This window comes from Arachis duranensis, chromosome 8, assembly GCF_000817695.3.
Source record: "Arachis duranensis cultivar V14167 chromosome 8, aradu.V14167.gnm2.J7QH, whole genome shotgun sequence".
NCBI lineage: Eukaryota > Viridiplantae > Streptophyta > Magnoliopsida > Fabales > Fabaceae > Arachis > Arachis duranensis.
In genome coordinates this window covers 34,716,060-34,774,854 of record NC_029779.3, presented here as the reverse complement: position 1 = coordinate 34,774,854, position 58,795 = coordinate 34,716,060, and the positions used below count along the sequence as shown (strand labels likewise).

The 58,795-nt window shown below is 33.2% G+C and overlaps 6 protein-coding genes across 7 annotated transcripts; 2 read left to right on the top strand and 4 right to left on the bottom strand.

Moving 5' to 3' along the window:
- The first annotated feature begins 14,728 nt into the window (after positions 1–14,728).
- On the top strand, positions 14,729–22,326 carry LOC107462424 (uncharacterized). Of its 2 annotated transcripts, none has more exons than XM_016081005.3 (19): positions 14,729–15,201; positions 15,303–15,415; positions 15,511–15,565; positions 15,834–15,928; positions 16,153–16,219; positions 16,295–16,357; positions 16,628–16,798; positions 16,890–16,983; positions 17,089–17,168; positions 17,291–17,366; positions 17,478–17,521; positions 18,168–18,235; positions 18,490–18,575; positions 18,663–18,820; positions 18,930–20,268; positions 20,397–20,683; positions 20,910–21,113; positions 21,189–21,345; positions 21,829–22,326. In XM_016081005.3, exons 1-19 carry the CDS (start codon positions 15,001–15,003, stop codon positions 22,128–22,130), a joined length of 3,660 nt encoding a protein of 1,219 aa, XP_015936491.1. In that variant the 5' UTR covers positions 14,729–15,000; the 3' UTR covers positions 22,131–22,326. The 2 variants fall into 2 exon arrangements, with proteins under 2 accessions (XP_015936491.1, XP_015936490.1); XM_016081004.3 differs by having other exon boundaries at positions 17,288–17,366.
- Positions 22,327–22,535: 209 nt separating this feature from the next.
- Positions 22,536–25,715, bottom strand: LOC107462425 (polycomb group protein FIE1). The gene is given in 14 exon segments (XM_016081006.3): positions 22,536–22,780; positions 22,876–22,935; positions 23,016–23,079; positions 23,241–23,337; positions 23,464–23,523; positions 23,833–23,904; positions 23,973–24,052; positions 24,221–24,296; positions 24,406–24,498; positions 24,579–24,623; positions 24,625–24,660; positions 24,854–24,976; positions 25,138–25,203; positions 25,461–25,715. Coding segments are annotated over 14 exon segments (1,125 nt in total). The 5' UTR covers positions 25,641–25,715; the 3' UTR covers positions 22,536–22,707.
- A 1,239-nt stretch (positions 25,716–26,954) lies between these two features.
- LOC107462352 (protein CHLORORESPIRATORY REDUCTION 41, chloroplastic) lies at positions 26,955–27,825 on the top strand. Its single transcript, XM_016080924.3, has one exon. It carries the CDS (start codon positions 26,976–26,978, stop codon positions 27,705–27,707), a length of 732 nt encoding a protein of 243 aa, XP_015936410.1. The 5' UTR covers positions 26,955–26,975; the 3' UTR covers positions 27,708–27,825.
- A 760-nt stretch (positions 27,826–28,585) lies between these two features.
- On the bottom strand, positions 28,586–37,095 carry LOC107462437 (pentatricopeptide repeat-containing protein At4g04790, mitochondrial-like). The gene is made up of 15 exons (XM_016081021.3): positions 36,840–37,095; positions 36,644–36,691; positions 35,876–36,505; positions 35,399–35,578; positions 34,824–34,888; positions 33,896–34,003; positions 33,410–33,523; positions 32,249–32,344; positions 31,993–32,091; positions 31,454–31,573; positions 29,898–30,002; positions 29,636–29,800; positions 29,428–29,555; positions 29,218–29,338; positions 28,586–29,019 (listed from the first exon to the last, which is right to left on the bottom strand). Exons 1-15 carry the CDS (start codon positions 36,982–36,984, stop codon positions 28,858–28,860), a joined length of 2,286 nt encoding a protein of 761 aa, XP_015936507.1. The 5' UTR covers positions 36,985–37,095; the 3' UTR covers positions 28,586–28,857.
- A 9,464-nt stretch (positions 37,096–46,559) lies between these two features.
- LOC107462349 (protein NDR1) lies at positions 46,560–47,424 on the bottom strand. The gene has a single exon (XM_016080920.3). It carries the CDS (start codon positions 47,281–47,283, stop codon positions 46,639–46,641), a length of 645 nt encoding a protein of 214 aa, XP_015936406.1. The 5' UTR covers positions 47,284–47,424; the 3' UTR covers positions 46,560–46,638.
- A 3,480-nt stretch (positions 47,425–50,904) lies between these two features.
- LOC107462293 (protein C2-DOMAIN ABA-RELATED 7-like) lies at positions 50,905–52,184 on the bottom strand. Its single transcript, XM_016080871.3, has 3 exons — positions 52,071–52,184; positions 51,350–51,445; positions 50,905–51,219 (listed from the first exon to the last, which is right to left on the bottom strand). Exons 1-3 carry the CDS (start codon positions 52,182–52,184, stop codon positions 50,905–50,907), a joined length of 525 nt encoding a protein of 174 aa, XP_015936357.1.
- Between the last annotated feature and the right edge of the window lie 6,611 nt (positions 52,185–58,795).

Here is a 58,795-nt window from a genome sequence, read left to right as displayed (position 1 = left end):
CCGCCAACCCGCCATTAGGCGGGACAGGGAAGAATTCAAGATCGCCTCACTAGGCAGAATAGGGAGGGGCGGGTTTTCTTATTTGCCACCCCTACTCGCGCAAGAACTCTCTGTAGCGACAATGTGTAGGAACACGCACAATTCGTGTGAGAACTCCCTCTAGCGGCGATGACGCAGCACACTGCGGAGGCAGAGATTGGGCGGCAGCACAAGGTCTATGCGACGACTGATTGACGCGATGAAAGAGCTCCTGTCCAAACAATGGTTTCTTCGTATGTGTTTAGAGGATGTTATATTATCTAATCTTAATTATTCAAAATGTGATTAATCTTATAAAATCTAATTTTTTAAAATATTTTAAAATTAGTTTTTAAACAAATTATTTAAATTTGCTGATAGGTATGTTGGCCCTTATATTTTTTCTTTATCTTATTTATTTTTTAAAGTGCTATTTGTAAATGGTTATTATATTTTTAAACATTTGATTTTAGCAAAATGAGCATAGTACGAATTTTGTTATGCTTTTGGTGGCTGTTTGATTTTATTTAAATGTGATTTATGCTTTGTTCTTATATGTGATTCACATCTAATTTATATTTATATATTAATTATACATTGTAAATATATTTATTGTCACCTCAAACTTATTTGATTCTTTTGGTGATTGTTCAGTAATTCAATTTTTGTGAAAAATTACAAAAATTATTGGGTACTCAATAAGATGTTATATCTNAGACATTGTTAAAAATATTAGGTATGCATTTCTATATCTTTTAACTATATTAAACTATTATTTTTAAGTAATAATTTGAAGTAGATTTTTCATGAATTAAAAGATAATACAATCTTACTTAAATGATATTGCAGGCATTCCACTGGAAATGTTAAAAATTCAATAAGGATGCATTCTGATATTTAATTTTTTAATTGTTTAATTTGAATTTTTCATTTTTTTTACATTATACTCATTTAGTTCAAAATATTTATTTTTAGGGTTAATAGTCAAATTAGTCCCTAAAAAATAAGGTATTTTTTAAATTCATTTGTAGAAAATTTTTTTCAATCAACTTGGTCCTTCAAAGATTACAAATTAATCACATTTATCCTTCAGTGACACCATTAACAATTTTATCAACAATTAATGATAGAAAACATTAATTGACAACATACATAATATTTAACATGTCTAATTGGACGTTAACTATATATATAATATATTCATCAAAATCTATTAATTTAGTCCCTTTTTTTCAATTACATAAACTATATTTCCAATATAACTTAATGACTAAATTGATAGATTTTCATAAGTATATTTGGTCAGCGTCCAATTGAACATGTTAAATATTATATATGTATGCTATTAGTTAATATTCTACGTCATCAATCGTTAACAAAAATTGTTAATGGAGTCACTCAAGAACAAATATAATTAATTCGTAATATTTAAAAGATCATTTTAATTAAAAAAATTTTTTAGGGACGAATTTAAAAAATTTTCTATTTTTTATAAATTAATTTAACTATTAACCCTTTATTTTTCAACATCATGTATATATTACTTAATTTAATATTTTTTATTATTGTGGATACTACTTATAGGAATGTGGGTATTCCCTTTAATCTTGTTTGATGTAATTCTATGCTAAGCAATATCTATATTATGATCTTTTTTATTGTTTTTCATAATTAGCTACGATTTTTACTATGGTCATTTCAAGTTAGTCACAAAAATGTGATAAAACAATCTGGGTCAGTCACGAAAATAACATGGCTTACTATATGAAAAATATTGAGTATCATTGGATTTAGCGTCGTAGAGTAGCAGCGAATTTTCTGGCAGTAACCACGTCAAATCCGTAAGGTTTTTCAATTATCAACAGATTTTGTTTTTTGACGGTAAATTTGCCAATAATTTTTGGAGAAAAAATAAATTAAATTGGTGTGTCCTTTACCATTAGGTTTACTCAATTTAGTGAAACGATTCGTTTTGGTAATCTGCAATGGTGTACCATTAGAATTTTCCAACAGTAAAGGTGGCGTAAATTCAAATCACGAACTCCTTCTCCCTCATTCAAACCACTGTCAACCCCCACAGTCGACGCCTCTTTCTTCTCCTTTTTCCCTCCCTCTCAACCCCGCACGGTCTTTTCCTCCTTCTCCTTTCACCCTTCTCAGGCCATAGCCTCCATCTCCATGCTCCGGCAACTCACGACCACCACCTCTAGCGTTGGCAACAACCTGGTGTCGTTGCCTTCCTCCCTCCTTCTTTGTTGCTTTCTGCACCCTGCATTCAAAGTTCTTTGTTTGAACTTTTTTCAAATCTTGTTAGTTAGTTTAGTTCATTAGATTGATTTAATTAGTTGAGTTAGCTTTAATTTTTTGTTTTAGTGGATTTAGGTAGTTAGGATAGTTAATTTAGATTTATAGATTCTAAATTGTTGCTGAAAGTATCCAGAACTATTCTGAGTTTGCTGATTGAATTAATGGAAAAATTACTGCTGAATTTATTTGGTTTATTATTTGATTATGCTTATTCATCGTGTTAATTACTGTTTTGCTATTTTGAATTAATTAGACTACTGTCTAATGAATTTATTATTAACATTGCTGACTTACTATTTTTTTGTGTCATTAATATTGAATTTTGTGAATTGGTGTTGCACAGATTACTTGTTAATGCTAAGTTATGTTGTTTATGACTCTGGATGCCAAATATTTGTTATATACCTCAAAAAGCTTTTTATTGAAAATTTTGATCAATCCCTTGAAATTATTGCTTGTTCTCCTCTTGTTTTGACTATTTGTATTGATAGAATTTGATTTGTTTTTTCATTGACTGACGTTTTTGAATTTTGAATGTTTGAGGTTTCTTACCTAATATTGCAAATTTGATACACTTTACCCTATGGAATTTGATTTGTTTAATTTTAGTTGAATTTAGTTTAGGTTTGATTAGAATTTTAATTTTCAATCAGTTTCGAAGTTAGTTCAATTTATTTTTTAAAATTAGTGGATTTAGGTTGATTAAGTTAGTTTAGATTCAATACATTAGGTTTTAAATTGTGAAAGTATTTGGAATCGTCTAATTGTATTAATTACTACATGGATGACTATTTTGCTTAGAAAAACGCTGCTGATTATTTGATAATTTGATATTTGCAAACATGTCAATAAACAGAGGTGCTGGGATCAGGCTACTGGTCGTGATCGTAGCCGTGGTCAGGGTAGAGCGAGGATTTCTTCCAGTACTCCAGGGACTTCTGGATCCTCTCCGTCTACTCCGACCATGTCAATGATGCCATAGGTTGCGGGTTTAATGGACCAGTCGTTCATCATAGTCCCTAACCCAGACTATGTGCCTCCATCTACGGTGACAACGCCGCTTCCTACTGGTCAGCAGCCTGCATGCACGGCGATACCGCTTCCAGTGACGAATGCCGCAGTCCTAGAGTCTAGCTACGGAAGTGAGGTAGTAGCTGATGCCCCTCCACCACCTCCTATCGTATGGTTGACCATTTGGCCTGTTGGCGACACGGAATAAGTATTGCGTTCAATCTTATGTATTTCCTATTTATGGTTGCCTGGTTATTGTTTTAAGTTTCCAATGATTATGATTCCTGTTTAGTGGATTTAGGTTAATTTGGTTATTATTTTAAGTTTCAAGGATCATGATTCCTGTTTAGAGGATTTATGTTGATTTGGTTATTGTTTTAAGTTTCAATGATTATGTTTTATGTTTAGTGGATTTAGGTCGATTTGGTTATTATTTTAAGTTTTAATGATTATAATTCCTGTTTAGTGGATTTAGATTGATTTTTGTTTGTGGGCTGTTGTTAGGTTTGCGCCGAACAACAAAGCCTGAGATGACCAATGTCATTAAACTGATGTACGACCGTTCCTGGCTCAGCTAAACGAAGATCCCTGTTGAGAGCAGGGAGCGATGGTTTCAGAAATGGGCAGTAATTACTATTTTTTTTAGTTTCAAACCTTTTTAGCTAATTTATATCTTCTATCTTTCTTAACTAATTTCAAAGTTTCTTTGTTGCAGTTCCACTTTATATGGGCCCCTGAGTGCGATCTGACCATCAGAAAGATATTTGACCATAGAATGGGTTGGTGGCTCCATCAGATGCTGGATGATATTCATCAAGGGAGGGACCATCGGACACAGTGGCTTTGACCGGACATAAAGAAAGCTCTGTTTGTTCATTGGGAGACCGATAAAGGGTTCCAGCATCGGCGTCTCACCAACAAAGCTAACAGGGCCTCGACATCCAAGTATACTGGCAGCTCAGTGACCTTCATGAAGACGAAGGGCAGGTTGTATGTAAAGTGACTTTAATTTTGTTAACAACTTAGTTATATTCTTCTACATATCAATACTAGGTATCCTAATCATATTGTTTTAATACAACATGTGTAATCGAAGTCATTAGATCGCAAGGTGACGTTGGCGAAGATGTTCAAGTACACCCACACATTGAAGGAGAACAAAGAGACATTTGCTAATCAGCAGTCTCAGGACCATTATGTGAGTAAACATATATCTGATTATCTTCTGCTATAATATTATTAGAGATTAACTATATATCTGTCAGCGTACTAATCATAATAACTTGTGTTAATTACACAAGAGTCCTACACATAGAGACTAGAGGCCACGAGTCAACAGTCTCAGCAAGGTAGGAAGGAAGCCGCCGATGGATTTGCAGCTACAATCATCGATCCCGATGCGGTTTGGCGCGAGACCGACTCGGCGCCGTACAAGAACCGCGTATACAGGATCGGGTCGTTCTCTGTCAGCAGCCTCCGCACATCCACGTTGAGGCTATCGTTAGGCTCCGCCACTAGTCGAGCCGTCAAGCCCGAAGAAGGCGTGGATTTGATGCTGCAGGTGCAGGAACTCCAACGCAGCCTTCAGCAGTAAGCTCAGGAGCTTAACGATTATCAGGAGAGGTATTAGGAGATCCTCAATTGCGTGATGTCTACTGATGAGGTCAAGCTGGAATTTCAGGAGTCGTTGGAGCAAATGCAGCGTATGGAGGCTCAAATGGAGGTGTACCAAGCCCAGATATGCACTGCTGGCATCGACCTTGCTGGTGGCAACACCGCTACTGATGGCAACGATCCTACCACAGGTGGCAGCGGTCTTGCTGTAGGTGGCAGCGGTCCTACTGATAGCATACAGACATCATCGCCTTCTGCGTTACCGACTCAAGGCTACGGGACCGACGACGATGACTACCTAGATCTGTAATTATTTGTTTTCCGTTTTATTGTTCATTGTATATTTGAACAGTGTATTATTTATTTTAATTAAATATAGTTTTTTATTATTTATGAATGGACAACTAATTGAGCGAAAAAATTAAATTTAAAATTGGCCATGTATTGCAAACTAAAAAAAAAAAATTGAGATTACCATTGAAACTATCATAGGAATAATCCGACGGTAACAGTATGCAAAACAACATTTTTTGGCGTCAACAATACTGTCGGAAGAATCCGCCAGTAACCAATTGGTTTTTCAAGTCGATGATCTGTCGCAACTTATCGTTGGAGGAAAAAATCTGATGGTAAACATTTATCTGCAAGATTTATACCGTCTAATTGTTTTTGACGGTATTTAAATTACCTTCAGATTTTATTCATTTTTCTGTCGGTAAATTTGACGGTATTCAGCGATTTTTTTGTAGTGGCTAAATAATCTACCAATATTAACTACGGAAAAAAGTGTGACTAAAAAATCTGACATGTCTAAAGTAACCACAGATAAAATGCGATAGAATTATACTTTTCGTCTTAATTATTTTTATTTATCACGTTTTGGAGCATGAACGGTGACTATTAAAAAGTCTTTACGGTTACAAAAATCGTGACTAATTAACTAAAAATTGTGGCTGATTAAAAATGTATATTTTTTTATTGCAGATTCTTATTCGTGACAAAAGCATTGTGGCTACAGTTTTTTTAGACTTTAACCACTATGTTTTTTCATCACTAAACTCTGTTTTTATGGTAGTGAGGTTACATAAAACTATTTTGTTATAGGAATAGCTAACTTTGTAGTATTGAAATGCCATACATTTATTATCTGTTAATACTAGAAAAAATGTGCATGTGATATATATAAATATCACTTATTTTATACTATTGCCATTTCCACAATTTAATTTGGTCAGCAGCCCAGCTGTCTCGTAATGGTTGCAAAACGATAAATGTTACTCATCGAATCAAAGGTTATTTATTTGTCTCCTAAATAATCCTTTCTCTTTTTCATTTTCTTATTCACATACACTAGCAATGCCATGAGCCCATGATCTTGTGTCAAGGTAAAGACATTGATAGCACATGTTCACTTTTTAATTTAATAATACAAACACAACACGAGATGTGTTTATTATTATTATTTGTTCATTGTTCATTGGTTTCTTCTAAACCAATGGTATCTATATTTGGAGTTTATTATATTCAAATTGATTGAGCATATAAATGGGGTCATGTTCCATAGAACAAAATAAAAGAGGTTGTTAAAAAATAATATCTAACTTTCAATTTCTTAAATATATCTTGTAAAACATACACACACCCATCACCTCCATCTCTCTGGCGATGAGGAAGCTGATGATGAGAAGTTCCTCCTCTGTGGATCCGTCGCAGCCTCGGTCCAGAACTCCACTCACTGTGGTGTCGTCCTGCCGGCGTTCAGGCTCCGCCGCGAAAAAGACATGGAGTGCCCCAAGGCGGCTCCCTCTTCAGCGCGTTCCTCGCGATGCAGAGAGCCTTTTCCTTTGATTATGTATCAAACGCGGTAGATAAATTCATGTGGGGTCAAGCACTCATGGCATATAATTGTGAACCATTTTTTTTATGCATAAGATAAATATTAGTTGTATTCAATATGATTTAAGGAGATTATTAATATTGATATTGATATGACATACGGAAAATGACTACTTATGGTTGAAAACATTCGGGGTTGTTCATTCATTCACATCGATAATACTATATTTTTTTAAGTTTAGTTTTTTTCAAAATTTATTGATTGAATTGTTAGGAATTTGATTAATTAAATTTGAAGAATTTTAGTCATTTAAGTAAAATAACTTATTGTCAATAAGGTATAATTTAAATGACATAGTCTCCACATACTCATCTAATAAGTTATGGATTCGAATTTCTCTTATCTTTGATAAAAAAATAAAATAAAATAATTTACTCGAGAGATTTAAGTTATAAGTAAAAATATATAATTATATATTATATATCTAATATATTTTTTTTATATACAATAGTCTCTTTTAAATTTTAAAACTTAAATTTGGATTTTTTTTTATTTACCACATGTCTTTTTTTTAGACTAATAAAATTGAATTTTAGATATTTTTTATCATAAAAATTTTTATACTATGTTATAAAATTATTTATTTTAAAAATTTAAGTATATATAACAACTTTTTCTTTAGCACCAACTTTTATTGTACAAAGTTGTAAATTTAAATTATTTAAGAGCAAATAAATTTGTCTACTATTTAGCTAGTCCAGCATGCACTTTTTGAGTAAAATTTGGACTCATTTTTTTTATATTATAAATAAGTATGTGATATACGTTGATATTTTTGTAACCTTGTGTTTTACCCTGTAATAAGTCTGATTCATTTTTAAAAAAAAGCACAAAATATGAATGACGTTTTGTCGATAAATAACAATTTTTAATTAAATAATAAGAAAACGGCTTTGGAGTTTTGTATTAGAAGAATATTTTTTATTTTTTATATATAAAACGGCAGCTACGTTTTGTATATTCTTTATTTTTTTAGTTGACAAAAAGAAAAATGACAATAACATTTTACTTAAAGAAACACTTTTAAATTATTAATCTGCCAAAACGTTGTTGATGTATTACAGAAAAGTAAAAACGTCGATGACATTTTGTGTTAGTAAAAATAAAAAATATAAAATCAATTATAAAAGGAATACTAGATTGTGCTAAAACGCAAAAATGAAATATGAGTAGTTTGTTCTACATAGAAATAGAGTAATGAGAGTTTTGTTTTGCAGAATGTTCTCAATTTGAGAGAGTGAAAAAAATTTGTGAGTAAGTGTGATAAGTGTATAAAATGAAGGGTTATATTAGTTTAAAAATATACTACAATTGTCAGATTTTGTCTTATACACATGAGGGTGTGAACTTTTTATGCGAGAATCCATATGTTATTGTTGTTTCTCTTTCAATAATATGTGAAAGATTTAAGAGTATACTTTCTCAAACTGTAGATCATCAAATGCAAAAGAGAGTCACAAATATTTTATACAGACAGCCTGTACTTATATTTGGTGGTTTCATTCAATTTCAAATAATGCATGTGGCTAATAAAGTTAGTATGCAAAAAATATTTTTGGCATATCATCTAACTAGAGCACATGCATCACTTATTGAGTTGTATGTTGAGTTCGAAAAAATTGATGATGCTGGTTTTCAGAACCCAACATAGACTGAATGGATTACAATATTAAAAGAACAAAAAGTTTAAAGGCAATTATGAAATTGTTGGTCACATGAAGATGCGGAAGAAGATGAGATGATAAGTGGTGGAGATGTGATTGATGTTGCAAATATACTAGCAGGCCAGTATCCATCTCAAGAGCTATATAATAATTCTGGTACATGCATGGTATCAAGATTCAAAGTAGGCATAAAAGATGACTCTCCAAATGGATGTTGGCATGTTAGTGTATTTGCAATATCAATTATATCTCCACCACCTATCATCTCATCTTCTTCCACATCTTCAAGTGTACCAATAATTTCATAATTACATTCAAATTCTTCATCGTTTTCGATATTATAACACATCCAATCTATGTTGGGTTTCAGAAAACCAACATCATTGATTTTCTCGAACTTAACATATAACTTGATAAGTAAGACCTGTGCTCTAGTTTGATGATATGCCAAAAATATTTCTTGCATACTAATTTCATCAGCCACATGTATTACTTGAAATTAAACAAAACCATGTTTGTGCAAAATATTTATAACTCTCTTTTGTATTTGATGATTTACATTTTGAAAAAATATACTCTTAAATCCTTCATATGTTATTGAAAGAGGAACAACAATAATACATGGATTCTCGCATAAAAAATTTTCACTCTCGTATATATGAGACAAAATCTGACTATTGTAATATATTTTGAACTAACATAACCCTCTATTTTATATGTACACTTATCACACTCACTCACAAATTTTTTTCACTCTTTCAAATTGAAAACACTATGCAAAACAAAGCTCTAACTACTCCATTTCTATGTAGAACAAAATTCTCATTTCATTTTTACGTTTTAGCACAACTCAGTACTTTTTTTATAGTTAATTATATATTTTTTTTATTCCTATCAACACAAAATATCGTTGATGTTTTCACTTTTTTCTGTAATACGTCAGCAACGTTTTGACTGGTTAATAATTTAAAAATGTTTCTTTAAGCAAAATGTCACTTATGTTTTTCTTTTTATCAATTAAAAAATAAAAAAATATACAAAATGTCGCAACTTTAATTTTTTTATATTGAAAAAATGTTGATGTAATACTCAATCATTGGATTTTATGATTTTTTTAAAATTGTGGGAGCAGGACAATACGCCCCCCTTGTATTGACAATACGCCCCCTTGTATTGTATATTTTTATTTGGGGCGTATTGTCCTACTCCCACAATTTTAAAAAAACCATAAAATCCAATGATTGAGTATTACACCAACATTTTTTCAATATACAAAAAAATTAGCTAAACGTCGCTGCCATTTTATATATAAAAAAATTAAAAATATTCTTCTACTACAAAATATCGATGCCGTTTTGTTATTTTTAATTAAAATTTGTTATTCACCGACAAAACGTCATTTATGTTTTGTAAAATAAATTACCATTTGTACTCATGAGAGATGAAAACGCTGACATTTGTACCCATGATAGTCTGAAACTAAAGTTATACCCATGATAGATGCTCTCCGTGTGACAAAAATACCCTAACTTGGATCTGAGCTTGGTTCGTGGGAATCCAATCCTGCATGGCACTCCAAACCCCCAAGCCCTTTAAATATAATCTAATTTTAATTTATAATTTTATTCCCCATCTTCTCTTCCCCAATTCCAAACTCTACATCCCTACCACCGCTCTCATTCCTTGCTACCACCATAGCCATCAACATCATCGACCCACCGTTCTCCCTTTTCGATGTTTCTGCCTCTTCCTCAACAGCCTCTTTCTCCTCTCATCGTCAACATCAACAACCTCATCCTTATTAAGGATTTTTGAATCTTTCAAATTCCCAAAATTTTTTATCATTTCTCACTTCTCACTGGCGCCACTCAGGAAAGGCGTAACCTTCCTCTGATCCCATCTCTGTAGGCCTGGAAGCACTGATTCGTCTGAGACAAAAATGCTAACATTGTGGTAGCCGTTGTCGTTACCATTTTCTGCTACATGCACCGTTTCGAAGGGAGACTGGGAGTAGCTTGGATCCAAATCGCTGAACCCGAAGATGTCTGGTGAAGCAGACGGAGAAGTGTGGTCAACGACGGGGACATTGCCGCCGGAGAAGTTGGAGTAGCCGCCGTATCCGGAGAAGTTGTCTTCGTCGGCGTGGTTTTGGTGGTGATCGGAGTCGACGCTGTAGGTATCAAAAGCAGACATGTCTTATGTCTCTATGCTATTTTTGTTCTCTCTCTCTTCTGTATAAAGATGGGTGCTTTGTTTGCTTAACTTAATTGAATACTTGTATTCAGAGAAAGAGAGAGATGCTATTAAAAATTAGAATGTTTATTTGAGAAATAAATATTACCAACACGTTCATATCTGCGTTCCTCAATCGCGGGTCCTTTTCTCCTTCACTTTGATTTTTTGTGTTACTGATTTGTGGAGTGTCTAATTTTTTTCAAAGTTTGAATTTTTTTTCCATAATTGATGAAGAGGAGAATGAGTCTGGAAAAGAGATAGATGAAGACGAGGGGGATAATGATGATGTTGTTTTCCTTGAGAATTCTTACTACATGCACGGTTACTTGGCTGGCTTGGTTGACCAGTATGAAGAGATGGTTGAAAAGTGCCATTCCGGATCTGGAGTGCGGAAGAGGAAGGGGAGGTAGAGAATGTAAGGATGAAGGAAGAGTGGTTGGAAATCATGAGAGTGAGGAGGGTGTCCTTGATGGGGTCAGAGGTGGTGGGGAGGGAGAAGAGGATGGCTTTGTCAGTGTGTAGGGCGGAGTAGATGGTGAGGGAGCGAGTGTTGAGGAAGAAGGGCCAGAGTGGGGTTTAGAGAGAGAGAGAGAGAGAGAGAGAGAGAGTGAGTAAGAGAGAGAGGGGTTGAAGATAACGGAGGGAGTGCCACGTAGGATCGGATTTCCACGAACCAAGTTCAGATCTAAATCAGGGCACTTTTGTCACACGGAGGGCATCTATTATAGGTATAACTTTAGTTTCAGGTTATCATGGATACAAATGTCAGCGTTTTCATCTTTCATGGATACAAATAGTCATTTATTTATGTTTTGTACTTTTAAAAAAAATGGATCATATCCATTACAGGGTAAAACACAAAATTACAAAAATATCAACGCATATCACATGTTTATTTATAATATAAAAAAAATTAGCCTATTTTGGCATAATAAATAAAAAATTAATCTGTCACAAAAAAAAATCAGAAATTGATCATAAAGCCAATATATCTGAGTTAAAATTATTATTTTGTCTCTCTACTCTATCAAACATCAATTTTCACTTCTCACTTTCATCCCATTTAGCTGGTTTACCATTTGGAAAAGGAATAAAGCACTAAACGTGTCTAGATTCTGGAACCAGGTTAAAAGGAATTCTTTAAGAAAAAGAGAAAAAAGAAAAAGAAAAGAAATATTGTGGGCCATAAATGACCTTGAAATGATTAACTGTTTAACCAAATCCTAATTATGTTAGCAAAATCCACTTTCTTCTCTACTGTATATTTATTTATTTTTGTCATGTCTCTACTGTATATGAAATCACTTCAAAGCGACTAAAATCATAACGTTAATTTCGGAAAGTAAAATTTGTAGGACTATTTTAATATACGTTGTCAATTTTGATGACCACTTTGGATTTAACTCTAATATGTAATCGAAAATTAATTAATTTAATTAACAAGTTCTGTTTTTCTGGTAAAACGTTTTTTGGTCAAGTAAAAATTACAAAAAATGTTTTGTGATTGAAATGAATGGGCCATGTACGATAACGTATGGGCTGCGGGTTCACTGTACACAAATTAAATTGTATTTCATAATTAATTTGGGTTAGTCGAGTGGGCAGCTCATGCAGTAACCCATTAGTCAGCGGCAGATCTTTAAATAAAGCTCAGATCTGGGTTGGATTAGTCTTTGACGTGTCGGGTTGAGAGATACCGTAGACCAAAAAAGATTGTATTTCATATTTTTTTAAAAAAATATAATGACAGTTTATATTTTATTTTTTTTTACTAAGAGAAAAAAAATAATAAGAGTTTAATCTTGACAAATATTATGTGTTTAGATGAGAATTTAAAAATTTTTTACTTTTATATTTGTATAAAATTATTTTATAATATATTAAAATTAAATTCAAATTATAAGTGATAAAAATAAAAGATAATGACAGCTTATATTGTCAAATCGGGAATACATATATTAAACTGAACCTGATAATTGTAACTTGTAAGGCTACTTGATCTTTTTTGAGCATGTTATGTTACTACTATTACTATACTCTAATAATCAAGGAGAAAAAGCATGTTACATACTATAGAATACTACAATTTGCAACTTGCCAGGTTACAATATGACTATTTTGTTTCATCTGCAATTTGCTCGTTGTTTTTTTATTTACGAATAAAATGACAAACAAATATCTAAAAATTTATATTTTAAATAAATTAATTCTTAAAAAAAATATTAATAAATTTTTTTATATTATAGATGTAGATATATTATTTTTAGATTATTTTCTATGATTAAAATAGAAGATTTTAAATTGAATGTAATTTATTTACATTTGTTATTGTAAAGATTTTTTTGATATATTTTTTAGAAATTAATTTTTCTGAAGCGTAAATATTCAAGGTATATTTATCACTTTGCACTTTATTTGTTTATTGAAAACAGAGGTATGAAATTTATAATATTTAAATCAGTTACAGAGAATATATTACTGACAATATATTATGCCTTACAAGTGTTTGAAATGTATGATAGAAAAAAGAAGCAAGGTGACCAATGGATGTTAAGTAATAATAAGAATTATTGTATAAACTATAAAGTAATAAAAGTATGAGAAAATAGTCAAAATACACCACTAATTACAAGATTGCAACTAATCAATAAAGATAATCTTATCTGACTTGACGGAAATCTTGGGGAAACGAAAAGTAGGATACAAAAAAAGATATTTATTATTCTAACTAATTTCATGTTTGTTATTTATAAATCTCAATAAATTAATCAACGAATAATTAATAAGAAATAATAATACTTTTTATTTTGATAATAGGTTATTTTATTTAAATAAATAAACAAAAATAATTAATTTCCAAAATATACCAGAGATAAAATTGGGATGAAAATACATATGATCATCTCATCTGCAGCTCATGTCAAATGGAAAAACCTCAATTTAAGAATGAAGACAGCAAAACGAAAGTTAACATAGAAAAAGAGTAGACTGCACGTCGAAAATGAAGTCTGACTTCCCAATGCAGGACTGGCCACGGTGAAATGGCCACTTCTGATTTAGCACCCGCGAATTGGAGTACATCAGCGATGTAGACACAAATTGGGTTGACACAGTAGCAGGGTCAATAAATTGTGTTGTAAACAATATTTTATATTTTTTCACTTAAAAAAAATTAGTTAATATAATTCTATTTAAGAAATTATTGGTCATTATATTTCTCCTATACAATGGATTTAAGTTTTGTCATTATCAAAATTTATTATTAAAATCAGAATATAACGCGCACTTATATATCAATTTAATTTTGTGTTTTTTTAATCAAATTTAAATGTATTTGACAAACACGTTAGAAAAGATAAAAATACGTTTAAGTTTTTTTATTTTTTTATATTTAGTAACTTCTTCTGTTCAACACACAAATGTAATTCTCCATTTTAAAGACGCTTTCACCTGAAACAAGAAGTTATAACTTTCATGTTCACCTATGTTCTCGCCTTATTAGTTTCAATAGTATTCTAATTTTTTATAATATGTATTATTGTTTTTATTACAAATGATAAATTAAATAAAAGGTGAATCATACATAATAATAAAAGCATAACTAATAAAAGTTGAAATCCAAAATAATAATAAAAATAAGATTATTGAAAATACTTAAAAGAGTACTATAAATTGTTATTTTTAATTTAATAAATAAATATTAATTTTTATTATAAAAACATACTTAAAAGTTATTAATTTTTATATGTTATTGTTAATTAAATATTTTTTAATTATTTAATTATATCTTTTTTTTATCTCACATCATGTCATCATCAATGTAAGATATTATATAATTATATGTACCTATAAAACTGAATAGGGTATCAAAATTAATTTTTTTATTTATCATTAAATTAAGATAAAAAAGTTTACATAGAAATTATATATTTAAGCATAATTAAACTCAGTTAAAACATATTCTGCGTATTTTCCCAATTAAGAGAGGACGTGAGGAACCATTGTTCACAGCACATAGAAAGAGAACAGAAGAGCATAGAAAAGAAAAGAAACGAAAAGAAAAGGACAGAAGAAGAAGAGGTGCGCAGTTGCAATTTCAGAATTCAGACCGACACAGGTCCTCTGCTGTTATCTTCTCACGTGCCGCGCACGTGCTCTCTCTCTCAAGGAATCAAACGATTGTTATTCAGAGTCCCCAAGTTCCTTCCATGATCTTGATCTGAAATTCTGAACTGAGAAGTAGCTTGTCTTAGAATGGAGTCAATACTAGCTCGTGCTCTAGAGTACACACTCAAGTATTGGCTCAAATCCTTCTCCAGAGAGCAGTTCAAGCTTCAAGGCCGCACTCTAAGTCTCTCCAATTTAGATATCGATGGTGATGCCTTGCATTCCAGCTTGGCCTTGCCACCTGCGCTTAACGTTTCCACCGCTAAAGTTGCCAAATTGGACATCATGGTTAACCTTCTTCAATCCTCTTTCTCTCCGCTGCGATTTATTCATTTTTTAACTCTAAATTTGTTAATATTATTAACCAATTCTCTTCTTTTCTTTTTCAGCTTCCTTCCGTGAGTAATGTGCAAGTAGAGCCGATCATTGTGCAAATTGATCGGCTTGATCTAGTTCTGGAGGAGAATTCTGATTTTGATGCATCTGTTAGTAGTAACAACAGGTGAATTAAACTTGTTACTTGATTTTATTTTTGTGCGTTGATGGATGCTTATGCTGTTTTTCAATGCTTATTCACTAAGCTTGGTTTATGTGCAGTGCCACTTCATCGGCTGCCACCTCGAAGGGTAGTGGTTATGGTTTTGCTGATAAGGTTTGTGACACTTGTCACTTTACTCTCTTTCAGTTTATTTTTTACTATATTTGTTTCCGTTGCTGTTATTGCCAATGGGGACTGGTTGTTTTACAATGAGAGATGAATATGATAAGGATTTAGTGTAAGGTTGATTGAATTGTGATTCAGCTTATAGCATTCCTTTCCATAGATTTGGTAGTTTCATAGCGATGACCAATTACTTGTTATGCAAAGACATTTTTCATTTGAAAATATTACTCATTGATAGAGTTACTGACGGTTTCAGATTTCTGATGGCATGACTATACAAATTCACACAGTTAATCTATTACTTGAAACTCGTGGTGGTGGGGGGGCGCGTCGAAAAGTGGGAGCAACATGGTAAATTCTTGTTTCTTGATGCTCAGAATTTGGTTTATTTGTGCTCTACCAACCCTGTCAACTGTTATGATTTGGAATGAATTGAAATCGAAATTGAAACTGACGTGGACATCTTAGTCTCTGACGGGTCTATCAAGTATTTTTTAAGTATAAACCTAAAGAATTTCACTTTATGTTTGGCTCAAGTACTATGTTTTTAAGTTTTCCCTGAAATCTATTTATAGGGCACCACCAATGGCATCTATCACAATACATAACCTTTCGCTGTATACCACAAATGAAAGCTGGCAGGTATTTGTTGAAACCCAGGCTTAAAAATCTGACACCCTTGCATATGGCATTTTATTGAAAGATTTGCCTTTACAGGTTGTAAATCTTAAGGAAGCACGGGAATTCTCCAGTAACAAGAAATATATATATGTCTTCAAAGTAATTACCTCCTTCTCTAGTTTTAATATACTTATATGTGTAATCTGTATTGATTTGCTTTTATTTCTTTCATTTTGCTTATTTTACAGTTGTCATTTAGTTATATGATTAGAATACATAGTTCCAATAAGTTTTATTGAAAAATAAAAAGAATGGTTCATAAAAAGCAATTATACTTTTAGCTATACTCTCAAGGTTGTGGATGTTATGTTGCTTTTATTGGCATTACCATCTAATAATTCATACATGTTTTTCTTTTTTCTTTCTCAGAAACTAGAATGGGAATCTTTGTCTATTGATCTTTTGCCTCATCCTGACATGTTCGCGGATGCTGCATTAGGCTTCTCTGAAGAGGGATCAAACCTGAGAGATGATGATGGTGCAAAGCGAGTATTCTTTGGAGGAGAGCGTTTTATTGAAGGAATATCAGGAGAAGCATATGTAAATATAGTTCCTACAACTAATTTTATAAACATCTGTTTTATGTTTGAATGTTGAGTCATGAAATATAGCTGGAATTTATAACTGCCAGATAACAGTTCAGAGAACTGACTTGAACAGTCCACTTGGGCTTGAGGTTCAGTTGCACATCAATGAAGCTGTTTGCCCTGCACTAAGTGAACCTGGTAAGTAAAAGGGCACATGTAATGTTTCTTTTATCCACATTGAATTGATACACATGGCATCATTGTGACATCACTGACATGAGTTTCGACAACATGTATGAGCAGGCCTACGCGCACTTCTCCGCTTTATGACAGGATTATATGTCTGTCTAAACAGGGGCGATGTTGATTTAAAGACTCAGCAGGTTTCACATTGTTTTTTAACTTTTCAGTGTTTCAGAATACCCATCCTCAGTAGTTTCCTTTGGATAAAAATATTGTTTCATTTTGACATCCTTTGAGTGTTTCTGTAATTGAATCATAGCAGCGATCAACTGAAGCTGCTGGGCGTTCTCTGGTCTCGATTGTTGTAGATCATATATTTCTTTGCATTAAAGATACTGGTTTGTTGCTAGCCACATAGCTTTCTTTTTAGATAAATTTAAACCTCTTTCAATTATATAGTCAAATTCATAGAGTTAATAAATGATCCAACCAATGACAATAACTTGCAGAATTCCAGCTTGAGCTTTTGCTGCAGTCCCTCTTTTTCTCTCGGGTAATGCTTTATTTTCATATTCATTTTATTTTTCTTTACATAATCTTACTATTCTTTCCCCCATTATTCTTTCTTGGGTACTTGTCCCATATTACTCTTCAATTATGAGTGTTGGTGATAAACTGACAACACCTTAGCCTTGTCTAGAGGGAAGGATAGAATTGGTTATATCAAAAGCAAATATAAAAACATAGGACAGAATATTTCCCTTCGATATATATTTTTTTAATTTATATCTGCTTTTTTTCCTTTTTTTTTTGCGTGTGTTTTTTTGTGTGTGTGTTGGGGGGGAGGGGGTCTTTGGAGGCTCCATTAGTAACAAGATATGCACTATGCAGAAACAAATAAGTAAACAAAAGGAATACAAAATTGTAGTTGCTATATTTGTTTTGCCAATGTGATTTTAGTGTGGTAAGTTTATTTCTTATAACTACAGCTAATCATTCTTAGAGAAAGGTAAGAAAAGAAAGCTCCTTATATTCTCTGGTTGATTCATGCTATGGGTGTATGTATGCTGCAAAAGGTTAAGATGTCACATGCATTTAACAAATGTGCTTTTAAGATGTCATATTGCCATGTTATTTCCCCTTATTGTGCAATTTTATCAGGCTATCAGTGAGTTATACTGTTTCATGTACTTTTGCAGGCCAGTCTTTCTGAAGGAGAGAATGACAATAACTTGACCAAGATTACAATTGGTGGAATAATTTTAAGGTTTGTGCCTTTGTGCTCTGTCCATAAAACCACTTTCATGGTTAGATCCTGCATTAAATCCTGAGCAATTAATGCAAATTGACAAGAGGAGACAAAAAAAAATAAGGGTTTCTCATATGCTCTAGTTGATCAATCATTTTGGTGGCTTTTGATAGTTTTAATGGCACAATAGTCTGTTTTCCTTCCTAAGTTGACTGTACTAATCACTATAACGTAATAATGTAACTAGGTTGCTTGTTATCATTGGAATGCAGGGACATCTATTCATCTCCGCAGTGTACACTAGTGCAACCATCGATGCAAGCTGTCACAAAAGATGCTTTCCATGTGCCTGAATTTGGTATTATGTTATGAACACGTTTCTTGAAAATAATGTACCACTTTACCAATGCTTAACAACTGGTTTTTAAATCCTTTCTTTTGGCAGCTAGAAGCTTTTGCCCTCCAATATACCCTCTAGGAGAACAGCAGTGGCAAGTGATTGAGGGAATCCCTCTAATATGCCTCCATGCACTTCAAGTCATGCCTTCACCACTTCCACCATCCTTTGCTTCTCAGACAGTTATTGATTGTCAGCCTCTTATGGTATGTGCATCATCTTTCAATAAATATCTTGTTACAGACGTATAGTGCATCTTTTTTGTCTTTTTTTTTTGTCAATTATATGTTTGATGATCTTTGTATATTTGTTCAGGTTCATCTTCAGGAGGAAACATGCCTGAGGATATCCTCATTCTTAGCTGATGGTATTGTTGTCAGTCCTGGTGACATTCTACCGGACTTCTCAATAAAATCTTTTATTTTCAGTCTCAAGGGGCTTGACCTTACAGTTCCACTAGACAACATTGAAACTGATATTTCTAAAATCTACATGGATAATAATACAGTTCAGACCTCCTTCACTGGAGCAAGACTCCATATTGAAAACCTTTTCTTTTCTGATTCACCCTCATTGAAACTAAGAATGCTGAACCTTGAAAAGGATCCTGCTTGTTTTAGTCTTTGGGAAGGTCAACCGATCGATGCTAGCCAGAAGAAGTGGACTGCCAGAGCATCGCAGCTTACTTTGTCCCTGGAGGCATGTAATGACAAAATCAAACTTCAAAATTACCTTGGACAAACTGGAGGACTGTTGAGATGTGTTGATCTCAAAGATGCTTGCATTGAAGTAGCTATGGCAACTGCTGATGGCAGTCCACTGTTACATATTCCTCCTTCAGGGGGTATTGTCAGGGTTGGAGTTGCTTGTGGCCAGTATCTATCCAACACTTCTGTTGAACAATTATTTTTTGTCCTGGACGTCTATGGTTATTTTGGGCGAGTTAGTGAGAAAATAGCTATGGTTGGGAAAAGGAAACAATTAGAGGACATTAGAGACAAGTCTTTTAGTGGAAAGCTGATGGACAAGGTTCCCAGTGATACTGCTGTGAGTTTAACAGTAAAGGACCTCCAACTTAGATTTCTAGAGTCTTCGGTGAATGTTGAGGGAATGCCTTTAGTACAGTTTATCGGAGATGATCTATTCATTAATGCCGCCCATAAAACCCTTGGAGGGGCTATTGTTGTTTCATCTACTTTACGGTGGGAGAGTGTCCAGATAGATTGTGTGGATGCTGAGGGGCACTTACCATGTGAAAATGGATCATTCTTGAGTCCTAGCGAAAATGTTCCCTCACCAAGTGATAATGGATATCCTCATCTAAGAGCTGTTTTTTGGGTAGATAAGAATAAGAAACATCCAATGAATGGAAATGCTCATTCAATCCCTTTTCTAGACATCAGTATGGTTCATGTCATTCCACTATTCGAGCAAGATATGGAGTCTCATAGTTTAAATGTGTCAGCTTCTGTTTCTAGTGTTCGACTTGGTGGAGGAATGAACTATGCTGAAGCCCTCCTGCATAGATTTGGAATACTTGGACCTGATGGAGGCCCTGGGACAGGCCTTTCAAAAGGGTTGGAAAACTTACAAAAAGGACCCTTATCAAAACTTTTTAAGACAACACCTCTCATGGTTGATAATTCAGAAGATGGTATGAAGCAATTTCACCTGATTTTTTCTAGTTGCTATATTTGCTTATTACATAAAATAGATTTGTTCTGTGTTGCATAAACTAATTTTGTTAAGTATACATTTCTGACTTGCTGAACTTTTTGCTAGCTGAAAGTATGAGACAAGGGGAGGAAACCAGTTTTCCACACCTGAAGAAGCCAGATGACGTGGATGTAACTATAGAATTGAGAGACTGGTTATTTGCTCTTGAAGGTGCAGATCAGATGGCTGAACAGTGGTGGTTCTCCAGTCTTGAGGTTGTAGACAGAGAAGAGAGGTGTTGGCACACAACTTTCCGTGGTTTACGAGTAAATGCAAAAAGTAGCCCAAAGAAGGTTCTAGATGGCAAAGCACAATTGCGGCGGATAAAACAAAATCCAATAGAGCTTGTTACGGTAGAAAAAGTTTCCTTCTGAGTTTCAAAGATTTAATGCAATCTGTGTGTAAATTTTTCTCCAAACTACTGCAGAATTAAGAATTTTCTTTCTCCTTTGAGAATGAAAAAATTCAATATCCTTACTGATTGGTTTTCTACGTGTATCTCTTTTCTGTTTCTTGTCTATCATCCAGATATGTCTTACCCCTTTCATACACCTTACCTTATTGAGCTTGCACTTACAGGTAGGAATTGAAGGGCTACGAATATTAAAGCCTCATATCCAAAAGGGCAATCCTCCATCAATGTTAATTGCAAACGGGGATAAAGAAAATAGTAACACAATTGAGGGAGTTGGTCTTGAAGTTCGCTTGATATTATGTGAGGACAACCCTGATGACATAGTGAATTGGGAAGTGGAAGACATAAAGTTCGCTGTTAAACAACCGGTAATGGGAATTTCATAGTTAGATATAGGTCATCGTCTCATGAATGTTGCGTTTGATGATGATTGTACCTTGCAGATTGAAGCAGCAGTAACCAAGGATGAGCTTCAGCACCTCACTTTGCTGTGCAAATCTGAAATTGATTCGATTGGCCGAATCACTGCTGGAGTTTTGCGGCTGCTTAAGCTGGAAGGTTCTGTTGGTCAGGCTGTAATAGATCAACTTGGTAATCTAGGTATGCTTTCCATTTTCTAATGTTTCTGAATTAATTTTCATTGGACATATCTTGTTCTTTTAATTTCTATTATTATGTTATAGCCTTCAGTAAACTAAATATATAGGTAATGGATAGTGATTTGAAGCAAGGTTTCATGAATCCAAGTGGTTGGTTCATTGATGACAACTAGTGATCATGTCATGTATGATACTTAGAATGCTCGACAAATCAATGGAAAACTATGATGCAACGTTATCACTCTCTAGGCCTTCTAGCTTTGGTTGATTGTATAGCTTATTTGATCCTTTGGCTATACATTTGTGCTTACTTTTCCTACTCCCTTTGTTTCTAACTAAATAACTGTATACTCGGACAAATTATAACCAATAATGTTATGATGATTTGCAGGTAGTTTCTACTGTTTCTAGTAATGGTACCAACAATGATATAGTTATTTGTAGTAGTTTTCTAATATTCTAAACATGGTACGGTGACTTGCAGGAAGCGAGGGCATTGACAAGATTTTCTCTTCTGAAAAGGTTACCAGAGATGGTAGTGTTGTTGGTAATAGAGGACATTCTCCCTTACCAAGCGGGGTTAATGAAGGACCACACAAAACCATGGAAGAGACATTAACTCAGCTTGAGGAAGTGGTTGTAGAGTCACAGGCTAAACTCAGTGAACTAATCACTCATGTTGGTACTTTGGACTCTTCTTCCACTCAGCACCGTACCATTGTCAAACTAAGTCAAAAGATTGAGACCATGCAGGGCCTATTGATGCAGTTGAGGAATCAACTTTAAAGGCCCTATACCTTTTGTTGATGTACAATTTTAAGTTACGAGATTTAATTTACATAGGATATGATTCTTGTGTATATAGTATACAAAATTGCAAACTCTTGTTGGGTGTTGTATCAGTGAGGCAGAAATTAAGCTTCGTCTCGTTGGTATAACAAAGTTTTGTCTCATTGGTATAAAAATTTTGTTCCCTTGAAAATGTAGCAAAAATTTCAACGTAAAAAAGGTAGTTCTCAAAGGCCTTGGCAGTTTAATGAGGCAGGAGAAAATTCCAGATTTGAACGTTATATATACACAATTTTTTAACGATGTTCAATGCTAATTGATAGATACCACAGTTACAAACTTACAACAACCAGGTGTCTAGTGCACAGCAAAGAAGAATAATAAGAGGAGTTATTAAAGGACAATTCATAATAGAATACTTTAATATCATATATGAAACATTTCTTGCATTTTTTGAAACAGCATTCAACACTTACCAAACTATTTCAACAATAAAATAAATAGAATACAAATAATAACAATGTTCCTAAAATAATTATTTTCCGACGACTGGCCAAACCAGTCATGGGCTAAGCTAAGCTGGTGGCACGTTTGTAACATCGTCCCAGCGCCATATCGTGCCGTCCTCACAGCAACTCAAAATAATACTGCAGCATAACAGAAGGAACTGCTTGAGAAAAGAAACATAGGGAAGAAGATAATACCTTCCATCAAAAGAGCAACATAAGAATATGGCATTTACCTTCCATCAAAAGACACGGCAGTTTGCCGGATTGGAGATTTCGATTGAGGATGCGACAACCTGGAAAAGGTGATGAATTGAGCATAAAAAAACTTTCTAAGATAAAAACATGTCTCATCATTATAACATGATAAACAAACCTTGCGATAAGAACTGGTGGACTTGACTGCAATTCCCAAACAAAAATCTTCCCTTCCCTGTTACCTGGCAAAGCCAAAAGGAAATGAAAATTGTAAATAAAATGTAGCAAATGTTGTGTATCAAAAGATGAGGTGGCAGCAAACCAAAATGAACAAATTGTCTAATACACAGTTACAAGAAGAAAACAAAATATGACTTGAGAAGAAATTGCAGTTAGTTATTACCTATTGCAGCTTGATTGTAATGGAAATCACAAGAAAACTTGATGAACCAGATATCACACTCAGGAACAGGGTATTTCTGGAGAATGTCAACTACACCCTAAACAACAAAAACAAATGCTTTCAAATTAAAAAATTGAAACTGTATCTGCAAATAATTACTGAAATTAAAAAAAGAAAAGTCTAAATTAAAATGAAATAAAACAAGACAATAATTCTAACAAACCTCTCCTGGAGTTTGTTCCTTCACTTTAGGCTCCCACAAGACAATTTCATTGTCAACACTCTGGAAATGCAATATAATCCATTAATTTCAGAATCGGTAGATAAATTTATGTAATATAAAGGGAATAATATTAGTTAATATGAAATGTAGTTGAGTTCAAAGAATATTATAAAACTCTTGAGCATTGTGGTTCAGTTGAAAACCAAGTTTTCTAGGATTTGGTAAGGAGTTTCAGAAATACCGTTGAACATTTCCTTTTACTAGTATTCGGTTTCACAAAGATCATTTTATAACATGTGAAGGAAGCCAAAATGCAACCTTTGGTTGCCACATGGAAGCAGAATAACTCTGGAAAGTGTGATTACTCACCTTTGAGAGGATAAAATCACCCAGCCACCTATTACAGTCGACATAATTTGAATGAACTGAAGCATTGAATACCTGAAAAGAATTATTATTAGAAAAGATCCCACATATGTCTGTACTTCTACAAATAAAATTTTACTTACAGGAAACTGCACATATTTTGTGGGAAACTTAGATGGAAGATCTGTCCATGTGAATGACTTTTCCACGTAGGTCCAGAACTCTGCACCAGAATAAAAGCCGGGATCACTTAAATGAGAAAGACAATAATATTTAATTACAATTGGTACACACCATTCTGTTTTGCTGACAAGCATAGATGAGAGATTGTTTTACACAGATCGTATATATCCAGGTTTAATAAAATAATGGCATGGAAATATACTCTTACCCTTCATCGACCATATCTTTACAGTGTTATCCATGCCACAGCTAGCAATTTTGTATATATCTGATGGATGAAAGTCCTATAAAAAGCAAAAAGATAAAGAACTACAATAAAGAACTAAGATAAAGAACTACTAATTAAGCAAGAAAGTATAGAGAAATACATTGCATACATATGAATGCACTTACAACGCTCAAAACTTCATTACGATGCCCTCCAGCCCCGGCAAATATCAGAATGCATATTCCAGTATGAACATTCCATAACCGGACAGATTCATCCTAATCAAATTTAGATGTGAATGGTTGAAGGAAACCACTACTCTTACCATCAAAATTTTATACAAAAGAAAGCTACTCACTTTGCTTGCAGAGATCACAAGCGATGACTTCAATGCTTGGGTCCTTGATTTCGTTTATGGAGTCTCCATGCCCAACAAAGCTCTAATGAAAAAACAGCACTGCGTCAAGAATCATATGAATAAAAGAAATCATTTTCAAGACATTCAGCATCCCAATGCTTCCTACATAACTGTGAACTAACAACTAACACTAAATATAAAATCAAACAACCATCATTATTTTGGTCTATTGTATGTAAAAAAGAATAAACCAACCCATGAAAGGTGTGGTATACCTTGTATATCCTCTCAGAACCAGTATCTATGACTCGGATTACGCCATTAATTCCTCCAGCCACCAGAAATGGGGCACCATCAACATTGCTTGCCCAGCTCACTGTGTAAAAGGATTCATCCTTCTGGTCAACATAACAGATGAAATTTGAAGCATTTTTCCAATAACAATTTCAAACTTCCTTAAAATTTAATTTTTTAAAAAACACACCTCAAAGCTGAAACACAATTAAATTCTTCAAAACAAATAATAAAATGTCAGGGAAAAAAACAGTGTTGGACTTACATCCTCATCAACATAAGATTGCAAAACAGCAATAACTCCTCCTTCAAGACACTGATAAACCGTAATCTGCCCAAAATAAATAAATAAATGAATAAACCAAATGAAGATTAAGATAATAAGCTCATGCTATGGTTCAACCATAATTAGGAATTTAGGATAACAAAGTGAAAAGTTACAAAATTTTACAGAATCTAACAGCAATGACAAGAATAAAAGTTAAAAGACCTAGTCTTAATCTTAAACCCCTGATTCAAATTTTTTCTTTTAGAAAATAACAATGAAACGAAAAAAAGAGTAGAAGATAGAGAGTGAGAGAAGAAAACCCTATTGCCGCCAACAGTGGCAAAAACGTTCAGGTAGCGGGAATCGATGAAGTTGAAAACGACGGCGTATAGAGGGCGTTTACCCTCTTGGAGGCGGTTGGTGACTCTGTAATCTCTCTTCTTCGATGGAGTTAGTGAACCCACCACTGGCTCACTCCCCAAACCAAAAACCTTCGCCATTTTTTCTTCTTCTCTTCAAACACCAAAATTCGCTTCTTTTGTTTCTTTCCCACTCTCTCCGTCACTGTAAAAAATAACAGCTTTTACTTTTGTTTTATAATTTCTTCCCTTTGTTCTAAAAATTTAATTTTGATGCACAGTTTAAATTAAGTTTAATGTATATTTAATTAAATAATATTATATTAATAAAAATAATTATTTTTTATTAATAATGTGATTGACTATCTAAAAAAATAGATACCATGTATTAATAAAATATTTTATATTATCAGTATATTAAAATTAAATTCAAAACAATACTTTTTTTAATTAGTTTTAACTTTTAACAATTTTTTGCATAAGACTTTTTTTTATTCAGTTTTGCCACTTACTATAATCTTATCATATCTTAGAGATATTATATTTTCTTTAGTATTTAGAAACTATTTTATAAATTTGTTTTATATACCTTGTAAGTTATTTTTTAAGAGATTTTTAGGTGATTAATATTTTTTTATTTTTGCTTTACTTAAATCAATAAACTCTTCTCTTTTTTACACTAAAAGTGTATTAGTTCATGCATTTTCCAACTATATTTACTATACAAATATCTAATTTAGTAACGTTAATGCATGAAATAGTAGATTTGGACTTTAATTTAGTAACGCTATATGCATAAAATAGTAGATTTAGATGACATTATTTATTATATCATAAATTATATAAATACAAATATATTAAATGATTATATATGTGTTAGAAATATATAAAAGTCAGATAAAGAGAATGTAAAAAGTAAAAAACATAATAATTTTTAGAATTAGTCTCTGAAAAAATTTTAGGCAAATATTTTAATTTTTTATTTTATTGAAAAAATTGATATTCACATCAAATTATTATAAAAAGAATGATATGAAAATTTTAAAAAAATTTAGAGACTATTATATTTTTATTACAATGATAATGATTCATTTGTCGATATTTTTAACCAAAATTTAATATAAAGATTAATTTATCTAACAAAATAAAATATTAGAGACTAATTTAACAATTAAAATTTGTTATCCTTTAAAATTGATTTGGATATTACTCACAATATAAAAAGCAATTAGAAATAAAAAAGCAACTAATGGAAAATTTATTAATCTTTATGTAAAAAGTGAAATGTTCCTTCCTCATGTGATATTTAGCATAGTACTCTATGCTTATTGGACTACAAAATTTAACTGTATTATCTGACACAAATGAAAAGCTACAACAAAATCATCATAGAAACCAAACCAACCATATATAAAAGCCAAAAGAGCCTTATCTTTAATCTTTATTTCACTTTGCTTCATTCAAAAACTAGTAGCAATGGCTTCCACAATCCTCCAGTTTCTCTCATCATATCCTACTTCTCATTCTCATCATCCAAACCAAAACCAAAACCAAAACCATCTCTATTCACATAGACCATTTATAGAGATTTCCAATATTCAAAACCACCCAAGAAAGCACTTCTCCATCAACTGCACCAATAATAATAATAATAACAATAATGCCTTAAGCACCAATTATGCAGCTAGTGATTATTCCAATGATGATTCTAATGAAGAATTTCCAACCCAAGATCCTAATTCTAGCACAGTCAACAGTCCACAGACATTTCCCATAGAGAAGAGAAGAAGATCAGAAATAGTGAGGCAAAGAAGGCCTAAAACTGAAATATCACAGGCCGAGCCACCGAATTTTGAGGTTGGTTGGAAGAGGACAAAAGAGATTAATTTAGAGCTGCCAATAGGTTATGTCATAGCTGATTTCTTGGAGAAGCTAGAGGAGCTAATGGGGAAGGAATTCGGGTCGACCGAGTTGCTAGCGAAGGCCGGGGAGATTGTGGCCGAGAGGGCGAGGGAGGAGGCAGAGATACTGATGGATGAAGGGAAAGTGGAAGAGAGAATGGTGACTGAGTTGTTCAGAGTGTTGAAGCTGATGGAAATGGATTTGGCAATGGTGAAGGCTTCTGTGAAGGAAGAGACATTGGATGAGAGGCTCAAACAGGCTAAGGCTAGGTGCAGGCAAGCCATTCTTGTTGCTTACTCATTTTGAATCAGATTCAGATTCTTTCATGATGGGAATGTAACTTTGTTGGTGTAATTAAGGTTTACATGAAATTGATGTAGATAAATTCTTGACTGACTTTTTTTTTTGAAGTACTCATTTGATATTCTTGTTTTAGAAATTTAAAATGCTTTAGAAATGTAACTGATAAAATTAAAACTTTTTTAAAATCTGGACCAAATTAAATTTTAGATGATCATTGAAAACATCTAATATAATTTTCTGATATATATTGGTGCAACTTCTATAGATTACTGGATATTAGCACTTAAAAGAAGCAAAATATTGCTAAGATCCTAACATAAACTTGTGCATAACTGTATTACGATTTCATCGTTCTTTAGCTATACACATAGTTTTCACACTCTTAAAATGTTTTTCTTTTTCTTTTTTTAGCATATATTTAGTTATCTGATTCAAGTAATACAAACTTAATTCCCCTTGAGCAAAAGTCTCGATTTTGAATAATATGGATGGAAAAAAATTCTGTTAACAAAACTAGCTAGTTCCTAGAAGAATATACATGTACTTTCAACTGGAAAATATAACAACATGCTTAGCTATGGATTAAAAATTTGTGAAAATTTTTATAGCTGAGTGTAACAATTTTGATGGCCAAATTTGTTGTGAAAATTTTGGTTTTTATAAAAATCTACCGCGCCTGAGCATTGTTGCAGTAACAAATGATCACAACAATGAACAATTATTTTCTTTTAAGATTTTAACTGCAATTCTTTTCTTCAAAATGCAGCGCACTTTCCAGTTTCCACTTTATCCGACTGTTGTTATAGATGCCCCCTATCAACTTGCATATTCAGCGCAAGTTTCAAAATTACTCATAAGTACATCATAAAAAATAAACATAGTATGATTAATATTTTTCTGATATTATATTAACAACGAAAAGAGAGAAAAATGTTAGTACACCGCAACTTCATGCCTACTTTAGCTGCTATATCAGATGCTTGAATTCTGGAACAGCCCTTTTAGAAAAGACCTACCTATCTATCACCTCAACCCCAAAATTTGTGAGTTATTTGTACACATTTGGATATAATGCACCTATTAATAGGAACTCAAGTGAAGACTGAAGAGTATTTCACCTACTCACCCTTCTTAGTCTAGCTCAATGTTTCGTTCAGTTAGCATTATGTAATTCAGAGGTTTTGGCATGAGCACTTAGCAGAGAATCATGATATTCCTTTGGAGGCACAAGGCCTAGCTTATCCTTGATTTCAGAAAGCAGTTCGAGGCACGCTTGCAAATGGCTCGACTCTGACCCGTCGATGAGAGAGAACACCTATACAAATACAGACACAATTGTTGTGAATACAATAATGACACACAATAGAGAAGATAAATGATTTACTTTACTAAGGGAAGCATTGGTTGTTTTTTGAGATTCCGAGACAAAAAAATTCTACTCTTTTTAATACTTTCTTTTATAGTAATAGGAGTATGATTAGGAATATTTTTAGGGAAGGAAGCAAAGGCGAACCTTATCAAAGAGAACTTTCATAACCAATTCATCGCTGTGGTGCTTATCGCAGAGAGCTTCTGTAACCAGTTCGTTGCTTTGGTACTTATTCTTGAGGAGCTTACACAAGTTGACAGCAGAACTGACACGAAATATAGTGAGCATAAGTAAACTATAGAATGCATTTCTGGTGAAAAAAACTTCAATAAAGTGGGAATAGAAAGATGGAACCTTATATCCTTGTTCCAAATACAATACAAGATGATTCTGCAGCAAGCTCCATTCCAATAATCTGTATCATTTAATTCCTCAAGTAGAAGAAGCAACCTGTCCAACTCTACATTGGACCGAGCCTTCTCCTATGGATGTTGAATTCGTTGATTATGAATCATATTAAGTTAAAAATTTTATAAAGCCGAAAATATGTTCAAAACCTTACGATGAGACTCATAATATCTTTTGGCTCCAAATTATGTCCAGCTTTCTTGATTTCCTCGTAATAATGAATAGCTTCAGACAGTTGCCCATGTGCTGCAAGAACTGAAACAAGCACACACTTGATTTGGTTCAAGTTCTTCTGTGGTATCAATGGATCTAACACTACCTACAATGGAGGATTAGTTAGTCACAATAAAGGTTACTTGTCTTTCAAGAAAATGATAGATAGCTCAAGCAGCAGCATACGCTGCTTGCACCCGTACCTGTTTTGCTTTCTCCAACTGTCCACAAGCAGCATAAGCATTTATAAGGGCCATGAAAATTTGCTTTGTAGGTTTGATTCCAGATTCCTTCAGTTCTTTATAATACTACAAGCATAAAGTTGAACATACATTTGTAAGCATTCATCCATAGACAGCTTATCAAAATGGCATACCTAAGTTAAAACTAATTTTATGTAGCTCCGATAATGTAGGCATATCCAAACAGATTATTTTCTGTGGTGCAATTATTTTCTAACATAGAAATCAAACTAAACCCCGTTAAAAATATAAAAAACACTCGTGCCTCAACACAAGAGCTTAAGCTGTTGGTGGAGATGGTTGAAGACAGTATCAGGGATATGCTGACGTGTCAATGACCAAGAGCGAATGTATAGGTCTTGACCTCCCATTTTTTTAAATAAAAGTTAACAATTTTAAGTATATAAAGTTATTATATATTATATAATTTTATTTGAAAAATAGAGTAAGTAATTATCTTAAATAAATAATTAAATTATTAAACTAAAAAACAAGTAACAATCCATAAATTGAGAAAAATATTATTGCCAATCACTTTTCGATTAAATAAATTTCCAAATCTTTAAACATTTAAACTTTTTTCTCTTTTTAAATATTTTTTCTCTTCATTTTTACACCTATTATCATATAAAAATACTTTAATATTTATGATAACTAAAAAAATCTTTATATAATTATAGTACATACATGAAAGTAAATTATTTTAAAATTTATTTATTTTTCTCATGATATTATATTAATAACATATTAAGTAAATTCATTAAAACAATCATATTTTATATATTTTATTCATGAATATGTTTTAAATGCATATAACAAAGTTATTAGAATAACTTATTTATATTATTTTATAGTATATTTTTTTATGATATGAAGCATAAAAATATAACTTACTGTCACAATAATACTCAAAAAGTAAGCTAATAAAAAATAGATAATTTTTATATTTTATCGAATCCAAAATAAAAAAATTATAAGAACTAAGATAAATTTTTTATATAACAAGCACTTATTAGTATTTTTTTATCAAAAAATATTAATTATGATTATATATTAATGAATATATAATATTATATTTGATTATATAATATTTTAATTTTCAGCCCCTCCTCTACCAAATTCCTGGATCCGTCCCTGGACAGTATTAGAGCTTCAAATGACCAAAACGTCTAATCATTGTTCTTTTCCCCTCCCCACCCCACCCAAAAAAAAAAATCATGTAGACAAAAGTTAAACATGCGAAATGCAAGATAAGCCTATGCAATGTGCAATGTTCACGCATCAAACCCAAAAGAGATGCATGCATTAGAAAACATATTAGATATAAAGAGCATTCATGTGTCTCTATCGGGATAGTAAATTTCTTAGATAAAAATATTGAAGCATGCAATCTTATAGTCTGAGTTATTATTAGAAGAAAGAACATAAGAAATATTAGAAACTTCTGAACACACACAGAATCGAAGATAAAAAAATGACTGAAATGGTTTATTATGAGGTTATAAATCCCAACTTACCATGACTACATCCTCTTCAGTTTCAGAGTTGCTAATCAGGTAGCTAAAAGTCTCTGAATCAGGCATTACATCAGCATTTTGCATGTGCTCAAGGACCCTGACCCCATCACTCGTGTTTTTCTGAAAAACTTCAGCAAAATGGTGAGAAAAGGAATGCTTAATGCTGAAGTAGGATAGATGTTGATTCAAATACATTTTGGAAGGACTTCTCAGCATTTCAAAACTTGTCAAAACTATATCCATTATCAGCAGCCATATTTCAACTCATGACAAATCATTTGTATGCAAAGGATTGCCCAGAGTGAAGTTTGGTAAAATTTCTCTTTGCCCAAAGCCCAAGAGTAGGAATGACCCTGCTCAAAGATTTGTGCCATATACTCATGTCCATAACCTTTAACTATTTAAAATAACAAAACGAAAAAATAACAACAAAGGTTCAATGAAACCATTTTTTTAGGTTCAATGAAAGCATTCTAATCTGATTGCAAAACCACAAAAAGCATATTAAGTATAGAACAGAGGCATTAACGAAACATCACCTCTCTAAAACATTCTGCCATTATGGTATTGTACATGCTAGCTGATGGTTTCAAATTCAGTTCCCCCATTTCATCGAGCATTCTATATGCACCTTCAAGCTGCATCATGAAATAAAATAACATCAACGACGTTCTAAATTTCACTGCAACTCACTAAAATACAGCTACAGTGGATACTTAGCAAGATGAAGATAAAATCAGTAAAAGACTGGTGAACAATAAAGCACAAGAATGAAAATGAATGGGTACAACTTACGTCTTTCATCTTCAAGAACAAGTCTATCATACATCTGAATGTCTTATCATTTGTCTCCAGATTGTACTGGCGTATTGTAGAGAAGATCCGATGAACCTTTATTTGAGAATACACCAAAGAACAAAACAAATTACATGTGAGAACAGTAAACTATCCAAGATGTTATAGAATAATTGATTCCAGCTCTACATATATTGCGTACTGACAGGAACTGAGATCTAGCAGAAAATAGGGGATTTTATTGATGAACTAGGGATTGTAAATCACAACTCCTTATTGAAATACACTGTTGGGTCTAACCAACTCTGGAGAGAATTTTCTTCTCCTGAACTAACAAACTGAACAGAATTTTCTAATTGACTAAAAATTAACTAACCCCTAGTATTTTATAGGCAGCAGCTAGGCCTAGCACAACTGCTCCTAAACCTGCTAAACTAGCTTAAAAGGGACAAACAAACCTGTTTCTATCACTTACCTTTCGTTTTTATTAAAAAAGAGAAAAAAATTAATGGAAGAGATGAATGCAAAAAGAATAGATGTGCAAAATAATTTCAAATTGAAGCATCCTAACTTAATGGCAAAAGAACAAAAGAAAAATTACGTCACTGTTTTTTCCAAAAGGTAAAGGCGGGTAGAGCAAGCTATGTCATCCAAAAGATGAGCTGGTCAATTCTAAGCAACCTCTCTGCACTAGACAATTGCAAGAAAGACAAAATTTGTGATATAGAGCATAGAGATAAAACTATTCTTGGATCTTCGCGTAATATACTAAGCTTTTAAGTCTACTGATTCCTTGACATGATATTAGAACTTCATGGCCAAGAGGAAAAGAATCCAATTAATGCCAATATAAATTTTAAGACAAAATGGTGAAGACTGAAGAAGCTATATTTCACCTTCCCTTCAAGCTTGAATAAGAACATACAGTGCAGGACCGGAAGAAGATAGAGTAATTATTTATTATTATGATCTTTACTGGATCTTCACTTTACAGTAACATCAAAACTTTCTAAGTCAAAGATATAGACATAACACAACGAAACAATAAGCTTAAAGGTCAAAAGTTTACGTACATCGGAGAAAATCGATGGAACATGTGAAAACACAAATTATGAGAGAATGAAGAAAGAAGAGAGTGATTACATGGATGATGGGTCATACCAAATTATATTCGGATGTTTCCTCACAAGTTTGTAATATGGACTGTAACATCTCATTTGATAAAGTCAAGCCCCCTTCACACATTTCACCAACAATATCAAGAGCTACACGCACCTGCATTAGAAACAAAAATCACTAATCTCCAAAATTCACTTGAGAGAAATTGACACATCATGGACTTTTATTGTGAATTTGCATATTGGATAAGATAATGAAAACAGGAATTATGCAATCAGAGAAGAGGAAAGTACCAGCAATGTCATTGTGATCACAATAATAGAAAAAAGTGCTTAATTTACTTGTTTCTGTGAATTTATGTTTCTTTCCATTAAATAAAAATACATATTTTAAGATAAATAACATGGCCACACCATGTTTGTCAACCACTAAATGGTAAAGATATGCGGTGGGTGCACTTTCAATTGCTTGTGTTTTTGGACTTTCTAATTTCCTCTTACAGAAAGTGCAAAAATCATATGGTCATACCTCGCGCAACGTGCAGCAATGTAAAATTAGCTTCTCATATGATGAGGATGAAGGTGACACTTCAAGTGTTTGGTGCAAATCCTTGAATTTTGTAATGACATTCTCAACCTTCACAATACCAACAATAAATATGAGAATGCACACAAACACACATAAAAGTCCACAACAATAACTACAATGTACAATTATTATGCCAAATATTCACAAAAAAGCACTAGTACCATTTTATCATTGTGTTAAAAAATGCACATGCAATTATGGAGTGTTTAATATATACAAACACAATGAAGTAAAATCACACAACAATTACGAAGGAATTGCTAAATAGAACAAGGGGAAATTATTAAATAAAATGCAGCCTCAATTGTCTCCAAAATAAATCTACAGTAAAAGCCACTTTGAAGAAGTTTATTCCATACACCAAATTTGCACAACCTAGAATGAAATAAAAAGATTAACAAGAATGAACGGAAAAAGATAAAGAACCATGTCCAGCAAAGTAAATGAAGAGCTACAATTACTGATTTATTGTAAATACCATATTGGCTTCTAACCATAGCTGAGGTGTGAGTATCAACTCTCAATCATTATCTTTGTTAGTTCAAAAACATACAAATTCCAGTTATAGCAGGGAATTCATCTCGATATGCTGTGTATAATAGGCTACAAGCCTGTAAATGCCTCTGTGAGGAGTTCCATTTTTATTGACAATTAAAAATAAGTTAACAAAAAATAATCATAATTTAGGTATGCTAAAAGAAATTTAAATGGGTTTCATAAAAGTTCTATCATCATTGCAATCTGAAGTATCATGAAAATGTAAAACTGGCTATATATGTTTAGAGGAAGAAAAATGGATGAAGGAAAGCGCTTGATGGTATCATGGACTTGAGGAAATTATCAATGACATATGCAAGAATTTTCTTACCAATAAATCTGGGATGCTAACAGCATAACTTGCAATGAAGTTTGTAATATTATTTGTTTCATAATCTGCAATGCGTAAGAATCTCAGTACAAGATATACACCAATTAAGATTTATAGAGGAATTCAATCCTCAATTCTTCAGCAGAATCACAATATGACTTAGCTCATTGGTGTTATATTAAAAAAACCAATATTCAGTACATTAATAATTGACAAAGAAAAAAGAAACCTGCAATCTTAATATATGTCCATTTATACATATAATGCTTGGGATTTTGTTCCTCTAGAGTACCTTGTGTAATATAAAGGGTAAAATGCAGAATGTATATCAGTTTTGCATGTGCTTGCTGATTATGAAATCTCAGACCACTGAGTTTTTCATCAGAAGCTATAGTTCTGCAGTTTTGACCCCTATGCTTTAGAGGAGCCAAATTCGAAAGACTTAAGTAACATAATTCAAGAGATACAACAGCTATATCATATGCAATTTGTTTTCCTTTTTTGCAAGCAGAAACATAGTTTGATGTCTAGCAAAATCCAAATAGGTGATGAGAAGATAAATATTGTAATCATACCACTTGTTTTGAAGTCCAAAAGGAAGTTCTCCGCAACAGGTTCCAGTTGATGCCTTCCTAATGCCTGAAATATCTTTTCTACAGATTCTACAGATGAAAGCTTTTTTATGTCTATGATTTCCAATAGCTCCAATATCTCCTTCTTCCGCTCACTCTCACAAAGAGCCAAGAAATAATTTTCTGCAACATAAGTTGAATAAAGTAAGTTTCCATTTTAAGGTGCTACACAAAAACAGAATTTTCTATCATTATTTAACAACGATGTGCAGAACCAGCAGCGACACCTTGTCACTTAACATTCATTTCTGAAGTAATTGACCACTGACCATGTCACTTAAAATTCACAGTCTCATTAAATGAAACTGCAAATGTCAACATCTGCTACAAATAATCCAAAGCTAGATGTTTGAACACAGCTTCTATGAAACAAATTATGACAAACCAATGCATATGAGGGAGAAAAGCATATCCACCCACCTCGTAAATCAGAAGTTTCTTCACCATCATTCTCTGCAATGAGATTACAGATTTCTTGAATCTTTTCTTCATTATTAACTCTTAACCACAACATCATTTCGTAGTAACCGAGTCTGGTAATTAAACTGGCATTCTGGTCTTTGATAGCATCACAGAAAAAATGAAACTCTTCAACCATACACATGTCAATAGTATACAAAAGAAGTGGACGATATGATTGCTCTTCTAGCCGAAATCCTCGTTCACCCATCAATTTAAAAAGATGGAAAACCTTCCCCAACTCTTCTATCACTATGTCTTCGTCACTACTTTCCCTAGCCTTTTCTATGCACATTTCTATCAGTGCATTGTACCCTTTGATCCCTGGATCTCGTCCAACTTTACCAAACAATGCAATGGTAGCCTCCGGTCCAAGTACCTTTGCACAAATTCTAACCAACTTATTAAAACGGTTCTCTTGAGAAAATTCAAACAAGTGTTTCTGTTTCTTTTTGCGAGAATGTCCTTTCCGTTGTAATAATAAATTATTGTTATATATGTTTGAAAGCCATGATATCCCTGGCTGACTTTGGGACTCTTTTGCATTATCATTTCTCTTAGATATGGGTTTCTTGACCGAGATACTATCACCTGACAGTATAAAACAATACAACAAATAACCTTTTAGGAAAGGTAAAAAGAGAAGACAAGCTCAGCACTTGAACAATACACCAATTAACCGATAACATACATTCTCAGTTTCTCACAGGAATTTCATCAAACACTTACCGTAGTAAATAGAAGAAATTTTCTTAAACGCCACATTAGAAGAATCATCTGCACCAAAATATTCACAAACACAACAAATAAATTTTTAGACTGAAAAAACACTACCCATCAACGAATTCCGCAACAAAACTCTAAATTTAGCTCATTCAGCTTCAGAAAACACAACACCCCTAAAAACAAGAGAGTGCAAAATTACCTGAAGCAGGGGATTGTTTAAGCTTGAGGCTTGCGAGTGTAGAATCTCCATCGAATTCCGAAAAGAAGGAAGAGTATGCAGCAGAACGTGAACGTGAACGGAATCGGGTTACATTTCTAACGTAGGAGAAATATGAATGGCGCATTTTTTTCACAGCACTTTTGAAGAACACGGGCAAATGGAAATTGTGCTTCTTGCCGCAGTGAAGAGAACGCGACTATTTTGCAGCACACCACTGATATGAAAACAAAATCAAGCAGTAATAGAATTTTTGGAAATTTCTATCACTTTCTCTAATTTATTATTTATCAATATTCAATAGTAATGCTCCAATGCAATTTCCAAAAAATTTATTTATGAATACTTTAGTTGCAACAAAATTTAATTATTAAATTAATTTTTAAAATTTTATTTTGTTAGATAAATTAATTTTATATCATATTTCGCTTTAAAAAAAATAGATTAAATAAATAAATAAATAAATATTTTATTTTTTAAAATATACAATTTGTAGCATTTTTATCAAAATGCACCGTATCTCTTATTTAATTTACAATATATATGAAATAAGAATGTATGTATCTTATTTATACTGTAAACGAAATAAACACGTCTATGTTTCGTGTCTTATCTCGTTTACAGTATAAACGAGATACGTGCATTCTTATTTGGTTTACACTGTTAACGGGATACGTGAATAATTATGACACTTACAATGTAAACGAGATACATTACGACAAATTTTTAATAGCTATAAAAGGACGTGCAACCATTTATATTCTTCACGAATATCTCACTTCTTCCTCTCTTCCATTTTTCTTCCGAAAAATAAGCTAAAATGTCTAGTGGTGGTGATTGGTGAATGTGTGATTGGAACAGTGCACACGTGTTTAGCACCAACCATGTCTCGGGACCATCGACAGTTGGACAGCAGTCTCATCTGTCGTGTCATCATGTCATTGATACAGTCCAACCTATCCGTCAGCATCCCTGTACTACAAGGTGCAGTTAGGCAAAGTTATCACTTCAAACCCTCGTATAAAAATGTCTAGATAGTGAAGCAAAAGGCAATTGCGCAAATATATGACAATTGGGAGGAGTCATATAATAAGGTGTCTAGGTTGCTGCAAGCACTGCAGAGTTATTGTCCTTGAACAATATGTAAGTTCAAGGCCGTACCGTACTATGATGGACACCTTATGGTGCGCAACTGTAGTATGTTTGATAAGGTATTCTGGGCATTTTTTGTCTGTGTGGAGGCATTCAAGCATTGTAAGTCATTCGTCTCTGTCGATGGCACGCATCTGTATGACAAATATGGTGGTGTTTTGCTTATTACAGTAACACAAGACAGTAACAGCAACATTCTTCCTATTACTTTTGTAATTGTTGAGTCTGAGAGCATCTAGTCCTAGTCTTTCTTCCTTACCAATTTGAAATGACATATAACCCATCAGACGGCCTATTGATTATTTCTAACAGATCCCAGGCAATCAAGGCTGCACTGAGAGCCAACGACAGTGGCTGCCAACCTCCTAGATCATTGATGAGTCCATATTTGATGAGATATTTTGGTTTGATTTGGATGGATTTCATCATATAAACTCACACTTAATCACCAAAATAGCATACTTTTGTGTTTGATCCCTAAAGTGAACCTAAATGTGAAAACATGCGTTTTTGTGCTTAAATTAATCATTTTAATTCCACTTTTATGTCATTCAATGCCGTGATGTATTTTGTGAGTGATTTCAGGTCAATTAGGCATGAATAGCTAGGCAAAAATGGAAGGAAACATGTACAAAGGGAGAACACATGAAAAAACAAGGAGGAAGCACACAGTTAAGTGTGCGTGCACACAAGTATCTGTGCGTGTGTACAAGAAGGAAATCGGCTAGTGTGCATGCACACAACCATCTGTGCGTACGCACAAGTGACTTTTCTGCGAAGTGTGCGTACGCACAGGTTCCTGCACGTAGATTCATTAATGAAGCACGTGACTCACGATTTTGGGGCTCTCTTGGTCCAATTTTGAGTGTGCTGAAGCCAAATTGAATTGCTATATGAAGGGGATATCAACACATATGAAGGAATTAGCTTTCATTAGGACTTAGAACTTTATTTTTACAATTTTCCATAGTTTTAGGAGTAGGAGTAGTATAGAGTAGAGAATTCTCTCTTAGGTTTTATTTCCATCTCCATTGTAGCATTTTATAGCAAGCTTTGATTTTGGATTTTGCTCATCTTTTATAAGTACTTCTTAAATTTTTCTTTAATTACGTTATCTTTACTTTCATTTTTCTTTGGTTCAAGTACTTTGTTAATATTTTCAATTTTGAGTTCTTGAAGTTTTGATTGATGAATTTTGTCTTTTATGGTTTATATATGCTTGCTTGAGTTTCTATTGTTGATTTTGTGAATAGTTGGTTATAGTTTTCCATTTTTCTTTGCAATTTCCCATGTTTTGCTTTTATGCTCATAAGGTGTTTGTAAAAATGCCAACTTTAGATTTTGAGTAGATTTTCACACCTTGACTTGAGATTTGAGTTCCTAGGATACTAGAGTCATGATGTTCGACATTTAGTGGTAATTCCTGGGTAGTTAGTTGACTCTTGTGTCCATTGAAACTAGCTTTTTACCAATTAATTTGGTAAATTAGTTAGGACCTATGGATCAAGGTCAATTATGCTTTCTTGACCTACTCCTCGATGTTAGGAGTTAACTAAGCAAGATTGACTCATTATAATTACTATAGTTGTGGTTATGGCAATGATAGGATTCCTTGGATTCTCATTCCCAAGTCAAGGCTCTTTATGCATATCTAGCATTTTCACTAGTTTTGATCTTATTTCCCTTTTTACTTATATTCATATCAATTTTGATCATCTCTTGATTCTTTTATTTCTTTGTTCTTTTAATATTTTGTTCTTTAATTTCAAAATCCCCTTTCCTCACAACGAAAGTGTGACACTTCAATTGCATTCCTAGGGAGAACGATTCGAGATTTCATTACTCTCGGTTTAATATTTGTATTTGGAAAATTAAACTTTGATGTTGGGAGTTAATTGTTGATTTGGTTATACTTGTAACGAAGAGATTCTATTCTGAGAAATTCTAGATCAACACTAATTATCTCATCAAGTTTTTGGCGCCGTTGCCAGAAAATTATAATTGGTGTTATATCTTAGGTTGTTATAAATATGTCAATAGTGTAAATATCTTACTTTTTGGTTATTTGGTTATTTTTATTGATACTTAGGTATTTGTCTTTCTTGGTTGTTGATATCTTTTGCTTCTATTTTCTACTTTCTCTATGAACTATCACCCTTGTTGCCTGGAGCTTGGTTGTGAGTATTTTATAGGGTATGATGAATTCAAATTGGGATTGCTTCATAGAGTGGGAGAATCAATTAACAGAGGAGCCAATTGTGTATGAGCAATACTCATGACAATCACCTTCTCCATACTACAACGAGCCAAACTCTCCCCTATGTGAATATCAAACCCAAAGATATGAAAGACACCCCATACACAACCCTCAAACGCCAAACCTTCAAGCACCACACCATCCACCTCCATGGAATCAAAATGACTATACACCTTGCTATCAACCATATGAACCACCACATCCTTATACACCAACGGTACCTCAATACCCTCACCCACATAACACACCTTCCAATTATACTTCCTTTCTTCCAACCTTTGAACCTTCTCTTTTATCCAATTGTGATATTTTCCAACCCTTGCCCCGAGAACAACAAGACCTTCAAGCATTCTTCCAAGAGCAAGAAGGGTTCCGAAAGAAGAAAGAGGAGTTCATGACTACTATAGTCGAAGCGGTGAACTGCTTGGCCTTGCTACACTCAAGCAATCAAAGCACCCCCTTGATGAAGGTGGAGGATCTATTAAGGAGTGTAGTGAGGAGGAGAATATGGAACCTCAAATAGAGGGAGTGGAATTGAAGCTTGAGTCATAAGAGGAGGAAGGTAGAACTAGTGAACCGAAAGAGGTAAATGGGGAATTAAGGGAGTTTGATCAAGAAGTGGATTGCATCATCAATGATTTTTTGTCCACCTTGGTCAACCCCCTCAATGATCTTGAGGAAGCTTTCCCCTTGGAGTTTGAGAGAGAAAGGGAAGTGCTAGGAAAAAAGTGGCTAGGAAGAGGTGGTCACCCAAGAAGTGGAGGCATTCATGCAAGGTTTCAATAGGGTGATTTCAATCCAAAGGCCATTTGAGTGGGTAACAATTTTCTCAATGAGCTTCATAGGCCCATACCAATATACTCTCTTGGAAATGGAGCACCAACTTAAGGTGCTTCTTGGGGTGTTAATTGATGAAGAAATGGGTGTTGGTTCCCAAAGGAGTTCAAAGCATAAGTGGTACAAGGTCCAACTGGGAGGATCACAAGGTTTCATTGGGTGCTTCAAAGGTGCTTGGAAAGGTTGTTCATCCAAGGACACAAGTAAAATCAACAAAAAGATGATAGAGAAACCAAAGTGTGAGATCCGGACATACGACTCTACAATCAACAATTTTGGATCCCAATTTCTTGCTTGAGGTTGCTTGAGAGTTTGACGCGCTTCATTTGGGACCCCGGAGGCCCAATCAAGAGCAAGCATGGTTGGCAACTCAAGTATGGATGGAAGCACAAGCCTCCTTGATGTAAGCTCCAACCAAAAGTGCAACTTTAGAACTTAAAACCAAAGTGTTAGGTGGCAGACACCCTACCATAGTAATATCCTTTCAACTCTTCTTTCTTGTAGTTTTTGTTTGTTGAATTTTATCTCTTTGATTACCTATGTTTGATTAAATTCTAGGCTAGAATTAGTTGCATTTTATGTTTGATCATGTGTTTTTAAAGAATGATATGTTTTAGGGTTGAAAATCTTTGATTCATATCATGGTTGGTGCCTTAGAGGAATTAAAAATGTTGCAGAAACAGAGTTCTGTGCGTGCGCACAGCCTTGTGCGTACGCACGCTTCGCCTATTTTTTTCCATCTGTGCGTGCGCACAGCAATGTGCATACGCACACCTGTTTGCACACGTTCTGTTCACAGCGCTCGCACACTCTATACACGCGCACCCCACTACATTTTCATTCTGTGCGTACGCACGTCTCTCTGTATGTACGCACACATGGTCATTTTACCTTATTTCAAAAAAAAGGAGAGAGAGAAGTGTCCTATGCGTGTGCACAGCCTCGTGCGCACACATGCGTCTTGACACCCTCTCTGCCTGCAGCGCTCGCACGTCTTGTGCGTATGAACGCCCCCAATTTTTGTTGGTGTGCATACGCACACTCCCTTGTGCGTACGCACAGGTCGCATTCTGGGCATTAATAGGAAAGGATGCCCTGTTCAGCCAGCAGTTTTCTTCTTTCTTATCCTTGATGTCGCTGCTCATCCCGCCCAGCCCCATCCCTTCCGGCGACCACCGCCGGAACCACTACTGCCGCTACCACTTCTCTCTCTCCCTATTTCTTCTCTTTTCTTCTTCTCCTTCTTCTTTCTTTTATTTCTTCTTCCTTCTTTCTTTCTCTTCTCTCTTTCTTCTCTTCTCCGGCAAAACTTCGCCGTCGTGAGCCTCACAGTGGCTATCACATGTGCCACTGTTATTGGTGCGGTATTTTTACAACCACAGACTAACCGACAAGTGCACCGGGTCGTACCAAGTAATACCTTACGTGAGTAAGGATCGATCCCACGATGATTGATGGATCAAGCAATAATGATTAATTGATTGGCTTAGTTAGGCAAGCAGAAAAGGGTTTTGAGATATTCAAAAGGTTTAAATTGAAAATATCAGAAGGCAGGCACGCAAGTAAATAAGTTGAAAATAAAATATTGGAGAAACAGTTAAGGCTTCATAGTTATCTATTTTTCCAGATTAACTTTTCTTACTAACTATTTTAATCATGTAGGATTTAATTTATGGCAAACTATATGTGACTAGACCCTAATTCTTTAGACCTTTCTAGTCTCCTCTAAAATTCATTAACTGCCAATTCATTGATCAATTAATTCCAATTAGAAGCTGCATGATCAAATTCCAGTTTATATGCCACAAAAACTCTAATTACCAAAAAATAAAAGGATTATATGTCACGTATCCCGTTAAATCCAGATAATTAAAATTTAGGAGAGTATGTTTTCAAGCTGTTGTTCAAGTAAAGAGCTTTTCCAAGTTTTACAAGAACTCAAATAGAAAGAGGGTCATACTTCCGTTCCACCAAAATTAATAAGATAAAGAGCGAAAACAATTCTTAAATTATAAATTCATACGTGAATTAAAATAGAAAAAGTAATAAAATCAATCCATACAAATAGACAGAGCTCCTAACCTTAACAATGGAGGTTTAGTTGCTCATGGTTCAGAAAAAATAAGGATTCTGATAAAATGTACAGAGTTCCAATCTAATGGCCTTCCCTTTTCCCTATTTTTAAATTCAAATTTGAATTAGAATCAATTAAATAATCCACGCCTTGTAACGTGGGGACCACTTGGCTTCATTGGATCCGCGCCTAACTTGGCAGAGAGCTGCGCCTTACTTGAGTTTTCTACACGTGGCGCATGTCACGCGTACGCATCAGTCACGCGTACGCATCAGTCACGCATACGCGTTGATAGTCTTTTCCGCGTGTCACGCGTACGAGTCAAGTACGTGCACGCGTCGCTGTGCAAATCTTCAAATCACACGTACACGTCATCCACACGCACGCGTCGCCATGGAAAGCTCCAAATCACGCGCATGCGTCAGTCATGCGTACGCGTCGTTCCTCGCTGGTTTTCTCCTTTAATTCTTGTGCCGCAGAAACTCCATCAAATCCAGCTGAATGCTACCTAAAATAAACAGAAATGCACAAGACTCAAAGTAGCATCCATAGTGGCTAAAAGATAATTAATTCTTAATTAAACTCAACAATTTAAGTGCAAATTCACTATGAAAAGATAAGAAAGATGCTCACGCATCACTTATCTATCCCTTTCTTTTCTGTTCTTCATCTTTTCAATTTTCTTATTTTAATCTTCTTTTTATGTTTAGTTGCTTGCTTAATTTTTGTTTTCTTTATTTAACTTTGGTTATTTAGGTTAAGTTTTGCTTAATGCTTTGTTTGTTGATAATTGCAAGTGTTTAATCTTTGGATTATGGGTTGTTCATGTTTGAATTTTTGGCTTGAAATTGATGAATATGTACACTGCACTCCATGTGTTTAACATAATGCGTGAATGAACTTTCTGTTTAATGCATGTGTTATAGCTACCATATGTGTTGGACTATCTCTTTGTTTGGCATTCTAATCAAGAATTGTGCACTTTTGAATGATTATCATGTTATTTTGGATTAGAATTTCAATATTGTACTTGTTGTTGCTTTGAGTTGCTAGCACCTATTTGATATGAAAATTGACTTTGGATTTCCTTTTTGGTGAAATTTCGAACAAGTACATATTGAAAGTAGTGAATTGAATTGAATTGCTTGTTCATCATGATTTTTAAGTCAATATAATCACATAATAAGGTATTTGTTCCTTGTTAATGCTTTGCATTTGTTTGAGTTGACTTAACTTGATTTTTATCAAAACTTGTCACTTTTTGTAACAAGCACCTTATACATATGATTATTTGATTATTCCTAAGGATGAATAAGTAGTTCTTTTCATCATTTGATTATACCTTATACGAGTTATTGCTTGTTGTGCTATTTTTATTAATTTTGCTCTTTCACTTACACAATTTCAATTTTTTTCTGCCATGTATTGATTAACCTGTTGTAATTCCGTTACCATTCGAAGAAGCTCGGATGGTATGAGAGGAAGTAGGTCAGCCATGAGCAGGTATGAGAGTTTTGGGTCCTATAGAAAGAAGGGTTTTTATTTTGAGTCCCCACAGATGGCACTAATTGTTCTTGTAGAGGTTGACCAGTGTATAGCACTAATTGTTCTTGTAGAGGTTGACCAGTGTATAGCTTGTCCGTTGGTGAATACTTGTAAGCTTTCCGTCAGGATGAGGTGTACGTCGACGATGAGAGAACAAGGGGGTAGGTACATGTAAAAGACACTCCAACGCTCAAGTAAGTAAATGAGTGATAAGTTTTGCAGAATGCAATGTGTCAAATAAACTTTTGACCTCCCTTTTATATTTTGGGATGAAGTATCGACAGTTATACTCTCAATAATTCGCATTAATGGAGAGTAATAGCATATTACAGTATTACAATATTTCTTTTAATACCCATTATTGATAACTGATCTATAACGTATACTGCCTAGTTATAGCATTAAGGACGAGTTATAACGGTCATATCAATTATTATTATTATTTTAAAAAATATATATAAAAGCTCCTTAAAAAATCTATATTTTTTAAAATTAGTTGATCTATGTATAAAAAAATTTAAGTAAATATCGATTTTCTGAGAAATAAAAATTTAAAAACTAGTTTGTTAAATAAAAATGATTAAAAACTAAGTATTTAACAAATAAAATTTTTTTGGAGAGAGGGTAAGGATAGTTTGAGGGGAAAAAAGTGTGACTAATGAACATTGTAAGAGTAGATTGTTCATGATTAAGGTTTATCAAAGAGAGACATGTTTAATGAAATGAATTTAATTAGAGAGTTATTTTTTTACTTAATAATATCAACAAATTTTTAAATTTTTTTATCCTAAATTATCAATTTTATATCCAAGATTTAAAATTCGTAATCCTAATTTTAGACACTAATTCTTTTAAAAGATCCAAATTTTTCAAAAAATAAATTTACAATAAAAAATTTATTAATATTAACTAATTAAAATTTTATTTTTTAATTAAAAACTTAGTTCTATTTATTCATCACGGCCTACAATTCCTTGAATGCCAGTCAATGATGAACTCCAACATTTAATAATGAATGTAACTGCATCCAAAATAATGAAATATCCAGCAGCAGCATCACCAAAATTGTGATCATACTACAAACACAATATACTATCGAACCTCTTACTCATCGAATGACTTTGGCATTGCCATCAACAAAACTGATAAGAATAACACCAAAGTCACCATTATCAAATCATCTTACAACTGAGGCCAATAATCTTCCTTGTGATTTAGCACCATTGATTAATGCCAGAGTTCCTATTTTCACTCCGTCATTGATTAGTCAAACTGCACGCATTGATGTATAGCAATATACAAGTACATAAGGTAATAGTGGACAATGAATGCAGACTGGGAACAGAACTAATGGCAGTGAAATTAATACTAACCGCTAAAGCAAATAATTAATGTTCCATTTTTTGGGTTTACATGACACAATGATGAATGAATAAAACAAGAGAAAGTATAGGGAGTCAATGACCTAAGCGTACAATATGTACAATAAAAGTTTAGAAAGTATTAGAGATATAATTATTAGTGTTACATTGTCCTATCAGATTACGCTTTTGGGATGAGTGGTTTCAGGATATGGTATTAAAATTCCAAATTCCGGAAAGTCAAGAATTCGAACCTTGATGAACCTAAAATTAGCTTTTTATTAATATGAGATGTTTATCAGATGGTTATTCTGGATAATATAGGTGATGTTCATTTTATTCATAAACTAAAGATTTAGCCTAAAATTTAATCTATTATACACATCGCACATTTAGGTTGGCTCATATAGAGTGGTTATGAGTGGTGAGGGAAAAAAATGGCAGTGAACTTTTAAGTCTCACTGCTTTTTTAAAAATAAATAAATAACTAAATTAAATTAATTAAAATAATTCCTCCAATAAAAATACAGACTAGTCAAGTCAAGTCAAGTCAAGTCAACGAGTGCGCATTATCCACGCGGCTAGGAATAGCGGAAGAAGCGCACGATAGCCTCCACGGAAGACCGGTGCGCCGTTCACGATCCTCGGTGGCTCGTTGCCAAGCCTCACCGGTTTTGGATACACCTTCACACCCCCATTGTTAATTTCCACATTTGCCCCTCCCCACATACCGTGTCGCTTCGTGTACCAAAACAAGATCTTGTACTTCACCGCGGTCGCAAAATCCACCCGGAAATACACCTTCCCGTCCATCCCCGCCGCCGGAGTGAGGTTTCCGACGAAGGAGGCAGAGCTAGGCTTATGCGCCTTCTTCTGGCGGCCCTGGTAGAAAGGAGCGACGGCGGTGGAGTTGGAGAGTAGGCGCGTGGTATTTTGGGAGAGGAAGACGGAGATGTTGACCCGAACGGCGTCGTATTTGATCCCTTTGTCTTTGTTAGGGTTCGTGAACTTCATTTTGAATAAAACGGTGTCGTTTTTTGTTGTTGACGGAAGGGATCTGTTGAGGGCAGGAACGTAAATTGACTCGAGATAGAATTTTGGTTGGTCAACACGGAGGGAGAGCCAGAAGAAGAGGGCGGTGAGGCCCATGGTTATTATGAAGCTGAAGCAGCATGAGCAGCAGCTGTGTTGCTCCGCCATCTGCCGTGGTGGGGGTGGTGGTGACACCGCCGGGAGTCTAGAGAGAGAGAGAAAGAGAGGGAAGGAAAAAATGTAGAGATAGAGTTTTGACTGTTGAGTGCGTGCGGGGTTTCTTTATTTGCTGCAGCTTTTTATTTTTATTTTTGTTAACGGCTTCCTTAAAGAGAATATATACGGACCGAGAATCAAATTTAAAAGAAATTGCGAAATTATATTTTATTTTTAATTTTTTATTCAAAGTTTATAATTTCTGACCAACTTTGTTTAATTTTGCTTTCTTTTTGTTCATTCTGTTTAAATATTCTATGTCTTATTAACACTCCCTACTTAATTAATATTTACGAGCCAATAAATTGTAGTTTAAATGGCTCCTAGATTCCCCCTTTTTCCCCTTATGTAACCGGGAAAAAGCTATATTACTTACCATGCTAAAATTAATAACATCTTATTAAAATAAAAAATAATTGAGGTGATAAACATAAAGTGGTCTTTTTTTACATATATATAAATATGCATCTCAATATCTCATCCATTCTCTCCAAATTATATAATTATAGTAGGCAGATTCTATAGAACTCTCTTAAAATTTTATTTTTTAGCTAAATCTATGGTTTTAACTTTTAAGAATTAGGTTGAATTGATTGGTTTGATCTAGTTAATTGAAAATTAATTATTAAATTAGTCTAATTCAAAATAAAAAATTATTTGATAGGAAATTGGTCAAAATTTAAAACAAAATAGTTACACTTTTAAATTTTTATTTTTATCGATTTGATGATCAATTAATGTTTTTAAAAAAGAAGAGATTTCATTCAAAAAAAGTGGTCCAACACATCAAAAGAGATTATGTTACAAATCTCTACTTAGTTTTTAAAATTTTAGCTAAATTCTAGATTTTTTGTCCCATAAAAAAATTTTGCCATTTTGCTATTTTGGGATCTCATCCCTGACTGTGAAGTTTTTTTTGTTGTTGATGGGTTAATTTACTTGAACCTGCATTTGATAACTCATGTTTTGTTAATTGAAAATCCAAGAATCGATGTGTGAAAAGTGTTGCTTGAGCTTTAGGGGAGACACTCAAGAACTCGAATGAATTGGAGAAAGCTTTTTCCCATTCTCAGTGTGAGAAAAAATGCAAAAATGAAAAATGTGATTGAACTAACTTCCTTTGGTATAAGTTGGTTTATTTATACATAGTTTCAAAGAGTAACTAACTGACTAATGATAAATATGCTAACATAATTAATACAAACAAACCAACAAACTTCTATACTATTTAACACATGTATGCAGTAAAGTGAGAAAAGGTATGGATGTCAAGTCAGGCGCATGTATATCAGGGAGCCTAAACTTGCGATGACAAGATGCAAACAGTTTGGGACTGAGTGATTTGGTCAGGATATCAGCGGCTTATTCTGCAGATCTAATGGGTAGCAACTTGGTCACATTCTCCTTTGCTTTAGCACGAACTATATGGCAATCTGCTTCAATGTGCTTTGTTCTTTTATGAAACACCAAATTGACAGCAATGTGTAATGCTACTTGGCTATCACAATATATAACAATTGGCTTTGTAAGTGGCAGCTTGAGTTCAACCATGATGAATGCAATCCATTAAGCTTCACAGGTGGCTGCTGCGAGAGCTCTATACTCAGCCTCAGCTGAGGATCTTGCCACCATATTCTGCTTCTTGCTCTTCCATATGATGAGACTCATTCCCACAAAAGACAGTATCCAATCACTGATCGTCTGGAATCAGGGCATGCTGCCCAATCACTATCCGAATATGCTGTGACCTTAAGATCAGACTCGGTTGAGAAGAATAATCCTTGTGACGAGGCAAATTTTAAGTATCTCAAGACTCTTAATCCAGTTTTAAAGTGCTTATCAGTAGGACACTCCAGGAATTTGCTTAATTTTCCTAGGACATAGCCAATTTCTGGCCTTGTGTTAGCCAAGTAAAGTAGTCTTTCGATCAATCTTCAGTACTCAGTGTTGCTCTCCAGTTTTGTTTTTGTATCCTTTGACAATTGTATGGAAGAATTCATTGGGATAGTGGATCCTTTGCTGCCAACATGCCATAGTCTTCTAGTAATTCAAAACAATACTTGCATTGATTCATGGTGATACCCTCTTTGCTTCTAGCAAATTCGATTCTTAGAAAGTATTTTAGCTTACCAATATCTTTGATTTGGAAAAGGTGGTGGAGATGATCCTTTACTGTTTAAATCTCTTTCATGTAATTACCTGTCAGGACAAGATCGTCCACATAAACAAGAATAGAAGTGAAGGAGTCAGAGGTGTCTTTAGTGAAGAGGCAATCATCATCATGCTTTAATTGGTGATAGACAAAATTGATGAGGGTTGATGCAAGTTTTGTGTGCCAATGTCAACTAGCCTGCTTTAATCCGTATAGAAATCTTGTGAGTTTGCATACCAAGCTAGAATCAATGACTTCAAGGAGATTTCCATGAGAAAATGTTGTATTCATATAAAGTTGGTGAACAATCCAGGACCTCGATGCTGCCACAGTAAGAAGAATTTTTAGTGTATTCATCTTGACAACAGGGATGATGGTATCGAAGTAATCGTGCCCAGAAATTTGAGTGAATCCCTTGGCAATAAGGCGTGTTTTGTGCCTTTCCACACTCCAATCAATATTGAGTTTTGTCTTAAAGATTCACTTACAGCCGATTGCATGTTTGCTTTTTGATAGAGTAGTAAGGAACTAAGTGTTGTTCTTCTTTAGAGCTTTTAATTCTGCATTAATGGCTTGTTGCCAATAAAAATGCACAATGGCTTCTTGATATGATTTTGGTTCTTCTACTGTGGATAATGCAATGGACAGGAGTTCTATGTGATGGTGATAAGGATGCATATATATGAGATGACACTACTCAATGGGTATTTGCATTGAGGAACAAGAGTTTATTAAGCTTTATATTATCAAAACACACATGTGGATTTATATCAAGTTTTTGAATTTGGATCCTTTAAATTTTAGATTTTTATTTTAGAGGATAAAGTATGATATTTTATTATTGATTTTTTTTTATATTTTTTTTAGTCTTACCTATAAAATAAATGGTAAAAAATCACACTTTATTTTCTAAAATAAAATTCAAAATTTAGAGGGTCAAAATTTCAAATTTTTTGCTAATTTAGCTACGAGTGATTTCTTTATATATAAAGTCATACGCGCGAGTTAACTTAAGGTATGATGAAAAAACAAGAAAAGATTATTACGTGCTAAAGGACTACTTTCTGCAATAGGCTAATGGAGAGTTGGATGTGTTTTTTATATATACACAATCTAATTATCGAAAAAATTAAGCACTTGTTTGGATAAATTTTTAAATCTTTTTTAAGTTATATATTTTTTATTTATTTATTACGTAAAAAAAATTTCTAATTTAAAAAAATATAAATTATCATTTTTTTTAAAAAGTTTTCTTAAATTTTTTAATATTTTTTTTATTATTGAAAATTTACTAAATATACTAGAAAATATTATCAATTTAATAATATCTAAACAAGCACTAAATATACACATAATACTATTATTTCTGAACGTGTATATACACACTATTATATAGCTAGGAAGGGGCAATTATATAATACTTAAGCATGTAATTGTTGTAGCTCTAATAAGCCCATAGAACCTAGTACACTAACCCATTCAAGTTCACAGAGTAATTCACCACACTCAACATTTCTCAATTTTAAGAGCATACGTTGGATTATAGTCCCATTGTGCCAAATACAGGGACTCTCTTCTGCAAGATAGTTATTTTCATTTGGCTGAATTCTTTTCACTACACAACCATCTGGGAGTTTTTCCAATCCTTTGTTCCAGCACTTAACATATGACCTTATATCTATAACTGCTTCACCCATTTCATCATCTGCTGAGAACATGTCTTTGTCGAAAACTTTCTGCAGAAAAAATTTAAACTATTAGACAGATGTATATGATTAGTTTTATATCTAATATAATAATTATAATTATTATTGTGACATAGTAAATAAGTCTACTAAACAATCTACATACTTGACTAATACATACCAGATGTATTGGAGTTTTAATATCGTCAACCATAAGGGTCAATTCTTCATTCCACTCAGGATTGAGATCTTTATGCATGATCCTAGTTTTCAGTTTCTGCACACCAAATCAAATATCAAATTAAAGAATAATTTTAATTTGCTAATAATAATAAGCACATATGTCTAATGAGAAAGGGAAAAAAAGGATTTCAAAAAAAAAAAATATTACAAACAATAATTCTTGTTTAACAAAATTATTCTACACATTTTAACTCCAACTCGCATACCAAACATGATAGAGAAAATTAAGAAAAAAATATTTCAAAAAAATAAATTAAACAACTCAAAATATAAATTTATTTATATAAAGATAATTTTATGTAAAAAATAATAACTAAAAATTATTGAATAATTTAATATATTTAATTAAATTGCTTAGGAATTTCCATCTTAACTATTATATTAATTGAATCTCGCTAGAGAGCCAATGGAGTATTTATACAATGTATACAATGGGATATTTATTTGGCGAGTTAAAAAATGAACATCTAGAATAAAATACTACTAATTTCTCAAACACAATACACTCATACTATCCAGAATAACCATCACTATACCCTCATTGTACATATTGTATAAATACTCCATTGGCTTCCTATACTTCCTCTATTAACATATATGAAGATATCTTCGCAGAACTCTCAAGGAACTAACAATAACAACAATAATAAGATTCTAACCTGATGAGTACCCATGCTGACAACAACATAAGGATCACTAGAACGCAAATCGCGAATTGCGAGATTAATGCCTCTCTGAATCCTAAGTTTGAGAACACCATAGATTTGGGCCATCATAGTACAGTTTGTTGTCGCCTCTGAAAATCACCACAGGATACTATCGATGATGATGGTGAGATATTCTTGTTACATATTGAAAAACTTAGTTTGGTATATAAATATGTATGTCTAATTCTTTAACATTAAACTACTCAACAATAAGTTGCAAGGTTACAATGATTTGTTTAACAAAATCAGTTCAGCAAAAGAAAATAATATAAAGATGTGAACACTAACAGAACTTAAACTAATCTACACTAATCTATTTTAGATATTTGTTTTTTTCTTATCATGCGTGCCACACCAAACTTTTCCCCTATGTGACGTGGCCTTAATTAGTTGATTTTCTTTGTGTTCAAAAATGCCCTCAAATTTAAAAACAAAATAAATTCCTTCAATTTCGTTACAGTTTTTAAGTATTTTAAAAACTTACGATCAAGATTATAACAAAAACCATTGTCCGTTTTAATTAAAGGATAAAATTAGCACATTCTGTATTTGTTCGTTGTTGGAGGAGCTCTACTGTACTAGGTTGAACTTGCAGGATATTGTTCTTGCAGTTTGCTGCATGTAACATTTATTATATATTACCATTTTTATTAGTTATTTTTGCTTGAGTTGCCGGTAAAATAACATCGAATCATTTTTAAGATGCTTGAGATAACAATAAGCTAAAATAAGTTAGGGACAAATATTAATATTTACCCCAAGTGTGTAGGGCGAAAATGACCTTTGTCTTAAGTAAATCACAATTTTTTGGTAACAAAAATATTTACTTTTAGACAGAGTAGTCTTCCGGAAATAAAAAGATATATAGCAAATTTTGTTTGACAAAGTAGACATATTATCAATCGGATTAGAAATAGATTGTTATATGAGAAAGTGTGGATGTCAATAGTATTTAGTAGCCAAGTCAGTTATGCAGTAAAGGAGTTAGTTATAACTTATAAATAAGTTAGTTGTGCTAGTTGTGCTGATATGGCAGAGTTTGTTATAATTCTATTATGCAGTGTTAGTAGTGTCAAGTAGTTAGAAGGTATACTATTTTATAGTAGTTGTTGTTAATTATAATAGTTAGTTAGTTCAATTTAATGAGATTTATTTTTCAGCCGAAGAGAAATTTTGTCTTTCTATTTGTAAGAAATTCTTTTAAAATATTCTCTCTAAACTTTTCAGCATTTTAATATGGTGTGGTGAGCATAAAAAAATTAATGAAAAATTGAATTTCAAAAAAGCTTAATTAACAAAAATTTTATTGATTTTGGTTATTTCTCGAATCTGCTAGATTTTATCATTTTTATTCATCAATTATCATATTTTTCATCTCAATTTTTTTTTCTTTCCTTCTCTTCCTTTGAGACTCAAAGAATAGAGACTAATAAAATTTGTGTTACTTAAACAAAAATAAAAAATTCAAGTAAGCATTTTTTATTAGCGAGTTTTGGAAAAAAAAGTTGAACAAATTCATTGTAAACACATGCATCAATTGAAGAATAGTGTCAGTGGCGAATCCAATAATTGATTTGCAAACACAGGCAAATCTTTTGAATTAACTAAGCCATGCAGTTCAATTCGAATAAAAACTAGCAGAATCCAATATTAAATCTAGTGATTCTATATTTCTTACCTCTTAGAAAAAGTTTAAAAATAATTTTAATTTCTATTGTATTAGAAATGGACTAATCTATGAACATCTTGATTAATCCAGTATTTGATGAGAGAACCAAACACACAAAAATAAATTATCACATTATGAGAGATAAATGACATAATTAATCACAAAGTTATTACCTATTTTCACCACTAATCAAGTGGCAAACATACTAACAAAGGTACTGGCACCCAATCAATTTTAATTGTGTCAAAGCAAGTTTAGAATGATGGATAGCACCAATTCTAGCTTGAGAAAAGGTGTTATATGAGAAAGTGTGAATATCAATTAATTAGTAGTTAAGTTAGTTACGCTCGCTGTAAATGAGTTAGTTGTGCTAACATGACCGAGTTCGTTATAATTCTACTATGCAGTGTTAGTTAGAGTGTAAAAATATGAAGTAGTTAGAATGTATACTATTTATAGTAATTGTTGTTAATTATAAGGGAGGTTCTACTACGTTGAAGACTTCTTTTTTTTGAAGTGCTGAAGACACAGTGAGTGAGAAAATATGGGAAAACTAAAACTCTGCTTTGTAGAAGATGATGGGTTCCACACAGTAGCATTTGTCGATTACTTAGACATCTGTTTATAATTATAACGTTGGGTTAATTTTGTAGTAACTAAAGTGTATAGTATTTTTGTAACTACTGTTAAAATTTATTGCAACAACTGTGTTGAGTTATTTTAAAAAGGAGTAATTCAGAGTTAGAAGACTCGTATATTTGAGCTTAACAAAAAAAATCTTAATTTTATTAAAATGCTGTTTATAGTACATGATTTAAGAGTAGATTGCAAGACAAAAAAAAAAAGAAAAGATTATTCATATTTATATGTATATGTATACTTATAAATATACATAGTCATAAAGACTATTAAATAATCAAAAAATTAAATAATTAATAAAGATTATTAAAATACATAGTATGAAAATTAATTTATACATAGTAAAGATTATTAATATACCATATTCATGTTTTTTATTTTTATTTGTATTTTCATTCACTTATTCATGTTAATTGAAATTATTAACAATTAAAAAAATAAAAATTATAAATATAACCATAAAAAAACTTAATAACAAAATAATTAGGAGCATCGTACTCTCTACGTTACAAGTAAATAAAGTTGACTGCTATTAACAATTAATTTTTAAAAATAGTGTTTAATTTCATAAAAAAATAATACTTAATTTTCAACCCAAAAATTATATTATCACTATCTTTCATCCTACCAATAAATGTGGTTACAACTTTAATTATTAAATTATACATTTTTATAGACTTTTTTTGACATTTTTATTTAAGGCTTTCCAAGAAACAACAAATTTTTTAACATGATAAGCATAACTCTTTTTTCTTTATTTTGGTCCATCTAATTTAGTCCTTTTTTTTGGGTCTTACAATCCACTCTTAAATTATGTATTACAAACAGCATTTTAATAAGACTTATTTTTTGACTAAACCCAAACATATTAGTCTTTTAACTCTGAGTTACTCTTTTTTAAAATAATCCATCACAATTTTTGTAATAAATTTCAACAATAATTATACTTTAATTACTGTAAAAATTAACCCGTTATAATCATAAACAAGTGAGTAAGCAACCAATTAGATGCTACTTTATGGGATCCATAATCTGCTACAAAATAAAGACTCAATTTTCTCATGCTTTCTCACTCATTGTATGTCATGTATGTGTGTTCAACACTTAAAAAAAAAAAAGCCTTCTGTATGATAGAATCTTCCTAATTATAATAGTTATTCAGTTCAATTCAATAAAATACATTTTCAGACTGAAAGAGAAACTCTATTTTCCTGTCACAATTTTTCTACGATAATAAGTTAATAACCATATATTAAAAAAATTGAAAAAGGAGGACTATAAATTTAATTTTGTCTTAATTTTTTGCGTACATTTTTTTAAATAATCATTATCTACGTATTCCCATATATTAAAAGGTTAAGTAAAATGTACAAATTATTTGTTATTTTTTGTTTGGACCGGAAGTTATTTGTTACTTGTAAAATATAAAGGGAAATACTTACGTGCTGAACCTTTAAATAATTAATCAAATATATTTAGTCAAATATATGAATTTATCTAATAGTTTACAATATTATTTTCATGTAAAGATGTCATCATAAAAGTATCTACCAATTAAAAATATACATGATATTAATCAAATTTAATATCATATTATTTGTTTGTTTGAGTGTCATTTTGTAAAAAAAAAGTTGGTTATTTTAACAACGGTATTTTTATGTGAAATTAATATTGTGAACTGTGAGATAATTTAATTAAATAAATTTAATTAAACATATCAAATCATCTAAGAAATTATAATATATTTTTTATGTAAAGATGTGATTATTGAAGGAGTCACGTGTAAAAACAAAAACACCTTTAAGAGACTTTTTTTTGTCAGAACTCTTTACGACATTAGAACAGTGTTTTACTCTTTTTTGTTTTGATACACCCAGAGTCTGGAAACCCAAAATGCTAACCAACGATAAAAAAATTTCCCAAACATAAAAAAATGAAGGACAGCATTAAGACATTAACTTGGCTCAAACTAAAAAGGCCTCGAGCCTTAACAAAAAAGAAGAAAAGGACCTAGTAAGGTTTGAGTTTAAATTTACTATTTTGAATTTTTGACGTTCAATCTTTTCTTTATTTAGTTATTTATACTCCTACATGCATAGTGGTTGGACGACTTAAACTTTTAGAATTTGGTTAATGAAACAGCACTAGAAAGCTCCATGAAAGGAAATTGCTAGGATAAGAGATTTTGATAGAATATTAGAAGAACATTAGGCAAACTGAAGGGAAGAGAAATTGATCAGATAGAAGGAAAGAACGTAATTAGAGGAAAAAGAAATATCCTAAGATATTTCGTAAGTTTACATATGACTTGTAATAAGTATTGATCTGTTATCCAAATTTTGGCCCACAACAATAATTTTGGAACTTAGTATAGCTGGCAGAAATAACTTCTCTAAAATAACCACTCCACTCAAGCTACCACTATTCCAATAAACTCGGATAACAACCATTATAGACTCCATCAAACCAATAACAAATTCGACACGAATAACGGAGTACATAACAAACAATCAAATATATATACCAGTATGTAACTAGTAAAGAGGTACGCAATCCACTTCAGTCTTACTCTAAACTCTCTCACACTCATACTTACTTGAGCGTTGGAGTCCATTTGCAGGTACCCAACGCCGCCTTTCCATAATAAGACAACGTTCTGTTCAGATCACTCCAAGAAAAGTTAGTTCAAGTGCCGGCAGAACGAGCTATACCTCGGAGCTCACTTTCACACAGGAACATTTGGCGCCCACCGTGGGGTCGAGATATTTTTTTAACCCCACAACTTCCTATTCTGCATATTAGTATACTCTTTTTTGCAGGTTCCAACGCATGGCAGACGAGCACAACCACGCTCACTCGAGCGCCAATCAGGCTGAGATTCTGGCAATCAACGAGTCCCTTAGGGCCAAGAACTAAAGAATGGCCGAGCTCCTGCGACAAATGGAGCACGACCGAAGCAAAGGAGAACACAAAAGTGCTGAAAACAAAGACAACAATGATGAGCACACCTCGAAAACTAAACACACCATCCCTAAAGCCACCAAAACGACCACCAAAAAAAGAACCAACCCCTTCGCCAAAGAAGTCATGAGTTTTGAAATGCCCCGAAACTTCACCTTACCATCATCAACCCTAAAGCCCTACAATGGAATAGGAGATCCGAATGTCCACGTCACCAAGTTCCAGGCCATGATGTTCATGAATAAGGATTCCGACCCAATTTTATGCCGTACTTTTCCAACCTTCTTAGATGGAGCCGCCCTGATTTGGTTTTCTAACCTCCCTGAAGGCTCCATTTCTAACTTCGACGAACTAGCAGACCAGTTCATCAACCACTTCGCCGCATCCAAAATATATGCCCATAACTCTGACTAACTAAGCACCATCAAACAAGGACCGACCGAAAGCCTAAAAGACTACATGACCAGGTTTGCCGAAGCAACCAACGAGATACCTAACCTAAACCATGAAGTCCACCTCCATGCCTTAAAGAGCGGCCTCCGACCAGGGAAATTCCAAGAATCCATAGTCATTGCTAAACCAAAAACCCTGGTCGAGTTTCGCGAAAAAGCAACAACCCAGATCGAGGTGGAAGAATTCTGAGCACTACGAAGAGCAGATAAACCTACCCCAAGCAGAGAGGAGAAAAGGCGAAACAGACAATCAAACAGCAGAATAGATCAGAGAACGTTCAGACTAACACCCAAATTCGACAACTATACTCCCTCAATGCAAAAAGGGAGGACATCATAAAGGACATATTACACTCAAAACTTATCAAGCCCCCAAACAAGGCCGGTACATATCAAGACCAGCGTCACATGGATAGGTCAAAATACTGTGCTTTCCACCAAAAGTATGGCCACACTACAAATGACTGCGTAATAGCCAGAGATGTCCTCAAAAAGCTTGCCCGCTGGTGGACGAAATTGTGATAAAAGAGTTCCAGGCACTGTTAGAGAAGCTCACAACTCCGTTCAACTTAACCAGCAAGTGTACTGGGTCATCCAAGTAATACCTTACGTGAGTAAGGGTCGATCCCACAGAGATTGTTGGTATGAAGCAAGCTATGGTCACCTTGTAAATCTCCGTTAGGCAGATTAATTGATTTATGATGATTTCGAAAATAATAAATAAACAAAAAATAAAATAGGATAGAAATACTTATGTAAATTAATAGTGGAAATTTCAGATAGGCGTGTGGAGATGCTAGAATCCTTTCGAATCTCTACTTTTGTTATTACATTCATCCAATCCTTCTTACTCCTTTCCATGGCAAGCTGTATGTAGGGCATCACCATCATCAATGGCTACTTTCAATCCTCTCGGGAAAATGGTCCTATGCGCTGTCACTGCACGGCTAATCGTT

Excerpts from the sequence above, each read along its gene's own strand:
- LOC107462424 (XM_016081004.3), top strand. The coding sequence starts at position 15,001 with ATGGAGTCAATACTAGCTCGTGCTCTAGAGTACACACTCAAGTATTGG. Across the intron at positions 15,202-15,302 it reads TTGCCAAATTGGACATCATG|CTTCCTTCCGTGAGTAATGT; the intron begins GTTAACCTTCTT and ends TTTCTTTTTCAG. Across the intron at positions 17,169-17,287 it reads TTGATTTAAAGACTCAGCAG|CAGCGATCAACTGAAGCTGC; the intron begins GTTTCACATTGT and ends ATTGAATCATAG.
- LOC107462352 (XM_016080924.3), top strand. The coding sequence starts at position 26,976 with ATGGCTTCCACAATCCTCCAGTTTCTCTCATCATATCCTACTTCTCAT.
- LOC107462437 (XM_016081021.3), bottom strand. The coding sequence starts at position 36,984 with ATGCGCCATTCATATTTCTCCTACGTTAGAAATGTAACCCGATTCCGT. Across the intron at positions 34,889-35,398 it reads TTTGGACTTCAAAACAAGTG|ATTATGAAACAAATAATATT; the intron begins GTATGATTACAA and ends TACGCATTGCAG. Across the intron at positions 29,339-29,427 it reads ATTTGGAACAAGGATATAAG|TTCTGCTGTCAACTTGTGTA; the intron begins GTTCCATCTTTC and ends ATTTCGTGTCAG.
- LOC107462349 (XM_016080920.3), bottom strand. The coding sequence starts at position 47,283 with ATGGCGGAGCAACACAGCTGCTGCTCATGCTGCTTCAGCTTCATAATA.
- LOC107462293 (XM_016080871.3), bottom strand. The coding sequence starts at position 52,184 with ATGGCCCAAATCTATGGTGTTCTCAAACTTAGGATTCAGAGAGGCATT. Across the intron at positions 51,446-52,070 it reads TCAGCATGGGTACTCATCAG|AAACTGAAAACTAGGATCAT; the intron begins GTTAGAATCTTA and ends TTTGGTGTGCAG. Across the intron at positions 51,220-51,349 it reads TTAAAACTCCAATACATCTG|AAAGTTTTCGACAAAGACAT; the intron begins GTATGTATTAGT and ends TTTTTTCTGCAG.